The 68,848-nt window shown below is 38.9% G+C and overlaps 1 long non-coding RNA gene across 1 annotated transcript; it reads left to right on the top strand.

Annotated features, from left to right (window-relative positions):
- Nucleotides 1–37,145: 37,145 nt before the first annotated feature.
- Nucleotides 37,146–52,397, top strand: LOC122539364. The gene is made up of 3 exons (XR_006309055.1): nucleotides 37,146–37,523; nucleotides 45,363–45,456; nucleotides 52,293–52,397. It is a non-coding gene; the product is annotated as an uncharacterized LOC122539364 (long non-coding RNA).
- The last annotated feature ends 16,451 nt before the right edge of the window (nucleotides 52,398–68,848 follow it).

Genomic DNA, 68,848 nt, shown 5'->3' on the forward strand with positions numbered 1-68,848 from the left:
CAAGCGCAGCCTCTGATACCTGCCCAGGGTCAGTCTGACACTTAGGGTGGCGCAGTTAGGATGGTCTTCACCTACAGGATGAGGAGCTGAATGTCGGACGATCCACCACTCATCTTGATTTTTTCTGCCCTATTGTGTGCTCTTTTCCCCCTGGAATGAGAGAGATGCAAGTATCAGAGAAAAGGAAAATGGGTGGCACAGCTATTATTTTTGATGCAAAAGGAGTTGTCTCAAGTGAGTGGGTAAACAGTGGAGAGGGCATGCAGGGTTAATGGTATTGGGCTTGAAGTGGATGATAGCGAGTGACGGACGATGTTGCAAGCAGTAGTGAGAGTGGTAGAGCATAACCTTTGTTAGGTCATGAATACCATAGCAGATATATAGTGAGCGTGGAATATCAGAGAGAAGGTAGTGGCCGACTGTAGAAGATCATTGACCATCTTTCTACAGTGCTAGGCATTCTTCTAGATCTCATGGACTGCTTTAACATGGAAGGGTTAAGCACATAAGAGTTTGTGGACCAGGTTGGTCTGGTGCTGTGACCTCCATTGCTGGTCCTGGATGAAAAGGATAATGCATTTCTGCCCCATCCTGTCCAACAAGACCTCTAGGTCTCTGCCTGGACAGCAGAATGCCAATTTCCACCATCCTGGCCAACTGCCAGGAATCATGCAGGGTAGCTCTGGACTGACAGTGCTGGTTCACGTGCATTGCAGGGTTTTAAAAATGATTTGGTCAGAAGAGATGCTCATGAATTCCAGGATATCTACTGAGTTGAAAATTGCTCTGGGAACAATGTGTTGTGAGATGGAGCTGGCATTCACCCATGATGGATGCCATAGTGTGGTAGTTAATGAGGTGGTTTAAGACATAGTGAGAGAACACATTAGGCTTCGTAGCAGAAATCTCTCTGAAAATCTCAACATAGCTTGGACTCAACCGAAAATACATAACTTTTAGCTCACAGTAGCAATCTACTGAAAAAAGAAAGTATTCTCCCTTGGATGACATTGGGCTGAGTAAAACTAAAACTAAAGGATGTTAATTCTAATTAGTAATGGGGAAGGACCTTGAACAGTATCAACCTCTACAAATGGAAGGAGGTAAGGAGACTGATAGCATGATCTTAAAGCTTCCACCTAACAAAACAGAATAGCAAAGAGTTCTGAAAATGGAAAGAAAATAAAAATGATTGAAAGCGGAATTTATTCTGTTTGAACATTTGCTTAACTAAACAGAATGGAGTGAATGAGATTTCCAAAGGCTCATGGATGAAGGAGGAGGAAAATTAACAGATAATGGAAATGCAGATAATGCTCTATTGTACCGTACTGCTCTCCCATTACCATCAACAGAAACTTATTCTTAACCTGCAGAAGATTTTATGCATTTTCTCTAACTAATTCTTTCTTTTCTCTGAGGCATGCACCAGCATCACCCAGCAAGCTTCACTCAGACCCTCAGCTCCATCACCAGGTGTGAACAGAAAGTCAGTGAGCCATCAGAGGATGTACTGGCAAAGAGTTCACCTGCACCCTCCACCCCCCGGCTCAGAGACTTTCTAGATTAGTTCAGGCATACAATCTGGTGAGCAAGTAGATCTTCATCCCAGGTCTGCGGCCAGGTACCTACTCAGCCTCAGGTAATGATGTGCCTCTGTCCTTGATCATTAATGACTTGGTAAAATTGCATAGGTAATCACAGCAACATCAGTTAACTTTGCCAGAAGCAGTTAGTAAGCTAGATTGAAGGATGAATGAGTCCACCAACTTTCTAAGGCCTGTGCCAGTTTTGGCATGCCTGTGCCAGATTGTTAATGCTAATGACCATTGTGGACACTAAGATCCAGCAGATCATTCTACGGCTGTTGCATGAGCATGCAATCCTGCACTCGAGTACTCAACATCAATGGTAAGGCAAGAAATGATCAAAGGACCTCAACTTCACTCCAAGTGTCCTCTGCACTCAGGGACAGCAGTCACCCAAAGGGAGGAGAAGTGTTAAACAGGATCCCCTAAAGGTTCCTCTCAAATATTCCACACATGCCTCACTCCTCCACTTCCCACATACCCCCGCCTGTGATCCCAAAGTATATAGCTTTGTTGAGGAGGGTGAGTTTGCATATAGATCGAAGAATTGTAACAGGCCAGGGCTCTTCAGAACAGTTGCACAAGTCTTCCAAGCTCACAAGGTCAACCACAAAACAGGTTACCTCCATCCCACCTACAGGATTTGAACCTGAACTTAGACACAGCAGGAAGGAAAGGAAGAAGAAAATATACTGAGGCACCTAGGTGTCACAACTGCCACATAAATAACCTATCAATTTATTTTATATACTTTTGCTTGTCATCAGTATTTTTATCATTAAGTTACACCCATGTGAGAGATTTGCAGACTTTGTAGATGTCCCAAAGATGAAAGAAATTATAATGGTGAAATGTTGTTCATCTCACACAAGCAACTGATTTCTTGACTGCAGAAAGCCTCTGACCATCAGGGGTCCTGAACCATGACATAAAGGACTACATTTAAAGCCTTGCACATTAATGTGGGCGACACTGAGGCTAAAAGGAACACCCAAAGAATGTCTTAATGCCTTGACTGCACATACCATTCCACAATTATTGTTATCTTGTGAGAGACTGTGGAATTAATGATGATTCCAGACAAGTTTGCAGGTAATGGTTCATCCTGTCTATCAGCGTTTCAAGGGATGGCACTGATATTCACAGCTGGGAGGTTAACAATGGGCAGCTTATACTTCAACTTTCTCTCATGGTGTGGTGGTTTTTAGATTACATTACATTACAGTGTGGAAACAGGCCCTTCGGCCCAACAAGTCCACACCGACCCGCCGAAGCGAAACCCATCCATACCCCTACATTTACCCCTTACCTAACACTATGGGCAATTTAGTATGGCCAATTCACCTGGCCCTGCACAGCTTTGGACTGTGGGAGGAAACCGGAGCACCCGGAGGAAACCCACGCAGACACGGGGCGAACGTGCAGACTCCAAACAGTCAGTCGCCTGAGGCAGGAATTGAACCCGGGTCTCTGGCGCTGTGAGGCAGCAGTGCTAACCACTGTGCCACCGTGCCGACCACCATGTCTACTGAGAAAAGCTGAACAGAGTGCCACCTCTCATAGTTTTCATGTTATTATGGAGGATATTCTCATTTCAAGTCAATTTACCAACGCTTAAACATTGAAGGGTTGGCAATGCTGGAAAGATCAAAAGAAGATTCCTGTCAACCTGGTGGCCATCATGAGGGATTTCACTAAGCATCACCCAAATGTCATATCATGATGGATGCATTAAAAGCTTCATAATGCTAATTTCCTGCGATGTTAATGCACTCTTTTCTACTGCTTTTTCACTAACAGTTATATCAGGCAGGTTATATGCAGCTACTTTAAAGAAGGATTACAAGAAGTTATCATGTGAATAATCACATGATCAATGAGACATTTATTCAATAACAAAAGCGGTCAAGGATTGCTAAAATGACAATGTCCACATATCCTTGGATGGATCTTCACCTGCTGCTTCTCCCCCTGGAGGGTATAGTGCAGTGGCAAAGAGTTGCTATTCCTGCTGAGTTTTCTGACAATGTTCAAATCATTGTCTCCATCCTTGTTGTTTTCAGGAAGCTGATAATGATTCCAGCGATGGTGTTTTTCACGTGAACTCCTTGAGCAGATAACCAGTGGGAATTGTGGCCATGGACCACACTGAGTCATTGCCCAGAAGGAGCAGTTGCATGATAATCAGTTCAAGCATTCAACAAGTTGCAGCTCTGCTTTATCTGTTGAGAATGTGCATCATATAGTTTCTCATTGGACAACAGGAGAATTGGATATTAATTGTGAATAGGATAAGTTTGCATATTAATGAGATATAACTACATGGAAATGAACTTGTTGCCACTCAATGAGGAGATTCTTAACTTGATTTAAAGTTTAAAGGGAAAAGCAAGCTTCTTTTTGATTGTTTTCAATCTCGCCCTATTTACTCAGTTATGTTGCATTACTCTTGGCACACCAGGGAGGGAAATTCTGCCCAATGAGTTCAGCTTAAAACCTTATGGGGAAAGTTATTTCAGAACACTATTGGAGGAAGAAAATTGAATATTTTGAAACCCCTGGACTGATTAGAGATAATTGACTTGGATTTATGCAGAATTTGCTGCTTGACTAACATTACAGCTTTTTTTCAAGAATAGTAGACAATATAGATATGTTGTAATGAGGTGAATGTATTAATGTGGACTTACAGAAGACATTAAAAGAAGTGATGCATGAGCCTTGATGCAAAAAAAACCCCAGAAAGACAGGAAAAAGGTGGTCAATCTGAGGTTCATGGGAAAATATGAGACAAGACATTTTGAAAAGAATAAAGAATGCAAATAAACAAACAACATTTCACTTCAAAGTTGGATCTCAATGAGCAAAAATTTAGGCTTGCATACTTTTAAACTCCTCACATTTTTAAGACAGCAAAGAAAATTGAGTTTTCTTTCATCAAATAGCTGTGAGTACAAATGCAAAATGGTCATAATGGTGCTGTACAGAAGAGAGAAAGGAGATATAACAGTCCTGAGGAAAAGACAACATGCGTTTGCCAAGGGACAAGAGGTTCAGGTTCAAAGTTATAATGATTCACGTCTTACCTCAAATTAAGAAACATGGATAAAGGTTTGATAGAAAGGCACATGATCAAAGTAATAGATAAGTAAATGACAGATGGTCAGTCTCTAACTAAGTACAAGATATGTAGAGGGGCAGAGTTATTGGAATGAGAAATGTGTTTGTCACAAATTTGATACACATTCAGCATGATATTGAATAGGTACTTCAGAAAAAGAAAGGATGTGAAATGAAAGCAAGAAAGCAACTGTGTAAAATCAACTCTAATAAGAAAATAATGTCAACACAGGTGTTGTTATGATTCCATCTGATGTTAATACTGAACAAACTCGTAACCAGAATGAAACCTGACCTGATGGATTCTATATTAAATTTTGCATTTAGTTGCCATGGTAGTTAGTTACTAAAACATATTTATACAAGGCAGCATATAGTCTTTCATAAAATAATATAAGGTGAATGCATAAAATAAAGAAAACAAGCAAAAATACCACTGCATATGTATATTGTTAAAATATACAAAATATTTTAACTTATCTTAACATTCACAGCACCAGCGACCAGGTTTCGATTTCCACCTCGGGCGACTGTCTGTGTGGAGTTTGCACATTCTCCCCATGTTTGTGTGGGTTTCTTCTGGGTTCTCTGGTTTCCTCCCACAATCCAAAGATGTGCAGGTCAGGTGAATTGGCCACTCTAAACTGCCCACAATGTTAGGTGCATTAGTCAGGGGTAAATATACAGCAGGCTAATGGGTCTGGGTAGGTTACTCTTCAGAGGGTCGGTGTGGACTTGTTGGGCTGAATTGCCTGATTCCATACTGTAAGGGATCTAATCTAAAAATAAATAAAGATTCAACCTGGATGCTATTTCTATCCTTTTACAGATACTTAATTCCAGAGAAATTTCACTTTTATGTCAACTCTGCTTTTACTTCACTGACTCTGCCAAGTTTCTTTTCTTTTTACTATGGAGAGACTTTTACAATTCTTTTCTGAGTTTGCTAATGTGAGCCTTTTACAATTTTTATGCCCTAAGCTTTTTCTTCAGTTTCAGAAACTTGAACATTTCTATCTAAACTCCCTGGCTTAGAATCAGCACAAACTAAAACACTTTTAAAAAAAAATCATTCACAGGATGAGTGTATCACTGGTTAAGCCCTCCGTTGTTACCCATCCCTAATTGCCCAGAGGTCAGTTAAGAGTCAACCACATTGCTGTGGATCTGGAGTCACATGTAGGCCAGACCAGGTAAGGATGGCAGCTTCCTTCCCTAAAGGACATTATGAACTGGATGGGTTTTTCCAACAATTGATTTATGATCATCATTAGACTTTTAATTCCATTTATTGAATTAAAATTCCACCATCTTCCCTGGATCCCCTGAGCATTACCTGTGTCTTTGGATTAACAATCCAGTGATGATACCACCAGACCATCACCTCCTCCACCAGAATGAAATCTGAAATACTTATCCAACTAGGGGCTAGGGGCAAATCAAAACTTGTTACTTGGAGTTAACATTGGAGTTACTTGGAGTTACTTGTCCTGGAGTTAACATTAAGCTAATGGCCAATTGATTTCACTTTAGCTATCATAAATTGAAAAGTGTAAATATTCTCTTAACTAACAGTGCAGGTGGATATTTGGCTCTTGACAGTGCCGACATGCTTTCCTGGATTGATTAAATTTGATCACTGATTTAAACATGTACAGAGTAGAGCCATATCCATTTGCCTCTACTTTGAAATCTAATCCTAATTATTATCCACCTTGCTTCACAGTAGGAAGATGAGCAAAGATAGTTTTGTCTTAAAATTTCAGTGGTTTAGAAATAACCTCAGGTCAAATTTCAGAGACAGAGTCATCAGCAGACATGGGGAACATTCCAGCAACCTGATTCTAGGCTAAAAAAGTGATTTGTGTATCAGCAGTATATTATCTCTGTGTTGCTGATGCCAGTTGATTATCTGGAGAAAGATTTCCTGACTCAAACATCAATTTCATTACTGTAAACCTCAGGTTGGACTTATTCAGGAGGAGAGGTCTTTAAGGACTCTGACAGTGGGCTAGAATGGGAGTTGGTTAGAGGAGAATGGTAATGGGGCTCAAGGGGATTGAAAATGGAGGTAGAAGAGAGTAGGGGGAGGGTGGGAGTGTAAAAGGAAGTGGGAGTAGGAACAGAGGATGAGGTTAGAGGGCTACGGAAGTGTTGTGAGAGGTCAACAATGGTCCACAGAACTATAGTAGGAAGGTGCATGCTTTATTCTTCTGAGTTAATATAACCGTTTCAAAATATATTTAGAGCTCGAGTGGAGTAGTTATCAGGAAACCATTGAAGGAATAAAATCTGCTTCAACTCCTGGAAAACTTTAAAATTAACTTACTTGACTCTCCGATTGACCCTTCACCACACCCCCCCACCACATCCCACCCCACTCACTTGCACTTTCACCAACTCCGCCCTCTCTGGTCAACCTCTGATATGGATACTGGATACACAGCCCCTGGACTCAGCCAAACCCTTTACCTCCCCTCAGACATGATTTCATCATGCACCCACTCACCTGCAACCCTATCCCCTTGCATAGCAGCCTTACCCATTTAGTTTTCTCAGTAGCTTGTGACACAATCTTCGGGACATTTCAAATTTACTTGCTGGAATCAGGCAGTTATTGTATTCAAAAGGATTTGTGTCTTCCACAAAAAGTAATTACAATGCACCTTATGAGGATGGATTACCTTCAACTGTGAGGAAGGCTCTTGCATTTGATGTTGGGCCCAAAAGATAATTTATAATTAAGAACTTAAATCTAATCTGGCTCAGAGTTTAGAATGGAGAAAGTGAGGTCTGCAGATGCTGGAGATCAGAGCTGAAAATGTGTTGCTGGAAAAGCGCAGCAGGTCAGGCAGCATCCAGGGAACAGGAGAATCGACGTTTCGGGGTCATTCCTGAAGAAGGGCTTATGCCCGAAACATCGATTCTCCTGTTCCCTGGATGCTGCCTGACCTGCTGCGCTTTTCCAGCAACACATTTTCAGCTGAGAGTTTAGTATTCAAACCTAATCTAACACCAATCCAAAGATTTTGGCCAGTGTTTAGTGCCTGACTTGTGATCTGGCTTCTTCCCTCATGAATCAAGGGTAAACTTACTGTGTCAGCAACTAGAGAGTAATCTAACTGGATTAGTATATCAGAAAATCAAATACACTAATACTTACAGATCAAAAGTTAGACAATTTGATAACAGGCATAAGTTATTCCAGATTGTTCTTTAAGAAAGTTTCATTTGTTTTTTTTAAACATGAAATCTTTGCTTATAACATGTATAATGTAACAATACAATGTTTACCATCTCTGAATAACAAACACAAAATGCACCTTTACATTTTCAGTCAGAGGGCAGCACCTTCATACGTGTCGCTTTTCTCGGCATTGGAGCTCTGTTCATGGAGCTCCTATACTTCACCTCATCCATCTCTACTGTGCTAGCTCCGTACTTCTGAGCACTGCACTTAAAACCTTTTACAAAAACATATATTTCTCATGCCTTTTGATAATCTTTTTACTTTTGATTGTCATGTGATCTTTATATCAAGTTTTCACACACACAAACTCACAGTCAGCAATCTGTATCAGGACCTTTGTGTTCTTCCGAATCTCCATCTCCCAAAACCAGAAATGGTACCTTTATCGTGACTGCCTGAAACAAGCAGGAGTGTTCAAAGGTATCAGTCTCAAATGATTATTGCAAGGGACTCCTATGTTCAAGATGACTGATGTGATTTAACCCTGCCTTTAGTACTCAAGGAGTAACAGAAAAAAATATTTTGAATCAGGTTTGATAATTGGGAAGTTGGTAAAATGTGATGTAGCTTAAATTTTGGGAAGGACTATTTAATGTTTCATGTGGCTCAGTGAAAATACTGCCAGTATGCTTAGATGGTTATGGATTCAAGCCCCTATCATCAGGATGACATTTCTTTTGCAGTACTAAATGCATACTAAGTTTCCAAGATGGCCTCTTTTGGGTAAGACATTTAATGAGGCCCTGACTATTCAGAGGGGCCTAATAGATTCCATTATATTATCAGCAGAGCAGGAATGTTGTCCCCCACGTTTTGTCCAAAAGCCATCACTCAGCAACACCAAAATGAATACTCAAGTTGTTTCTCTAATTGCTCTTTGTGAGACATAACTGTGTGCAAATCCTACATCTCACTTGGCTGACTGTATGACCATTAACTACACTTTAAAATATTTGGTTGTGAATTGCCTTAAGTGATGTAAACAATGTGCAATCTCCTTTCCTCCCCCATTGCTGCATTGATGGATAAATCCTAATTCAAAACTCCATCGTCTGTTGGGAGTAGAAACTTCTTATTTGCATACTAATGGGTGGTTGATATAAACTTTACATATACTTTCACACTACCATTAAGGATCCCTGATACACACATTGCAGAATTCTCAATAGAATGAATAAAATACATTAATTTTTAAAGAAGGGAGTGCAGGCAAAAAAGCATCATAAAAAAATGCAAACTCGGAGCCATGAAATTTAAAAGCAAGAAATTATGATGAATTTATGCAAGGGATTGATTAAGGAGCTGCTAGAATATTCTGTGCAGTTCTATTGTGAGCACAGCAATCAGTTGTGGCTATGACACATCAGAAGGGATACATTGAACTTGGTGGAGCTGTAACAATCACCAGAATGATAACTGAGCCACAAAGATTAATTTGTGCAAAAGTTTCCAGTGATCAGGCTTGCATTGCTCAGAGTACTAAATTGTAAGCGATTTTCTAACAGATATTCAAAAGATCATTGAAGGAATTGTCAATTGCATTGAAATAAAAGGAACAGGCTACTCAATCCAAATGGTCAGTGTGGACATTGTTGGTTCACAAGAGCATCCATCAACCTGTCCTCAAATAACCTCAGCAGGATGCTTTTCCACGGCAGCTGCCACAGTGGCTCAGTGGTTAGTACTGCTGCCTCACAGCACCAGGGACCCAGTTTCAATTCCAACCTCGGGTAACTGTCTGTGTGGAGTTCGCACATTCTCACCATATCTGCGGGGTTTCCTCCGGGTGCTTTGCTTTCCTTCCACAGTCCAAAGATGTGCAGGTTAGGTGAATTGGCCATGCTAAAGTGCCCATAATGTTAGGTGTATTAGTCGGAGGGAAATAGGCCTAGGTGGGCTACTGTTTGGACGGTCGGTGTGGACTTGTTGGGCCAAAGGGCCTGTTTCCACACTAAGGAATCTAATCTAAATGTGGCACAGTAGTATTGAACCTACCTCTGAATTAGGAAGCCTGGGTTTGAGTTTCATCTGTTCCAGAAATGTGTTATAACATCCCTGGAAAGGTTGATTTTAAAAAAGCTTTCCACTACTAGGTCTCCTCTGGTGCAATAGTAATGGCTCTACGTTAAAGCCAGAAAACCTGTATTCAAGTCAAACGTGCTCCAGAGGTGCATAATCAACAGGTTGATTAGAAAACATTTATCTTTCTCCATCTAATTATCTTGCTTCCCCGTTTATCTCAACTACTTTGTAGTAAATCAATCTGTAACCTCTATTTGAGGTGAAGATGTTTTTCTAATTCCCTGTTGAGTTTATTAATCATTTTTTACAGCCTATACTTTTGGAATTCCTCACAAAGTAGAGCATTTTCTATAGGTTGTTACCGAAATAAAGACTATGCATCATTTAAAAAAAAGGATTTTAATCAGCATGCAAATAGGATGAAAATAAAAGGAAATCAGGAAAATGTATGAAATGGAAATAATGTGGATAGCTCCATTGAAAAGACAAATGTAAACTTGCACTTTATAACATTTTGGTCTGAAAAAGGCAATTGTTATCTCAAAATAGTTAATTGGAAGAATGAATAAACATCAATAGTTCAGATACCATATCCCACCAATTGTCTTGAGGAGTCATTGGAAAAGGTGGAAGAGAAGTTTATATTTGGCAAAGAATGGAAAGTATGAGCGATATCTTACTGCTGATTGGTCAGGTTGTTTTATTTGCAATTGGTCAGTGCAGGTTAACATTCTTGCTACTGCAGGGAGTGGAATGCATTATTTCCTCCTCCAACTCTATTTTGATTTAATCCCTGCCCTCCCCTTCACTGTGTGATCACACAGCATTGCCCTTTGATGTGAAGGGCACAGCTTATCACTGGCCACTTGGGTGTTTCTTTTCTTGCTGGTGTTGGAAACTGAATAAAGATTTGTTCACCTTGTGTCTTTCACTGTGTCTCACACCTGCACACACACACAACATGGGTGCGGGGGAAAAATAAGCACTCCCACAGTTAGGCGGTAGTGTGGGGGAAAAAAAAAAGAAAAAAAAGAACAGGAGTATCAGACATCCTGCTCAAAAAAAGGAGTAAAAATAAATATACAGGAGTTTTTGTTCACTCTGAAAAAAAAGAATAAAAAACATTCTTGCTACTGTTTGGTAAACTGTGTAAATATCTTTCTTCAGTAAGGATAACCAGATCTTCCTGATGAGAAGCCAATGTTTTGGGAAACAATATGGTATTGATAGACCTCTACTGCTGCTTGTACCTGATAGATGAGATAGGTTTAGAGTTGGAACATTGAATGTGATGAGTATTAAATTGAATATGCAAGGCAATAGCTGAGTGCCCTCTTCACAGTGTATAATGTGCATTTGTCATGTTCCTCAAGTTCAATATATAGGCTCCCCAATGTAATCAAATCTGCAATTGTATGATATGCTGCAAAATCCTTGTTTGTTATGAGATGGTTGCTTGTTCTTGAAGAATGAATTGGAACTTCTTTGATGATATATAAGAACATCTATATCTGCTGATATGTGTATATTTCTAATCTCTGTGAAGTGTAACCAACGAATGGAAGGCAGACTCTTGTCATAATGGATAACTACTAGGTCAGAGGCAATCCATTAAGTAGGAAGTATAGGTTAAGATGGCAAAGTTTTGTTGTAATGCTCTCTTCTAATGGGCACTTCTACTGGGGCCAGTGGAAGCTGACTGGAGGATGGAGGGATAATGGAAAGATCAATAGTTTAAATGTCGCTCAGTTTGAGTGGCTTTGGTGTGGACATGTTTATGACACTTGCTGATAGGACCATCAATAAATTATTTGCAAAGTTGTCATTTCATCTCTGGGGTAAAATTCATATCCAAACGTTGATTGTAGGAAACTATGAAGTGTTCTCCTGTCCTGTTGCCACATGATTAAAGTGGTATTGATATATCAAAACCAGAGTTTAGGTTTGAGACATGCTGATTAAAGTTATCTTTGTTAGAACTGTTCTTTAAAGGTGTTAGCATCCTCAATTTTTCTGAATAAAACACGAATTTAAAAAAATTATCTGAATTCTGATCATCTCAATTTTCTGCATTATACTCTTTGATGTTTAATTACCATGTTCACATTCAATTAATGTGTGCTGCAATTCACTTTTATTAAAACTTAGAAGTGGCAGCAAATATTTAATTTGCCTAATGAAGAAGATTGTTACATTCCTGTATAATTGTTTTAATGAAGTGTCATGGGTCTAAGTTCCTTTATGTACATAGCATTAACAAGGTAACAAATGTCTGAGAACTAAACAGCTGCTTTTTCAATAATGATTGTATTCTGGTTTACAAATATAAAGCTGAAAGGGATAATTTCATGCTTAATGATTTTTTTCCCCTAAACTTGGGTGATAAAATTAATAGTGCACAAAGGAGTCTTTAACAGTTCAAAGGTATTTTGTCTTAATCTTGTACATGCTAGAATATGAAAGCCTTTGATTGCTATAGGGCAGACACTGGGGTTAGGTAAGCGGAAAGAGATGGTCGAATAGTATTATCACTAAGTTATTAATCCAGAGACCCAAGTATTATTCTGGGCACCTCGGTTCAAATCAGAACAAATCTGGAATTAAGAATCTAATTATGATCTTGAAAACATTGTTGATTATTTGGAAATTCATCTGATTCCCTAATACCCTATATAGTAGGAAACTGCTGTCTTTATTTGGTCTGGCCTCCATGTGATTCCAGCTCCATACCAAAGTGGTCGACTCTTCACTGCCCTCTGAAATGACCTATCAAGCCAGCCAATTGAGGGCAATTAATGACAGACAATAATTGCTGACCAAGTCAGTGATGCTCATATCCCGTGAAAGAATAAAAAAAATTCTCCTATGTTGCAAAACTTTAATGTTTTGTCTATTTACTATGGTATTCCTCATTATAGCCACACCATCATTTTGGCAATATATCCAAATGTTGACAAATATCATCAATCCCTGACTCCAAACCATTTATGGTTAATAACAACAGCAATAGTCCCACATGGGGAACCTGAAACTTCATATCCTTTCTATAAGTCTCAGACTTCTCTTTGTTTTCTGTTTAATATTCCAGTCCATTCTGATTCCTGACCCCTGGCTCTTGATGTTCTGACACTGTTGTCTGTGAATATTTCAAGGACCTCCTGAAAGTCCACATATACTATACCGTCTTGTCCTTATCTATTCCCTTTATTACACCCTCAGGGTATTAAATCAACACTGTTAAACATGATCTTTTCAAAAATGCATGTTGCCATTTTTAAATTATTCTCTCAGAGTAGCTGTTTTGATATCTGACCCTTTATCAAATATCTTGTATATTTCCTGAGTTAACTGATCTATACTTGCCTGGATTAGTTTCCTCAGCATTTTAAAAACCGAAAATACATTTTCTGTCAACTTGTTGATGATCCCAGGTAATTTTAATTTTCCAGGCCCTGAATGACATGGGCAATGGCATGCTAGGTGAGAAAATATGACAAGAATTGAAAAAACAAAATTCTTGATGTTGAGGGAAAAAAGACTGCTTTTGTGCATAAGGTTTTACCTGCTAGATAAGAATCTCCTGTGGTGATGGATTGCCTCACATGCACTAACATCTCATTGAAACTAATCTCTCCTCATTTAAATGCAAGTTCCTATTTCCCAACATCCAATTCTGTGTGGTTACCAGGTCACTGCAACTCACCAACATCTCCGCATTTAGACATCTGAGGCATGTTCCCTAAGCAGAGACTACCTGAGTCCTTCATACACAATGGCTGACATCAGAAATGCACTAGCCTCACCATAACATCATGCCACCTCTCTGACTCACTTGTCATGCAGCCCACCATTTCAATACTGCCCTTTGAAGTTGACTGACTCCATTCATTACAATGATGCTGCCAGGCCACATTTCACACAGGAACAAGCACCAGAACAGGGTGTGTCTCAGGGCTTTTAGTTTGCTTTTAAAGCACTCACGCACTTTGTTTCTACTTTGCTGTACGCTGCGTCTCTATCTTGCATTTTTTTTCTGAACTGGTGACTCATTAATATCTGAAAAGCTTAGAGTGCTTCTGTAATGCCTTCCATTTTATCCTTGACATAAATGCTAACAGATTGTCATCTTACCAACAATGATCAGCTAATGGGACAGGCATGTTGTTTTAAAGCACTGTGATTTGTTAATGTCACACTGCAGCATTTGCCAGCAGTTTACCCAGCAAACACATTGATAAAGCTTCAACCATATGGGTCATACCTCAAACTCTAAGGAGAGTGGACCTTAGATGCACGAGTGGACAGTGGGTATCAGCACAATCAGTCAAGGCCATTGTCCAGTTTGAGCCAAGGGGTTTAGACATGGTCAGTTGGTCTCTTGGATAGTTCAAGGTCATTGATTTGATATTACTACAGTTTGGATGATGGGCCATGGTTCATTTGGAGGTCCAATGTCATCAGTCTTTGAATTAGGAGTAAGTCTCTCAGGGAATTGCACAGAGATCTGTTAAGAATCTGGTCACCGATCAGTCAAGATACCCATTTCAATTTGATCAGTGGCATGACCCACAGTGACAGTCAGTCTGCTAAACAGTCAATGAAGGTTATCAGAGGCCTCTTTTGTATTCAGAAAGTTGATAAATCAATTGTGGGATTGGAAACAACATGCAGGTTGCAGAGAAGACAATGATTGTGAAAGTAGGTAGGAAGGCTTCAGGGTATTGTGGAAAGGTGGTTATCAACAGTTATTACCAGCTTGCCTTCACTGGGGACACACTCTCATACCCACAGTTGCCTTGATGTTGGTACTGAGCTCCAATGGCTATAATGATGGAGAGCAGGTTTGTGCATATATTCAGCATCCGAATGTACTGGATCTGGCTGTCCAGGACAGCTGTTGACCTGTCCATTGAGATAGCTGGATGCATGCATGTCAGAGCCAGCATGCTACAGATGGTATTGGTGGACTCCTCCAACCTTCAATGCAGAGTGCCGAATGCCTCCAGCAAATCTGCCTGTTCCTTCTGTGTCGATTTGCGCATTAATGGTTATCAGCACAATGTCCATTCCTGCCTGTAGCTGATGCCTGGTCTCCTGCATGCTTTGAGCACCAGTGATCTGGAATGTTTCTTCCTCAGCCAGCTGAGGAGACATTTTAGTAATGTGCTCACCAAAATTTACTTCAAGTCTAATCTAGACAAAGTACCAACCATGGCATCAGTATTTGAACTGATGGAAGGTGTATGGGACAGTCTTACCAGTGCATCCTCTGAGGTGTCTCTGTCTTCTTCATCAAATATTGAGATGGAAGCTAGAGGGACTGCTCTCTTCAAGTTGGAGATTGTGCAGATGCTGCTGTTGTCTGCAGAAGACAAAAAAGGTTATCAGTATAGAAGTTTAGGCCTGTCAAAGATATATCCACAGTGGTGTCAATACAAGAACAAGGTAGCACTGATGATAATATCTTACTTTGTCTGCAAAATATGGAGATCTCAGCATTGCAATATGAGTGATATATGTTGTTTCCCGTGAGCTCAATGATTCTCTGCTCATAGAGGGGAGGAACTCCACAACCAAGCTGACCTCCCTTCCCTATTTTGGGCCAATTTCTCCTGCAATGAGAGCAAGGGGGAAAAAAAAGTAGTTGGAACAGCTCGAAGTTGTGGTGCAGGTGGGGGGAAAGGTGTCCCAGGTGAATTGGAATATTCTTCTTTTTTTTTCTAATACAATTACTTCCTGTTTGACAGACTTCTCAATGAAAAATGAGGGAAAATACATTTTCAATATCTTTGCCATTTCAGTGTAATGTCCTCTGAATTTAGCCTGCTTGTTGTTTACAAGTCTTTTGTTCTTAATATTCCTTGAACGTGCTCATAGATTTCTTTATAATTTATTTTATACTTTCTGATATTTACATTTATTTTTTTCTTCTTGATGTTTCACTTGTCCTCTTTTATTTAGCTCTTTCCAAAGCTCATCATATTCCTTTTTGTGTTAGAACAAAGAACAAAAAAAGTTACAGCACAGGAACAGGTCCTTCGGACCTCCAAGTCTGCGCCAATCCAGATCCTCTATCTAAACCTGTCGCCTCTTTTCCAAGGATCTGTATCCCTTTGCTCCCTGCCCATTCATGTATCTATCTAGATACATCTTAAATGATGCTATCGTGCCCACTTCTACCAACTCCGCTGGCAATATGTTCCAGGCACCCACCACCCTCTGCATAAAGAACTTTCCATGCATATTTCCCTTAAAATTTTCCCCTTTTATCTTGAACTCATGATCCCAAGTAATTGAGTTCCCCACTCTGAGAAAAAGCTTCTTGCTACCCATCCCGTCTATACCTTTCATGATTTTGTTGACCTCAGTCAGGTCCTCCCTCGACCTCCATCTTTCTAATGAAAATAATCTGAATCTACTCAACCTCTCTTCATAGCTAGCGCCCTCCATAGCCTGGTGAACCTCCTCTTCACCCTCTCCAAAGCATCCACATCTTTTTGGTAATGTGGTGACCAGAATTGTATGCAGTATTTCAAATGTGGCTGAACCAAAGTTTCATACAACTGTAACATGACCTGGCAAATCATGTACTCAATATCCTGTCTGATGAAGGAAAGCATGCTGTAAGCTTTCTTGACCACTCGATTGACCTGCATTGCTACCTTCAGTGTACAAGGGACCTGAACACCCAGATCTCTCTGTACATCAACTTTCCCCAGGGCTTTTCCTTTTACTGTATAGTTCGCTCTTGAAATATATCTTCCAAAATGCATCACCTCTCATTTGCCTGGACTGAACTCAATCTGCCATTTCTCTGCCCAACTCTCCAATGTATCTATATTCTGCTGTTATCTGTAACAGTCCCCTTCACTTCTGCTACTCCACCAATCTTAGTGTCATCTGCAAACTTGCTAATCAGACCGTCTTTACCTTCCTCCAGATCATTTATGTCTGTCACAAACAACAGTGGTCCCATTCTCCATTTTGAGACAATCCTTTCCACAACTACTCTCAGTCTCCTGTTGTCTGGCCAGTTCTCTATCAATCTACCTTGTACACCCTGGACCCCACACAAGTTCACTTTCTTCATCAGCCTACCATGGGGAACCTTATCAAACGCTTTACTGAAGTCCAAGTATATGACATCTAGAGCCCTTTCCTCATCAATCAACTTTGTCACTTCCTCAAAGAATTTTATTATGCTGGTAAGTCATGACCTTCCCTGCACAAAACCACGTTACCTATCACTGATAAGCCCTACTTTTTAACTTGGCTCCTAATTCCCTAAATGCTGCTTATAGGACCTCATCCCATTTATTACCAATATCAGTGGCGCCTACATAAACCATGACAGCTGGCTGTTCACCTGCCCTTTCAGAATGTCCTGGTTCTGGATTAGTGGTGATGAAGGGCTTTTGCCTGAAACGTCGATTTCGAAGCTCCTCGGATGCTGCCTGAACTGCTGTGCTCTTCCAGCACCACTAATCCAGAATCTGGTTTCCAGCATCTGTAGTCATTGTTTTTACCTTTCAGAATGTCCTGCAACCGATCTGAGACATCTCTGACCCGTGCACCTGGGAGTCTCATTCTCAACCACAGAACCGCCTATCTACTCCCCTAACAATTGAATCCCCTCTGACTGTAGCCCTTCCACTCTTTTTTCCCGTCCTTCTGTACAGCAGAGCCAGCCACGATGCCATGAACCTGGCCACTGCTGCCTTCCCCTGGTGAGCCATCTCCCTCAACATTATCCATAATGGTATACCTGTTTTGGAGGTAGATGACCACAGGGGACACCTGCATTGCCTTCCTGCTCTTTCCCTGCCTTTTGGTCACCCATTCCCTTTCTCCCTCAGCAATCCTAATCTGCGGTGTAACCAATTCACTAAACGTGCTATCCATGACCACCATTGTAAATGCTCCAAAGTGAGTCCATCATAGCTCCAGAGGTGCCATGCGGTCAAACAAGAGCTGCAGCTGGACACACCACCTGCATGTGAAGGAGCCTGGGACATCACTCATGTCCCTGAGCCTCCACGTTGTGCAAGACAAGCATAACACGGGTTTGGGAATTCCTGCCATTTTATTCTTAAGCTTAACTTAGGCCAACTATAATATCAAAGAATAGATAAAGAATTTTTTTTTAACCAATCACACTATGTACCAACACACAATAAAAAAGTAAAACCTTACCTTCTCAAACATCACAGTCATTTGTTTGGTTAGAAGGGGAGGGAAGGTGGGAGACATTGCATGTGTAGTGACTCGAGTTTAGCTGCTGCCCAAATATACCAGTTCATTCACCTTTCCCGAGTGTAATTGTACTGCTCCCACTCAACTCCTTGCTCTCACTGCTCCCGCCGCTGCTGCAAAATGGAGGCTGCTGATTCCACGAGGTAAAGATTTAAACGGGAAACCTTTAAATGTTCTGCTCCTTTAACTTTTATATGTTTTTTTCTTGAGATTCAATGTAATTTTCTTTATTTCCAGTGCCTCATGAAGCCCTAGTTTGTTCTTACTTTTCACTGGAATTTAATTCTCTGTATTGCTATGCTTAGTTAGATGTTGCCTTAGTGAAAAGGAAGCTACTCTGAATCCTCCTTTGTCACATGTTTCAAATTTATTTTTCATGCTGAAGCTGTATATAATAGTAGTTAAACTTACTTACTTCAAATACATAAACATGTCTAGCTTCCATTAGTGATAGAGGCATGTCAGTTGACCTTATCCAGGCACAATGGAATTAATTAATTTGAAACCCACATTCCTGCAGGGATCGTGGTGAGGGCAATAGGGGAGACATATTGTTTCCATTCTTCCCAGCTTTACAATATGTTTTCTGCAGTGTGATAATTGAGTACTGTTAATGGTCAATGACAGTCTTCGGTCTATCAGAGTGAACTCCTCTGTCACAGCTTTCTGAACATACAAATGTGCACACATGCACAATTAATCTGTTTGTTATCAAAATCAGGGAACATCTTTGCTCAGATTGCACAATTCTTTTAGGGAAAAAGAACTGATTTGAAGGAAATATAAAGAAAGCATTCTTAAAAAAATACTGAACAAAGAACAAAGTTCATTGTATTTATTTACTTGTTTGTTTAATGGGATGTGGGCATCGCTCATTTGGCCAGCATTTCTTGCCCAATCCTGAATGGTTCTTTCGAAGGGGATGCTGTGGTATCTTCTTGAACTGCTTAAACCATGTGGTATGTGTATACCATGGCACTGTTAGGGAGTACACTGTAATAATTTGATCCATTGACAGTGAAGTATATATATATATATATATATATATATATATTTAAAATTCAATTGCACATGGCTTGGAGGAAACTTGTAGATGATGGGTGTTCCTGCTTCAAATGCCAACCCATGCTGTAATAAGGATGTAAGAAACTCTTCACTTCCACAACTTTCTGTCAAGGATGACCTGAAGGTAAGACAAAGAAACAGCCAGTGATTCAAGCAGCTTGAAAAAAAAGTGCCAGAAGTTATGGGTTTGATGACAAAGGCATCAGCATAACATGACTTGACAAACTGTGATAGATGCCATTGTGACAGAGATGCCATCTTTTATCTGATGTGTTTAAGCACTGTCTCATCTGTCCTGTCAGATGAAGGCAAAAAAAAAACCACAGCAGTGATTTGAAGAAGAGCAAATGAATATTTCCTGGTGCCTCCCCAAAGTGTATCCTGAACCTCAGCACAAAAATTACATTGCTGTTTTCGGGACTTGCAGGAATTGGATTCTAAATATCCTGCATTTTAAGAAGAACTATGCACTTAAAGAAAAATTAGCTGCAAAGAGATTTAGGACTTTCCGATGCTGTAAGAGATACTATCAAGATGCAAGACTTTCTTTGAGCATTAATCTCACTGGCATTTACTTATATCTTCCACATTCACAGTTTATACAGTACAGTTTATGGACTGAAGATAATTTGTTTTTCTCAGCAGTTCTTCAACCCTATCCATTTATGAGTTAGAAAAGGAGAAAAAACAAAAATATATATTCTACAAATGACTCAAGGCTTATTTTACAAGGTACATAAAAATGAATATTTGTTAAAAGAAAACTGGATTTATATATATATATATATATCACAATTTTTATTCCTTCAACATCTGTACCATTCTACCATTTTCTCTTTTGTTATTATGTTTTTAAATTCATACCAGACAGACGTGTACATTGAAGACAGTTGAATAACATCATAATATATAACGTTCCTTTTTAAAGGTACCTGTGTTAATTTAATTCATCTTCTCAGTGGAGTGGAGTCAGTGTAGTATACTCAGACAGTCAGTACATTCTGTAGTCATTTGAAGAGTTAATTTAAACAAACTTTGAGGCATTTGTCTCACCAAGAACTCTGAGGCATAACATATGAAGGTTAACATATAGAAAATGACAAACTGCATAAAGGTATTGACAAGTCAGCATCAAAATCTAGTCAGGACAGCTAGTTAGTGGCAGTAAATGGTCACTAAAGGTTGAAAACATGACAGCGTGTGGGAATTGCGAATGTCTATTTTCCCAACAGTCATCCATTATTCTGTCTGAGTAAAAAGCTGAAGTTACAACTATAAACAAGAGTAAAGTGTTACAACCAAAACTAAAGGCTATTCTTGTATGCAAAATATTCTAAACAGATGCTTTGACCAGTTTCTTACTCATAAAACACACTTATCTAGGTACTAAACAAAGGACAGTTGTTCAAACGTAGCTTTATTAAAATATACGCACATTAAAGAAAAACCTTGAATCAAAATATTGAGTTAACTTTTCCCAAACTTGGCTGACTGTCTGGAAAATACAAACACTACTTGATCTGGAACTTGATTGGATTGCTGGATTTAATTTGTTGAGTTCTGTTGACGGGTCCACTTAGGGTCTTCTTGGTAGAAGGGTGGGTCATGTATGGAGTCTTCGCTGGCTGTGTCTTCACTGAGGAAATGGCCATCAGGTGTCCCTTCTTATGCCCCCTTTTTGAGCCCTCCTGGAATGCTCTCCAGCTGCAGCCAATGGGGGTACAGGGTAGGGGTCACAGCACCCAATGAAGTTAGACCAAGTCATCCCCTTTTCCAGATATAATTACTCCATGGTGCTAAGGGATCTGGTCAAAACTGGGGAATACACAAAGGTAACATCTCCGCTATTTTTCAAGCTGAGTACCTTGTAATGCATTTTAGGTCAAAGCGACTTTATCATTATTAAGGTTGATCATCCCTGTTCAGAACGTGAGATGTGGGCTGTTCCTTGTGATATTTTGATCTGTGTTAATCATGGCCTTTTTGCATTCCATCAGGTCTTACTTGCAGAAGCTGTTTAGCCAATTTTATGTTGGACCTAGTTGTTTAGGCTGTTGGCCTCTTGGCCACATTACAAATTTGTACCAAATCAAAGTGCATAGTCTACAGCGTTCTCTCCATTGAAATGAATGATAGTTTGGAAGTATGGAAGGAAGCCTTGATCTAAGAAAATGATCCTGAAAGAAAGGGCAGAAAGCAAACACAAAAAAATCAAGATCTGTATATTATAAGCATCTTACACTGTTTCCCAGTACTGGTTGACTTCAGTTTTTTCTTTCACCAAAATTCTGTAAAATGAAAATAACATCCAAATGATATTATCACATTTTTTTAGCATGAATGTCACCTACAGGCACAATTCTGCAACCTTTTAAAATGGATATAAATTCATAAAGCAGAAAAAAACAGGAAAGAAGAGTTAAGCCAAGAAAACATATAGGTAAAGTATCACAGATTCTTACACTGAAATTTTACAAAACACAAAGCTTCAAAAGAAAGACAGAAAACAAGCAACCATTTGACTGTGGATTAGCAACCCATTGACATTTTGATCGAACATCAGGTTTTGAAGGAAGAATCAATTGTTATCTTATTTATTAGCAGATAACTGCCAAAGAATGGCAGGCAGTCAAACTCTTTCTCCCTTCATTAAGAACAATTGAGAAGAATATAACCATCTGGTATTTCTGATGATAACTACCAAAGTCCAGACAATAAAGTGATAATAACATTTAGATGGTATTTTCATTTTACATAATTTTGGCGAAAGAAAAAACTGAAGTCAACGAGTGCTGGAAACAGTGTAAGACTCTTACAGCATATGGATTTTGGAAGATCAAACTGTAGTTTGAGTCAACATAAGGATACATTGGCTTGACTTCTTAACATACTGACAAAAACCAGTTGAAATGATCAAATGATTCGGAGGCAGATAATGACACAAAAGAATGAATTATGATTTTACTGATGCTAACTTGAAGTGAAAGGTTTATGGAACAGGCCATTGCCTCTTCATCCATCAAATCCTTCTGAAAGACATTCCTGGACATCCTTGGGGTGGACACCTGAAGCCACTTACACAGTTGAATCAAATTTATAATTTATTATTGGGTAACTAGAATAGAGTATACAGGTCTGCATATTATCACGTTCCATAAGGTGACAAACCATCAGTTGCAATATCAAAGATTCCAGAATGTAACATTCAATGTGTTCATCATCTGACTAACCTTTATCCAGACTGGTTTGATGCCATTGGCTATTGAAAAGATGAAGCATTCTTATATCTGAAAGATGATGCCTAACCTAGCAGCAAACCTCATTTACATTCAAGAAAAATGCAAAATGGAATTGGATGCCATGATACACATCAACATCATCTGCAAAATCAAGTATCACATCAATTGGTCAATTTTCATCACCTGTTCTTTGAAGAGAGATAGCACTCTACATCCATGTCTAGATCCATTTCTGTCTAGATTGTCTGAACAATGCCACTAAAAATATATCCATTCAAGATTCCAGCTTTGGAAAAACTTAATCCCAAGTTCACAGAATCCAAGCATTTTCCAAACCTGATGACAAAAATGTATATGAAACCATGCATCTTTCCCTAGAGTCAGAGGAACCGGCCACTTTTAAATACATCTCAGTTTCCACAGATTACCATTGAGATCATCCATTAACCAGGACATATTCCAACTAGTTACGGATCATACATTGAGGATCTGTTCGGCATCTCTGCATTAGAGATGACACTGCAGTTCTTGGAAGAACTACTTATGAGCTTGACACAAACCTCCATCAGCCCATGACAGCAGCAATGGAGAAAAAAAGTCTTGTTTTCACCTGTAATAAATGTTAAATCATCAGAAGACCAAAGATCAAATGATTCCATGATTCAATATACTTGGCAACCATTATTAGACCTGATCCTTTAAAATAGAAGGCACACACATGTAAAATAGAAGGTACCACATGACAAAGGTAACTTACAAAGTATCTGTTTCTTGAGCATTTTAGTTCCATTTGTTTCTAATTTTGTGACCAAGGCATCTCCTCTTCAAGATCTTCTGCACAAGAAATATAACACTCAGGGTCAGCATAATCATCAACAAAATTTTCAAACTCTCAAAAAAAAATTGTTAAAAACCAACTTCATCAATATCAGAATGCCACCAAGCTCTCCACATTGCAAGCAGATGTGTGCCAAAAGACCGCAGAGTGTGTCTTTTACAAATCAGCAAATCAGCATATAGTTCTAAGGAGAAAGTGAGGACTGCAGATGCTAGAGTACCAGAGTTGAAAAATGTGGTGCTGGAAAAAAACAGCAGGCCAGGCAGCATCCGAGGAGCAGGAGAATCGACGTTACGGGCATAAGCCCTTCTTCAGGAATGAGGCTGGTCATTCTCGCCTCATTCCTGAAGAAGGGCTTATGCCCAATATAGTTCTAAGGCCCTAATGAGAGTTCAGATGAACTACTTCATCACTCAAAGAGAAAATCTTACTCCAGTTTTTTTGGGATGCAGCAGTTTCATACACATTTATTTGTCAAACACTTCATTGTTCATATTGACCATAAACCATTAGGAAAGATCTGTCAAAGCCACGCACAACTTGACCACCTCAATGACTGTGCCATTTTTTTGAAGATACAAGGATACAATGTAGAAGTACAATAAAAAACAGATTCCACAAATGTTTATCACCAACACTCTTAGCCAAATTCCAAACCCCACTTGGAACAACATTATTTCTTTTGACCAATGGTTGGATATTCTGGAATCAGAACTGAAAAATAGTTTTAACCTCAACTCATCTGTTTTTCTCACAGTTGAGCAGAGCAGCTTCAGCAAACCATGTTTGTTCATGACCAGCTATAACAGCTCTAAATGATTGTCATTAACAAGGGGCTTGACCACACCCAACAGGTCCCCAAACTCACAGGTTCATTCTGCTGATTCAGAGATGAATTATCTATGAAAGTAATCTTGAAAAGCAAACATGTTGCAATATGTCACAAGCTCTCCCTTTAAGCACACTGGACCATATACATATCAGCCAAAAGATTACAGAATAAATCAGAAATTATACATCAATCTATTTATTGGCCTGCCATAATTAGGGGCATCTGTGATTGGATTCAAGTTGTATGATATATAATCTATTTCATCAATATCATCAATCAAGAGATATATCTTCCACAAGTGGTTCTTTTTTAGCTGTGCTGCAAGACTGTGACTGATATTTTCCATGTTCAAGGTTGTGATTATATTTTGATGACTGTTTCCCCAAACTTCATTTTGTGAGACAAACCAAACACACCAATCATGCACTGATTGCTGACACAATGACCACTATACACAGGATGTTGGGAGTTCTTCAATAAGTGGAGCTGATAGTATACCCTTAGTGTGGGTATACCCATGTGGAGGAGAAGAGGTGATCAACATGTCATCTCTTCTTCTCACTATTCTCAGTCAAATGGTATTGCAGAACACACTATTTGGACTAAGATCCATGGTCATTTATATTGTTAGGCTGAAAGTATCTAACAGGTTCTTTAAGGTCTGTTCAAAATAAATACAAGAAGACACACGTACTTTGGTATAAAACAAATGTATTAGCTTCATATAATTTAGACATATGCAAACTAATAAGTAAATCTATTAGCTTAAATTACTTTAGACTTATTTCAAGAAGCAAGTCTCTCTCCCCATCAGGCACTCCTGGGTGATGGCTGGCACTTGGAGTTCTGTCTTGATTTCAATTGCAACTGTCTATGAATCCCAGTGTGAAGGTTAAAGGTCTCCCTGAGTTTGGAAAATTAGTTATAGTGAGAGGCTGAATAGGCTGCGGCTTTTTTATCTGGAGCTTTGGAGGGTGAGGGGTGACCTTACAGAGGTTTATAAAATCATGAGGGGCATGGATAGGGTAAATAGCCTTGGGTGGAGAGTCCAAAATTAGAGGGCATAGTTTTAAGCTGAGAGGGAATGATTTAAAAGGGACCTAGGGGGAAATTTATCAAACAGAGAGTGGTGCATGTATGGAGTGAGCTGCCAGAGGAATTGATGGAGGCAGGTAAAATTACAACATGTAAAATGTATCTGGATGGTTTTTGGATAGGAAGGATTAAGAGGATTATTGGCCAAGTGTTGTCAAATGGGAGTAGGTCAGATTAAGATGTCTGGTTGTGATGGACGAGTTCGATCGAAGGGTTTGTTTCTGTGCTGTAACTCTCTGTGACTTTATTTTAAAACTGATGTTATGTACTGTATTGGCACTCAGAGTGCTCTTCCCAAATATCCCTTTGAAAATAAAAGGTCCATGAGTCTCTGTGTCTTTGCACAACAATCTGTTCTAAATTCAGTCAAAGTTTTTGTGATTGCCTTCCAGCCAAAACAGGATGTTTTTATTGTTCTCCTGTTTTTATGGTAAGTCTGTTTTCAGGTATTTTCATTCAATTGCTTATTGCTTTCCAATTCACGCTTAACAATCTGGTTTGGAGAAATCATTGTTATCCTTGACACTACATCATTAAATATGACATGACTTGTCAAAATGTTCAGATAGCAATGTTAAATCGAAATGCTACTCCTCTAGACAGTAGTTAACCTTCACTAGTTGCTGTCCTATTTGGGAAACAGATCAACACTGTTCTGCACCCCACATTCTCACCACTCAACTATATATGAATGATGCATTCTTAGAAAGAAGGAAGAAACTGATAGAAAAGCTTGATCAGTGAACAAGCAGACAGTTATACCAAGTTCAACCACAGCAAAGCATATGAGTTTCATGATTTTCATATGAACACATGGGTTCACAGAAAGATGTTATGCTATTTTGTCTAGCCTAAGTCATAAGATGAAATGATCAAAGATCAAGTCCTACAAACTGTGTTTCATCAATCACAGATCACACAGGATGAAACTGAGTACTGAAGATATCATGCTGAACAGCAATCACATATTTAAGACAATTGATATGTACACATTTGCAAGATAGCCCACCACAGCATGAATTTATACTACCAAGTCTTGATAACTATAAAAGAACAAGATTTGGTCATGTCATACATCTACCAAATTATATGGAAGTGCAGAGACAATATACCTATATGCATTCTTGTTCATGTTTATCCGACAAAAAAGGTTCCTCTTCTTTGAAGGGAAAAGCAGGATATTGTATTATGGCATATGTTCAAGACCATTTAGGCCAGTACATTTAAAACAGTTGTATGATATCACAACATGTGACATTTCAGTATAAAGGTACCCACTTTGCCTTCAGTTACATTCCCAGTATAATGTATTCACTAGCTGTAGTCAGATTTGTATATGGAATGTATAGAACACCAGCAAGGACAAAAGGCAGACTTTATAATGAAGGGTCAGTAGATTTGAAATTTTAACTTTTTTGTCCTCTTCAAAATGCTGCCAGACCTGCTGAGTTTCTCCAGCACAGAAATTTTCATTTTAGATTTCTAGCACCTTCAATTCTTTATTTTATTTTAAATTATTATGTTTGCAAGTCTGTTATTGTAGCCATATAAATTGTTAGCATTGTAAATAAACTTCAAGATATCTGTTTCAACAATACTCTGTCCCTGTATGTATATTATGTGAGCTAACATATAGGAAATCACAAAGTGCATCACTCTCCTCTTTTAAACTGGTCCTTACAATATACTTGTTTGTCCAAGCTTTTGATCAGTCATCATGATCATATTTCTGAAGCATTACGTTCAGGGCCTTATGCAAATGCACTTTGTTGTTGTTGAAAAATGAATTCCAATTCATACATGTAAATGCTCACAGGCCAAGAGAAAGTGCAAAGGAGACAAGTATACTTGTAGATATAATGCTCAACTAATTTGAAGCTTGAGAAAATACAGCCATACAAATTAAACTACATTTTTGGCTGGTTGAACAAAATGACACAATTTACTACAAGGTAAAATACATTAAGGTATAACCAAGGGACATAATAGTTGAAAAACATATATTCCTATCAATCTATTGAGCAGCATTATGAATTGTAATTGACTTAATGAAACCATCATTTCTGCAGGGTTTTACAAATTGCAAAATTGGATAATGAGGTTATTTGTTGTCTTGATTCCAAAATGAAAATCCTGCAAGCAGTGTACAGCAATGAAGTTCGATAAAATCAACTTTTTTCAATAACTTATTTCAGTTAAAGAATTTTTCAGAGAGATTTTTCATGCAGGATTGAGACACGAAATCAATCATGCTTCATGTTATGAGCTCTAACTTTTCTCCCTAATTCATCACGAGCCCTTTTCTCCCTGATTTCCTGTCTAGAGAGTAAACCCCTCACATTTATGTTCCTAACAGCCTGCTAACTAATTGAAGGTTTTTGGTGAAAATTCATCCATACTTCCTCTCTCCCTTTGATAAAATGCTTGTCCACACCACTCAAGCGCAACATTGCTCACTTCTGTGAGTGACCAGTCACATTTCCTTACATGGCAAATTGCAGTACATCACTTACATGTTACAAACCTTTTGACAGTATGCCAATACCTCAGCATAATTTTAGTCAACTTGGCAGAAAGGTGAAGACTATTTCTCTTTTTAAGATATATTCTCAAGGATAAACATTCCAATTTTATAAACAACAGATGCTTAAATGTGGTTATTCAAGCAATTATATAGAACAACTAAACAAAAACATAAATATAAAATGCTGTTCCAATGTGTGTTCACGACTCAAACCTATGTCCATCTTGCCCAAAACATCTTGATTGAGTCTGTCTATTTTGATTTCTACCTCTGTCTACAGCAGTGAAATAGCCTAAACTCAACATCACTGTTGAAATCTACTGTGTCAGTAATGCACAATCCAGCCTCAGTTTTCTCAACCTCTTTGTAGTCTTTGGCAAACCAGCAACATAATTTTCCTCCAATGCCTCCTTTCCTGTCCAGCTCAAAGGATGCTAGAAAACAGAGAAAGGGAAGGCACGTAACACATCTTAGCTCCTTACAGTGCCTTAGGGGACCAATAAGCATCACTCAACAATTCAATCTCACTATTGTCTGCTGAGAAATACCTGCCTATAATAAGAGTGCTGCACTTTCCAATGAAACTAAAAGCTAGCAATAATTAACAATGAAACTAATAATTAAACTGTTTACCTGTGTCTAAGGTGCATGTTGGTTCTGGGTTTTGTGTTAAATATTCCTTTGGTCTCAGCAACATCAACCATGTATGTTAGTGGAGTTCACTCTCCACAGTGAAAACTGTGCCATTTCCAGTCCAATATCTTGATACCTAATAGAAACATTAATTCACCTACCTATTAAGGAAAATGTATGCTTTTTCATTAATGGGATATAGATGTCACTGGCTGGGCAAGCATCTCCTGCCCATCTCTAGTTGTACTTGAGTAGGCAGTGGTGAGGTGCCTTGTTGGATGACTACATTTTGTGTAGGTTGACCCACAATGCCATTAAGGAGGAAGTCCTAGGATTTTGGCTCAGTGATGGTGAAGGAACAGTGATATATCTCCAAGTCAGAATGATGAGTAGCTTCGAGGAGAACTTACAAGTGGTGGCATTCCCATAAATCTGCGACCCTTGTTCTTCTAGATGGTTGTAGTTATGAGCTTAAAAGATGCAGTCTAAGGTACTTTGGTAAATTACTGTAATACATTGTGCTGATGATACATACTGCTACTACTTCTGCCGGTAGTCAAGGGAATGGATCTTTAGAGATGTGGCACCAATTTAGAAAGTTCTGGTCACTGTCAAGTTTCTTGAATGTTGTTGGAACTGCACTCATCTGGGCAAGTGGAGCATATTCCATCACACTCCTGACTTGTGCCTTGTAAATGATGATCAGGCTTTGGGAAGATGAGTTACATGCTGCAGGATCCCAAGTCCCTGGTCTGCTCTTGTAACCACAGTATTTTTATGGCTAGATTAGAATGGTGCTGGAAAAGCACAGCAGATCAGGCAGCATCCGAGGAGTAGGAAAATTGACGTTTCGGGCAAAAGCCCTTTTTTATGGCTAGGTCAATTTGATTTCTGGTTAAGATAATCCTCAGGATATTGATACTGGGATTCAGTGATGTTAGTACATTGAATGTCAAGGTGAGATTGTTTTATCTTGTTGGAGATGGTCTTTGCCCTGGTACTTGTGTGGCATGGATGTTAGTTGCCACTTGTCAGCCCAAAACCTAGATATTTTCCATACTTTATTGCATTTCAATATGGACTCCTTCAGTATCTGAAGAGTGATTGTGCAATCATCAGTCAACATCCCAGTTCTGACCTTAATATGGTGGGATTGTCACAGATGAATTATCTTAAGAGGGTTGGGCCTCAGATACTTTTCTGAGGAACTCCTGGAGCAATATCCTGAAACTGAGATCATTGACCTCCAATAACCATAACCATCTTCCATGCTCTTGTGTGATTCTCCCCTCCTTAAATATGTGATTAAATATACTCAACATAAGATGACCACTACTGTGTTTGTATGAAAGGAAAAGCTTATAATTGGATGTCTGGTTTTACAATACATTCAGGAACTCCTGAGGAGCTGAGTGTAGAAAAAATTATGCCTTCTGCAACAGATTTCAGTTCCATGGTGTGGGACTCACAGCCATACCTGAATTTCCCATATCTTTCATTTGTGGACGTTTTTGCTGCTTTGCCCATACCCTGATTGGATGTGGTTGAGTATTATCCACTTTCTTCAAGGAATAGCACTGCTGGGGTCCTTTGTTGCTGGATCAGCAATGGGTTGGTAAGAAGTTACGCAAAGTTTCCCTGTAAGAGTTGTTTGTCAAAAATGTGCTAGCTAATGGCCAGGACATCAACTGAATACCCAAAAGTGGTCTTTAGGACTGAAATGTATGTAAACAACAAGCATGTACCAGTCTAAGAAATCATGCAATCATAATAGAATCACCCTGCATGATCAGCCTCAGTATTTGAGTGAGCTTGTGTGAGATGAATTTTTGAAGATATGATTTTGAGTTTGTTAGGTAGATAATTGGTTTATTGAAAAATCATCATGGCAACAGTTACTGAATTGTGATAATGGTACAAGTAGAAACAAGTTATCATAATTCAAACTATAGTTAGTGAAAATTATTAAAATAGAAGTAAAATCTAAATTACTCAAACAATGCATAATTCTGACCCTTCAGCAGATAAATAATCACAAAACATTGTAAAATTGAGATCTTCTTACAGAATACAAATGAAATGCATATTGTTACCTGTATTTTTCATTAAAGTCAAAAGGTCATATGTTGTCAGATTGAGCTCATTGAATTCTCAATCAGTTATTTACTTTGAAGTTTTATATGGTCGTGAATTGGGCTACCTCATAATCTATTCATTCCATGTCTTATTTGTTATAAGTGATGCTTATGTGTTCTGATGTTTAAAATAATTAAATTAAATATAAAGGGAAAGCAATCAGAAGAAGGATTGATTATGCACAAATCTGTCTCGCAAGCTTTTTCAGCCTTTTGCAGGCCTTGACACTGGCTTTTTTTTCCCCAAAGATTGTCAGTCAAGGCCTACTCCTTGAGAAATCCAATGATAAGAAAGTATGCTTTTGTTTTCTTCTTGTGGTGGGGCCAGGGGTCCCAGGGAATGGGAGTCAATGGTTTGGACAGACCACCTCTTTCTTTCTCAACTGCTCCTCTGGCCTTCTTCAGAGAGAGGCAATTGGACTCTCCCTCCAATGCAGCACACAGGTTGCCTTGGCTATCTTGTCAGGAAACCACCACCTTTCTAGCCCAGTGGGAAAGCAGATATTGGGCAGTTGGTGAATTGAAGCCTTTACTGGGACACAAATTGACAACTTCAGGGCATTATTTAGTCAAAAAACTCCCCAGTGGAACTGCTTACCTAGAACTTAATTGCCAAGGTGCTGAGAAGGGCTATGTCTCCAGGGCCAAACCAATTTATCTTCTCACCAACTCTCTCAGCACTTCAAGGAAGGGGTGTACAATACCCAATGCTTCCACTTGAGGAGAATAACTAGAGGTCATCAACACAAGGTGGTCATCAAGAAAACTAAGAAGGAAATCATAAGTATATACCCAAGGGTGGTAACACTGAGAATGAGGAGGTTGAAAGCTTCTCTGAAGGTCATTAATGAGCTTCTAGTAGTTTCATGATCCTTAAGAAAGCTCACATTTTATAACAGATTATTTAATGAATGAATTTCAATTTTCCATGCAGGGTGGCCTTTGAACTAATAGCATTACTCCAACCTCTGAATGATTAATCCAGTAACTTTACCACAACACCATTCCTGCATTATCAATTCTATCACCATTCCACAGAGTAGACTGAATTGTTAGTTCCAATGCCTGGAGCATCAACATCTTTCTAAACTCCTTATTCTTCTGACAAATAGAAGCCAATTGGAAAATCGTTACTTTACTTACAATCAATTGTTTAATGCTTATATTTTGTACTCTTTTCTCCTGCTCCTATCAGTTTGGGTGTCAGGTATGCGTATACTTGACAGATGGCACACTTTTATTGCAGGTGACTATCAGGCAGATGCAACAAATATGGCATCGACAGGCATTTGAGGATATATATGCCAAGTGATGGGTAAACTGGATGAGGTGATATTATGTGGCATAACGATTGGTATGCGTGATTGTAATAGATGGAGACCTAAGGAAGTACACAAGTGCATAGGAATATCATGATGGGTGCAAAAAATGGAAGTGTGTGTCTGTGTGTTTGTGTGTGTTTTGATCATCTAAGCTACCTCTAGATACCTTGATTGTCTCCCTTGATTGAAAGAATAGTCCTCTGGGACTATTGCAATTTAAGCTTAAGATGCCAATGACTTAGCTGAATGGCTGGAAAGGTGACAAATAAAATTCTATCAGGAAAAGTGCAAGGCTATGTATTTGGGGAAGGCAAACAAAGCAAGAGGATACATAATAAATGGAAGGATGTTGCGAGGGATAGAAAAAATGAAAAACTTTTGAGTGCATGTCCACAGATGCCTCAAAATGGCAGGACAAATAGGTAAGGTGGCAAAGAAGGTATATTGAATTATTTCCTTTATTCTGCAAAATATTGAATACAAAATTAGAGATGCAATGTTGGAACTATATATGTTATAGGTAGGTCACACATGAAGAGTTGTGTAGAGTTCTGGTCATTCTGTTACAGGAAGGACATAATTGCGCTCAGTTAAAAATCACACGACACCAGGTTATAGTCCATCAGGATTATTTGGAATTACTAGCTTTTAGAGCACTGCTCCTTCATCAGGTCGCTATGGAGCAGGAACATAAGACACAGAATTTTATAGCAAAAATCACAGTGTCACACAAATGAAACAACATATTGAACAAACCTAGATTAAGTCTTTCATCTTTTAGAATAGGTTGCAGGTTTTAGTTCATTAATATGTACGCACATGCACACACTCTACTAAGCATGCACACACGCAAACATAGACTCTTTCACATCCAATCACACTGACACTCACACACTCACACTCTCTCTCTTTCTCTCTCTCACATGCACGCACAAACATGTAAGTCTATGGAGTGAATGTGCATTTGCAGAATGGTATTTGCAGGTACATTTTATTTTGCACAAAAAGCACACAATATGCAGGCAGTCAATTCATGTAATATTTTATTAATTCATACTTTGGAAATGGAACCAGTCTGACTCAAGATTGGGGGACAGACAGACTCTAACCTCACATCTTTAACCACTCCAAAAACACCATAGTAGATGATGAAATCAATTATGATCTGGTGAAGGAGAAAGTGAGGACTGCAGATGCTAAAGAGTCAAAACGTGTGGTGCTGGAAAAGCACAGCAGGTCAGGCAGCATCCGAGGAGCGGGAGAGTTGTGTTTCGGGCATAAGCCCTTCATCAGGAATGTTCTGGGAAAAGCAAGTTCAGTATTTTGTGGCTCACTCACACTGTTGGAAAGAGTAAGGAGCTAATCTCAGATCAAAGATCAAGGCAGTTCTTCCTACATTATTTCTTTATGGACAGCCTACTGTCAACACAAAAATCAACTAGAAATGTTTCATCTTCACTGTCTGTGATCTACGTGCAACACCATGTTCCAAACAAATTTCCAACAATGAGGTTTTTATAAACTATTGTATACATGGTGGTGATACCTACTCATTAGAATTCAACTTCATTTGGTTAGCCATGTTGTTCACACAAAGGACTCCCAGATAACAAAGGCAAGTCTCTATAGCCAGTTGAGCATTCAAACTCATGAGGTAGGAATCTTCAAAGTTGAGCTATAATGATCAGTTGAAAGCCAAGCTCTGAATTTGCAAGCTAAATTCCAAAACGTGCAAGTATTGGTCACCAAACTGTTGCAACACTTGAGGAGATCAGAGTCAACAACCATGAGCTCAAGCAAGTGCAGTTTATGACTCTGTTCATTTCTGAAAACTGATTTCATTTGTAATATTCGTAAGCAACTTCAGAAAGAAAACTTGGTTTGATGTCACGTGAGGTGCAGCATGGTGTCTCAGTGGTTAGCACCTGAGTTTGATTCCACCATTGTACGACAGTCTGTGTGGAGTTTGCACATTCACCCCATACTAGTCCGGGTTTCCTCCAGATGCTCCGGTTTTCTCCCACAGTCAAAAGGTATGCAGATTAGATGGATTGACCATGGGAAGTGCAGGGTTACAGGGATGGGGTAAGGTTATGGGTCTGGATGATATGCTCTTGGGAGAGGTGGTATGGGCTGAATGGCCTGCTTCTACACTGTGGGGATTCGATGAAGTTCTATAAAGTTACAGGGATAATATGGGGACTTGTCTGGGCTGGCTATTCTTCGGAGGGTCAGTGTGAACTCGATGGGCCGAATGGCCTGTTTGCAAACTGTAGGGATTCCATGATTCTATTCTAGATACCATCAAAACGTGATGGTGAATGATTCATGGATGAGACAAAATCAACAGGATTGCAAAATGGATCTTTTTGCTGAATTTACATCCAATGAAACTGTGGGAGAATCCATTGACTTCTTGCGACCATTACTGAAGAATAGAACCTCTTTCTAAGACCTCACTGTACAGTACTCCAGATAGTGTCTCACTAAATTAAGGCACAGGCTTCCTCCATGGTGACTCCAACTGTTTTTTGTTTCTGCAATACCTCTAACTCCTCGTAATTCCATATCTGCATTGACCTTTAACGTGCTGAGTTGAAATTGTGCCTTGGGATGCATGTCATGCCCAGCCACATGCATTGGAGATGGAAGCATAAAGGTAGAAATGTCATGATGATGAATCAGAAAACTCAAGTACTTATAAACATTTCTGCTTAACTTTCAATCTGCTATATTTAAAAGAAGGGCCGCTACAAAAAAGCTGAGGATTTAAATTCAATGTGACTGTCTGGCAAAGCCCTGTGTAAATCCAATAGAATACTGCACATGAAGGATATCAGAGAAACTTCAAACAGGGAGAATCAGAACAAAAACAAATAATGACAAGGTTGACCACTTCCTTCACTGAGCAGAGATCCACCTCTTTCAGACTTACCTTGCAGAAATATATAAAATAAGAGCAAAAGAACCAAGGCCAATTCTATTTGAGTGTACTAGTTACTTTCAATGCTCTTATGTGTAACATCTTATGATCCTATGTTCGATTCTTGCTATATTATAATGTTCACAATTGAAGACAGTTAAAATCACACGTTACCACATGTCCCATGATCTTCCATGTTTAATATTACTTTCACACTGCTCTGTTCATGTCCCATGTCTTCTCTAACATCAATCCCACAAAATCACAATTTTAATCTGCTGTGTTAGACACTTAAGGCATTCCAATCCGATCAGCTGTCTGAAATCTAGAAGAACACTGCTTTTCGACGCATAACCAAAACATTATCTGCAGCATCTGATATTATGAGACTGAAACGTGGATCTTAAGAAAAGTAGACATTCAAAGACTTGAAAGTTGTGAAATGTTGCTCTGGAGAAGAATGGAGCAGGTCAGTGAAGAAGTTCTCAGAATGCAGTGGAGGTGGTAAACAAACTTAATTTGCCTGTATTCTAAGGCAGGGGGACTTGCAGAAGGAGCTGTTTGAAGGAAAATGAGAGAGACATAGAGGAAGAAGGAGAAAATTACTTACGATATCAGACAATTTGAAATTGAAAATGGGAAGTTCTTACAAAGAAGGGAAGTGGAAAGCAAGAAACTATAAGGTGCAAAGAAATAAGCAGAGGACTTGCCCTTATATAGCCCACCACTGCTACTGGACAATAATGGTCTGCAGTAATGATAACTATCCTATGAAAATATATACATTTTTCCTTTAGTCATTTTTCTGAAATCTATAATAAAGTTGTATTTATCAGATATTGGTACTTGACATAATTGGTCTTTAGTCTCATAAATATTTGCGAATGAGTAAAAGAAAGTTAACAAACATACAAGGCAGTATATAAAGCATATTAATATATTGGAATAAGAGTGCACACAGAAAAGACAGCAAACTTACTGGATAGAATGCAAGAAATAAAGTTTGGAACAGCAATATAACTTGCACATGGCAACATGCTTAGCTCAAGCAAGTTTGTGTGCATGCAATTTATTTCAGTGGGAATAAATAAATTAAATTCAGAAAATTCTGCAAATTCACAAAGAGTCAGTAAGGCTTTGCATAGAGAAACAATGCTACATTCCAAGGACTTGGAATTTAAGGCTGAACAAATTGAACTCCATATACAACCTTCATTGAGCATTAATTCATTAGTTAAAAGTTCATAGGAAATTGATTTGATCACACAATGCTGTATACACTTTGCGCCTTTTCTGTAAAAGTCAATGATGCTTTTTAAATTAAACCAAAAGTTGATTGTCAGCAGAAGGGTTGATATCTTGTCTCAGGGTCAAGTACTGCATTCCCCATTCAGCTAATCTCTGGTTTTTAGTAGTGAACTCAACTCTTCAAATGGAAGAAACCAATTGGGACCTAATAATGAGAGGCATAGATAGAGTCGATAGCCAGAGACTATTTCCCAGGGCAGAAATGGCTAACATGAGGGTTCATAGTTTTAAACTGGTTGGAGGAATGTATAGAGGGGATGTCAGAGGTGGGTTCTTTACACAGAGAGTTGTGAGAGCATGGAATGCGTTGCCAGCAGCAGTTGTGGAAGCAAAGTCATTGGGGACATTTAAAAGACTGCTGAACATGCACATGGTCACAGAAATTTGAGGGTGCCTACATGAAGATCAATAGTCGGCATAACATCATGGGCTGGAGGGCCTGTTCTGTGCTGTACTGTTCTATGTTCTATGTTTTAATTCAGCATCAGGACGTCTTTTTCAGAAATATAACTTAAAAACTGGAACCATCTGTCAATCAAGTTTCATACAACAGTAGAGTGAATAATGAGCTGAAATGATTAAACAATCCATAAAATTAGATTCCAGAAATTCTTGGACCAGAAAGGACTACCACTGGAGGTAATTGTAAATAGATCCTGTTTGACCTAGTCTGTTTAAGTAGAAAGTCAGTGTTTATGATAAGGTGTTCTACTTTTCTAAGGCAAGAAATTGTTTCAGGAGAATTCTCGGGCTTATATAGGATATTTCATCCAGTACCTACTTCACTCCCTATCCTATCCTATGAACTTGATAGGTCAAATAACCTCCTCCTGCATCATGATTGTACTGTTCAATTGTACTATGTTTGATTAAGTGAGTCTGCTTGCTATTGATGCCCATTATGCTTAATTGGCTATACCTGGGTTTGATCTCAGTGAAAAATTTTAAAAGCCATATTAAGAGCTGGAAACCAGGGATGAAGCATGAGCTAGACGTTTTAAGCATCACATGTTCAGTTCCAATGCACAGAGAAACTAGTGTCATCTTTGGAGAGATCCAGAGATTAAAAAAAATAGCAATTATGCTGTCCTTTAATGATATGCCCTTTAAAAGACTAAGCAGAAGTCATGTCAAGTGAAAGCTCGCTCAAGTTCCGATAATGCCTTTGGAAGTGTCTCAGAGCTTGACTTGATTTGAGGTATTCCATTCTGGAAGTGATAAGCTAATTTGTGCAGATGTTAAATGGCCCCCTATTGAGCCGAAGTTGGAGAGGAGTGTTTTATTTTCTTCTTTCAATTCTCACAAGCATTATGGAGATCTATCATCACATTAGAAGACATCTCTGATATTCAATGACGGATCAAACTGGCCCAAGGTAAGTGTCACTGCTAGTTACTCACAGACATCTGTACCTGCACTTCTTCTAACATTTCAAATGGGCTTACCAGTCTATGGTGGCTGGGTTAGTGGAATAATGTTGTGGTACTGATTTAAAGAGCATGAGAGATAAAAATAGGAGTTGGATGTAAGGACTCATAGATTTGATAGTTAATAAGATCATTGTTGATCTTCAATTTCAACTCCACTTTCCCATCAAGTGTCTTTAAACCCCTTGATGTCCAAAATTCTATCAAAACTCATCCAAGATGGCCACATACCTTAAGACAATGGCCCGTCATTCTGGACTTAAAATAGCCTCACAGGATCTGTCCTGTCAAGCCATTTGTGAATTCAATATTGTTCAATTAGACAATCTTTCATTCTTCTAAATGCCAGAGAATATAGACCCATCATATACAAACTCCTCCTAGGACAGTACTTGCCATTCAGTAATCGGTCCAATCAGTCCCTAGTGATCAGAGTGATTCTTTTTTAATCTGAAACATCATTTTTGAAATAAAACAGTTGCATCTGCCTAGAATGTAAACTGATGTAGTCTCTTTAAAGCTGCTCATGAGTTTGATGTCCAGTATTTTGTTTTGTGTGGGGTTCAGTTCTTTACTATTGCAATCCTTGCTTTGTATTCATACTGGTCTTCGTGAACTCAGTCAGACTGAAAAGATCAAAGAATATAATTAAAGAAGATAAGTGTTTGAATCACTATAATTGCTGCTGGCCAGCATGATCGTTATACAAAATAAATTTATGGAAATCTCCTCAACGAATGTGCAGTAGGGCCTTTGGTTGATTTTTGATTTGTATACAAATGAAGTATACAAAACCAGAAGCAGAGAGGTAAATGAGTAGGTGATCCATACCACAGTTATGAACATTTTTGCGGGAATTACAGAAGATGGAGATGTGTTGAAACTTTAGCAAAGGCTTTTTCTTTGCACTTAAGCAATTTTTGAGGGGCTAACTGCACTCAAAATAATGCCAGTGCCAGAGGATATTTTTCTGTTTTCTGTTCAAACTTATTTACATATTTTCAAATATAAATTCTGCCACAAACCTACACTATTGGCCAGCACTTTAAAAGTACTTTTTTAAAAAAATTATTGTGTTGTAAAACATATTTCTCGATATGTTTGAATGGTAACCTAGCATAGTTTATTATTACAACTGAAATTGGGATTTTAAAAATATAAACTTCTTTTTAATCTAATCTCTGAATATAGGCACATTAGTCCCAAAGGGCTGCATTCTCCTTTGATAGAGATGACTGGTAGTGCATTTAACTTGAACATCACCACACTTCAGGCAAGGGGAGGGGTTCCGAAGGAGGAACCTTTGTGGTAACCTCGGGAGGCGTGGGAATTGAACCCGCCCTGTGGGTGTCTCTCTGCATCACTAACCAGCTGTCCAGCCAACTGAATGATTGATGTTGTGGGCTTCCCCAGCATTAAGGATGGGAATGTTTGTGGGACCTCATCCTTCAATGAATTGTTCATTGTCCACCATGAGCCATGACTGAATGTCGCAACACTCCAGAGCTTGGACCTGACCTGTTGTTAGTGGAATCTCTTCAGTCTGTCTATCATTTACTGCTCACGCTGCTTGACATGCAAGTGATGAAGTGTTGCAGCTTTATCATGTCAACACCTAATTTTAGATATGTGCAAGCTCTCCTACACTCTGCAGTTGATTCCCTGGCTCACTGATTGTGTTAGTATATGATATATGCTGTACTGTGAGGTTGTATATTCTAATGAAAACAAAGAACTGTGGATGGTGGAAATTTGAATCAAGAACAGAAAGTATTGGAGAATATATTGTCATATATTGTGTTTGAATACAATTCTTTGCTGTTTCTGCCCCACAGCACCTCATGAATGACCAGTTTTGAGATGCTAGATCAGCTCAAAATCTATCCATTTAGCACAGTGATAATGCCACATGACACGATAGGGGATATTCTCAAAGTAAAAGTGGTATCTCTTCTCCACAAGGGCTGTACAGTTGTCTCTCCTACTGATTCTGTCATGGACAGATGTATCTGCTGCAGTTACAAGAATGAAACAAGATCAAGTATCCTTTTTCTCTCTTATTTGTCCCCTCACCACCTACTGCATGTCCAGTTTAGCAACTATGTCCTTTAGAACTTGGCCAGCTCAGTCAGTAATGATCCTGCCAAGCCACTTTTGGTGATGCATATTGAAGTCTTGCACTCAGATACTTTCTACCCATCCCCCTCCCAACCCAAGCCCTCTCCACCCCCTTCTTGCTATCTTTGATAATTCCTCCAAGTGGTGTTCAACATAGAGGGATGGCTCCAAAGGCAAGTCAGAGGCTAAGAATTGTGATGTGAGAAACTGACCTCTTAATTCACCAAAAGTATGTCCACTATCAACAGGAGTAGTCCCCATTTGACTGGATGTGTGTACGTCCAAAAGCACCCAAGAAGCTCAATACAATCCAGATTAAATTAATCTACTTATTTGGTACCCCTTCCAACATCTTGTATATTTATCCCCTCCACCACTGTGGAGAGTGGCAGCAAAAGGTACCATGTACAAGATGCACTACAGCAACAAGTTGAGGCTCTTTCAGCAGTGCCTTTGATACATGCAACATCTACCTCAGGATAAATAAGGGAAGCTGACTTATGGGACCATTATTTGCAAGTTCCTTTTGACCCTGATTTGGAGCAATACTACATTTCTTCTCTGGTTCCGGGCCAGAATCTTATAGCACCTTTCCTAACAACAATATGTGCCCCTCTTCAGGTTGCTTTTTTTGGTTCCAACTTTTAAAAAGAAACTCAAGGTCTCACAAGCTATTTACATTAGTGGATTGGAACTGACCTCTGTTTCAACGTCGCTTCACAAAAGAAACAAGACAAAATACACTTCTTGACGCTGTAGTCGTGTCTCAACTACAGCAGCTCAAGAAAGCAGCTTCTCGAGGGCAATATTCCTGCAATGGGGAAAAGCTGAGTAGTTTTGAACTTCAGATGTACTTGTGTGTCCTTCTTGATGGGTCATTGAAAGTTAACATGCAGATACGATCAGAATGAAAATGCTATCTTGGCCTTTATTACAAGTACATTTGCATATTGGAATAACGACATCGTAGGGCAATTATACAAAGCTTTGGTGAGACCACACTGGTGTGTTGTGTGAAGTTTTAGTCTCACCACACATGGTTAGATAAACTTGTCATGGAGGAAATGTCGCAGTTTTATGTGCCATAACTGAGAAAGGATGTGCTGCTGTTGGAGTGGGTCCCGAAGAGGTTTACAAGAATGATCGAAGGGATTGAAGAGCTTGTCAAATGATGAGTGGTTAAGGACTTTGTGCCTGTGGAGATTAGAAGGATGAGATGAGGGTGGCATGGTGGCTCAGTGGATAGTACTGCTGCCTCACAGCACCAGGGTCCTAGGTTCAATTCCAGCCTTGGGTGACTGTCTGTGTGGAGTTTGTGCATTCTCCACGTGTCTGCATGGGTTTCCTCCGGGTGGTCTGGTTTACTCTCACAGTCCAAAGATGTGCAGGTCAGGTGAATTGGCCATGCTAAATTGCCCAATGGGACTGGGTGGGTTACTCGGTGTGGACTTGTTGGGCCAAAGGGCCTGTTTCCACACTGTAGGGAATCTAATCTAATCTAAGTTGGAGAGACTAGGATCTGAGGTCACAGGCTCAAAAGGAAAAGGATGACACTTTAGGATTGAGATGAGGGAAACTTTGTTCAGTCAGTGCATAGTTAATCTGTGGAAGTCATTGCCACAGGGGGTTATGAAGGCCAACTTATTGAACGTATTTAAGACAGAGATAGAAAGATAGGTTCTTGATTAGTAAGAGAATTAAGGGTTACATGGAGAAGGCAGGGGAATGTGATTAAGAAACAGATCAGCCGTGATCAAATAGCAGAGCAGATTCAATGGGCTGAATAGCCTAATTCAGCTCCTATATTTTGTGATCTCATGGTCAACAAAGATTCACAAAACAAATTCCTAGAATGGAGGGGAAAGGAAAAATTAAATAGACTAGACCTACATTCTCGGCAATTTAGATGAATAAGAGATTATCTCATTCAGACATATGAAATTTTTATGGGATTCAACAGGATAGATGTGGAGGGGATTGTTCCCCTATTTTGGGGCATTTAGAACTAGGAGACGCAGTCTGGGAATAAGGGACAGGACATTTAGGATTGAGAGGAGGAGGAATTTCTTCACTCTGAGTAAGGTGACTCTAGAATTCTCCCTTCCAAGAGAATTCTTTGAGGTTCACTAGTTTAAGACTAAGAGTGTTAGATGTCTTCATAAAAACTTCAAAGAACATGGGATAGTGCTGTAAAATGGTGCTGGGGTAGAAAATCAGCAATGGCATAAATGAATGGTGGAGCAGATTTGAGGGACAGAATGGCCTACTCTTGCTCCCGTTTCTTATTAATTAAGTCAGACTAATAAATGCTTGCTTTGCCTGTGTTACCAACATTCAAAGACTGATTTTTTTTTAGAAATGCTGCTCCAATTACCTATAAATCAAAGATGCAACAAAACGAGATTGCCATCAAAGTCCTGGTGAAAGCTATGAATACATATTGTGCAAATAAATCTCACCGGGGCTGTTGTAACCCATTTAATTTCACCCTCCTTGACCCAGAATATAATAATTCATTCGTTTGTGAATCATCCGAGAGTCATAATTTTCTATGTATATTCAATAATGAGTATGGTGTTCTTAAATTTAACAACGTTATTATATTTCCAACTTAATGTCTCATTCCACTGAACACAGCATTGGCAGTGACTGATACCTGCACTTTTGTCACGTCCAATGTTAATTAAAAGTGTTCATTGATCAGAATCAGATACTTTTAACAGTCTGTCACCACAAATTCCTTTCTCCAAGTTTCCAGTCATGACATTGAATTTATTTCTTACAAAGGCACAATTTAGTATGACTGCAATATTGGTGATTTTTTCTTTTTCTTTGGCTTGTACAGTTTAATTGACTAAATGTTGAAGTCATTCTGCATGCAAAATCAATTCTTATTTTTGTTTGTTGAATGTTGAATTTTAATGAGAATCTCAAAACAAGCAGCTTTGAGAATACAGTCATCTTTTATATTCAGTCAGCATTAGTTAATTACCTTCAACACTGAATTCTCAATTCAGCTTGATAAGCTGTTGCACCAGTGCTAGATAACTATTGGGAGGAGAATAAGCTATCACTGCCAAAGAAAAGTAAAGCTGTTCAAGAGCATGGTAGACAAAGACATGGCAATAAAATGAGTAGATAAATGTTCTGGCTCTAATATTGACATAGAGAGAAAAGATCAGGCAAAGGACAGCAGTTCATTCACATCTGACCTCGTGCGATTTAAGTGCATCTCATGTCGTTTAACATGACAGCCTTGACTTATGGGCCAGGACTCTTACTGTCCAAGTCAGAAGAATGTAGGCTCAACCTTCACTCCATTACAGGAACTTATAATCTACTGGGTGGAAACTACACTGTCAGTGGTGCCATCTACGAAAGAACCTAAAGCAATGCTGCGTGACCAGCTAAGCATTTCCAGCATTTTCTACTTTGATTTCCAATTCCCAACATTCTCCGTGTTTTTCTTGTGTTAAATCACATTCAGCTCCTCAGGCGAACTTGAAAAGGAACTTGTACTGCATTATTCATTGAAGAGGAGGGAAGTTCCTTGAATGGCACAACCAAGGTGTATCCCTCAACTAACTCTGTTGAACACAGAAATATTTTATTGGCTGCAAAGCACTTTGGGATGTCTTTGTACAATCTGATGCTATGAAAGGTGCTTTAAAAGTCCATTTGTTTTTTCTTCAATGATGCACTGGATAAAATGTAGTGAAAGAAGTATTTTCTAGAAAAGCGAATCTGACTGAATGAGCATTTATTTGATCAGTGTTTCAAGTGACAGAGCCTATAGGAAAGCTGTATAAGTATAAACAATTCACAGGGTTTTGATGTAGCACGTATATGTGTCAAACAGCTTTTCCTTTATTTAACCAGGAAAAACTTACATGAAAAATCTCAGCGTGGACTACTGCACATCTGTAATATAGAAAAGAAAACCAGGATGTAGTGATGGGATGGTGCCAAGCATGAGTTTTAGAAGGAGTTTGAATAATTTAGAGGCAAGGGAAGACAAAAGGAGGTGAAGAGCTCCATAGTTTTGATGCTGAGAGAAATAAATAATTTGAAATTATAAATGGTACCATGGGCAGCTGAGAAAAAATTTAAGAGCTACATTGAATTGAGGCAGTGACTACCTACCAGGCATATTAAACCTTGTTATAAGTAAAGGGTATGTTTTGGAATTGTATGAAATAAATTCAAATGAAGCTTTAGGTCTAGAAAAAATACTTAGCTGCATTTTAAAGTTATCAGCTGATGAAATGGCTCCAACATTAACTAATCTTTTCAAGAGTCGATCGATACTGTCCATTTATCAGGGTGGCAAATCCAAACTGAAATCTTTAGCATATTCAAGGAAGAGGATAAATGTCAACCAGAAAACCACAGATGGATATTTCTCACCAGTGTTAATGTAAATCACTTGAATAAATTCTTCATTCTCATGTCGTGAAGCACTTTGAAACTCTCAATTCTCTGGTTGATAGCCTGTTTTTAGGTCAAAAAGATCTGCCAATAAATAATTGATATAGATTTTTATTGATCTAACCTCAAGATTCAAAAGAAATATACTTTCTCAACTGGCAACATTGAGATTTCTCAATAGTCTTTGCAAATATTCCTCATAATCATAGAGATATACAGCACAGAAACAGACCGTTCTGTCCAACTCGTCCATCCCAATCAGACATCTTAAATTAGTCTAGTCCTATTTTCCAGCACTTGGTTCTTGTTAGCTGCTAAATTAGATCTGCATTCCTTATCTAAAGGAGAAATAAAGTGATGTGAGATGGTAATCATTCTCTTATAGCAATGTGCTCTTTGGAGTGTCCCAAAACCTGTGTCAGGATGTTATTTTGCTTTGACGGATATAAATACCATGCCCAAGCAAGTTATTAAAACCACACATTTTGACAATGGTGGTTTACATATCAGGGAAAACTCAAAATCTCACCAATTCACTGCAAATTGATCTTGTAGAATTGCAAAAACGGTAGAGCCAAAGAGGGATGGCATGCAATGCAAAAGTTGCTATGATATATACATCATCAAGAAAAAAAAGCCTCCCTAAAAGGCAGTTTTAAGCTGTGTAATCAAAATCTCCATCACCTAGATAGACATAAAACCATACCTGTGGCTTATCTTAAAACCGTCTGCAATAATTTCAGCAGATAGCATCCAAAGCAAATAAGGCTCTTGGACTTTGAATGTGATATCTTTGGCAACAAAAGAAATCATGATTATAGTTTACCCAACATTTGTTCGTCCAGTCATGGTGTATGTAAGTTGCATGTGGGATCATTACATGGTGAGTGATATGGATAAAATTGAACTGATCTAAAGATATGCTGCATGATTCTGCACAAATTAGTCTGAGAAATACATTAGTCACACATCCTTTCATAGATTTGGAATGGGAATTATTATCGCAAAGAAGGTGAAATAATAGGCTGACTATATTCGATGAAATATCGAATGCTATAGACACCAGAGGTAAAGATTGGTTAGACAGAGACCAGGCATACACTTTTCTAGTCAGAGTATTATTCCATGTCACACAACAGAATTCTGACAAACTGATTACTTTTTCCCTATATATATATATATACCCCGTTTTCACTTAATCATCTAACTAACATATATCCATCACTTGTTTCTCATTCCAGTTGGTCTTTGGCATCCTTACCAGACCCCACGAGGTGAGAATTGGCACAAGCAAATATATACTGTCCTCTGAGGGTGCCAAAAGAGGATAATGAGGTATGACAATGAGGTAGCCATTAACACAAACTACAAAGTTGATTTGTTTCCAAGACGGTATATCAACAATCTTTCTTCCCAAATATAATCGCACAATGGCACAAGCTGCCAATAAGAGGTGATCACAGTTCCATCATGTCAACATCTGTGTCTAAATTATTTTCATTTAAAGACCTTTTTTTTATTTTCAGGGCTACTATGTCAGTAGCTCATGTCTTGTTTAACCAGTACTAAGTATTTTAATCAACATAATTGCTGGCAGAATACAGATATTAGTCCAAAGCAGAAGCAGATGGTTGTGCAGGGTGGTCTTTGAATAGTTATGCATCTTGAGGGCCAGACTTAGACTAGGTGGCAGCAATTTGGGCTGGCTTGCTAACAGGCAACAGCAAGGGCATTGGCAGAGTGGCAGTGGGGGAAGACAAAGCTGTCACCCTAAGGCTTCAGAGTCGGATTGTACTCCAGAGAGCTACTGCCATTCCCATGGATTACAACCTCAGCAATCTTAGTAAGCTGGACTGTTGTTTGAGGCTGCATGTCTTTTTGAGCAGTGTTCTCTGGAGTAGTAGTCTGAGCAAGAATGGTAGCATGCACAGATCACATGGTGTTCATTTGAACTGGGGCAATGTATGGCCCAAGCTTCAATGAAAGCTGGAGCCTCAACTGTGGATAGTTCACTAGAATTCTCATTAGGTTGTCCATCACTTCCATAATGAGAAGGATGAGATCAAAGCTCTACACAATTCCCTCTGTCTTTACTTCACCCTCCTCCTTTAAGATTGTTCAGATCAACCTCTTTGTTGAAGACTTCTTCTTAACAGGCTAATGATAATCCTACTCTTCTAACACTCCTCCAAAATGTCTTTACTGTGTTAAAGAAAGCTTTATAAAAAATAAATTGTTTTCAATTCACCATCAGTGAGGATAAAAGCAAGAAGAAGAATGTGCAAAGTGGTAGAATTGCAATTCAGGAGATACCACAAAAAGAATTTCAGAACAGCATGGATGAAATTGCATTAATTGGATAAAGAGAATTTGGAAATAAGAACCAGTGCTTTGATTAGTTATCGATGACAAAACCTTCTTCGTATCTTCCGAGCTGCTGTGGGAGAAGTACTCAGAGGTCTGTACCAAACCCTTGCAGCAATGCCTGTAAAACTATTAAGAATAAGCCTGAGCAGACAGGCTCCCTCCTTTTGAGTTAAAATAGAAACTCCAAAAAATTATGGTTCAATGGATAGCCTGCTTAAAATAATAAAGAGCTCAAATTTGTATAGCACCTTTCATGATATTGGGAAATCACAATGTATTTTATAGTTAATGAAGTAATACTCTGAACCTCTGTAGTGAGGTAGGAACCATGGCAATTAATTTAGACACAGCAGATGAAATGTTGTAGAAGTGACAGAGATCTTAGCAATTGGCTAGAAAATGGACAGAACCAGGCCAGATCCCCTCAAAATATTTTCAGGTTGCCTAGACCCTAACATTTTCTGAATTTAAAGGCAGATGTGACTGAATATTCCAGGTGTGCTGCAGCTGGTCAAACCACTAGGCTTTAAGCAAAACAGAATTTATTTAAACACGACAGTTGAAACATGAACAAAGCAAAGCAGAATTTAGAATAACTTAACTATTGGGAAAGTTAACCAACTTAATTAATTAACTGTTCCAATCCAGTAACATCCCATAAACACACCACTTGACAAAAAAGTAAATTCAAATATAGATTCTTACAGAGAGGAGGGAACAAGAGAAAGTCAGTTAGGAATCACTTCCTGAAGCTTGCTCACACATCTTGTGACTGCTACAGCTCAAAAAAAAACTGGATTTCTCTGAACTGGGAAATCTGGCCACTCCCCTTCCATTGTTAATTTTTTTCATTTTCTAGCTCCCTAAATATTTTGGAACCTCTGCCTTTACAACCTCTCTTCAAAAAAACCCAGGATAAAGTTACCTTTTTACAGTGACAGAATTTTCAAAGACTCCATTGCATGTTATGGACAAGCTCATATCTTATGCCACTCAGGCACTTGACAGGCCTTCCCATGAGATCAAAGACCATGGGAAGGGCAAGGAAATGTCCCATACACCAAGAGATGATAATCAATCAGAGGCTTGACTTTGTTCGCAGCAGTACCAGCAGAAAGGTAGTGGCTGATGCTCGTGTGACACCCCACTGAAGCTTCAGATGAATGATGGGCTAGGTCTCAGGCTCAGTCACAGGCAAGTGATGGTGGGTATGGGTTGTTTGGAGGGTGTTGTGAGTGGGAGCGTTTGACAGCAAGGACAAGGCGCTAGCTCTCAGTGCCCCCTGCCTGTCCCACATCAATTGCTTGTCAAGCTCCATGTGATGAGCTAATTTGCCACCTCTTGAGTTAGTATCAGAGGCAATGAAATAAATTATGTGACCCTTAAGTGCCCATTTAAGGGCTTTAATGGGCAACAAGGTAGGAAGGCCCTACAAAAGTTTCCTTCCAGAGACGAAGTTGAGGGAGGAGGCCTTCTGCTTTTGTAAATGCCACTGCCACCTATGTAGCCACTAAGCACTAAGACCAGCACGTTTCCACAAACAGCAATGCTGAGATAACTCATTTTACAGATTTTGGCTGACAGATACAATTAGCCCTGACTCTCTTGCTCTTCACAGGATTAAGATCGACTAAAATATTTTTAATTTTAAATCAACTAAAGAGAAATGATAATATATAAAGCTGGAGTCAGAGTAATGATTGTTTTAACCACAAAGGCAACGAGGAGAAAGATAAACGTTGGTTCGGGCTCTCTGGAGGAAAGAGTATAAATAGTTTTAAAAGTAATACAGGTATAATATTTGGGCATTTTTAAATTAATTAATGCAGCAGCCTTAATTCAGCAAACTCAGACCAGTTTATCTGACACAGGTATGAAGTGATTCCACATGGGCTAAAGCTCTTTTCCAGCAAACAGTTAGAAATTCTAATGCTCCGATATTAGGATTCATCTCTTCCTGTATAGATTTTCTCCTCATAAGTTTATTATCATTCTTTGGTAGTTTTCTTGTGTATTGATTAGTTGTTTCCCTCACGCCCACATACTTCCTTTACAAATGAGCATGCATCTGTTTCTTTCAATGCCTGATTTAAGACCACTGACCTAATTGATCAGACTGACCTCTATTCTGACGTTAATACCTGCTCTGAATTTGTGCTTTGTCTCTTCTCTGTAACTATCATGACTCCCTTTGATGAGTTTTCCTTGTTACCTTTGAGATATAATGTCCTTCACCCTATAACCTTTCTGTTATGTGTTGTTGTTGGGATGCTGCCCCTTTAAGGAAGCTGGTCAGGTGATGGGAAGAGCTTGGGTTGAGGCCAGAACTGGCTGTGGAGGTATGAGCATTGGTAATAAAGTGTTCCAGTTCAGATTTACCATTTGTCTACCTGGTTTATAATTCCCTGTTCCAAAGGAAGCACCCAACATGACACTTTCCTGAAACTTCTTTCTGTTCCAGTTGTCCCACCCTGCATTTTGAAAAAAATCCATTACACTTCCATTGCTCTAATGAGTCATCTTGGATGTGAAATATTAGCTTTGTTTCTGTCACCACAGATAATACCAGACTTGCTGAGTTTCTCCTTTACTTTCTATATCAAACTGGTTAATCTTGATCAGACTAGAGTCAAAGAGTGTGGTGCTGGAAAAGACAGTCGGTCAGGCAGTATCCGAGAAGCAGGAGAGTCAACATTTCGGGCATTGTCCCTTCATCAGGAATGAGGTTGATGAAGGGCTTATGCCCAAAATGTTGACTATCCTGCTCCTTGGATGCTGCCTGACCGGATATGCTTTCTCAGCACCACACTCTTCGATTCTGATCTCCAGCATCTGCAGTCCTCACTTTCTCCTACTTCATTAAACTAGCCCCATGTCTGATGACAGAAGCAAAGAGGTAAGTGTTAGTTTCAACAAGACGATGATCAGGCTGCAACTGTTGGTCTTCCCTTTGTACCTGCCAGCTCAAAATATTTTGCCTGTCGATTTACTGAAATTGTGTGCTGATAATGTCACAGTGAGGGAAAACAGATATTACAGACCACAGTGAGCAGGGCAAGCCAATGGACATTGCTGTCAGAAAACAAATAGAGAGGACTGGGAAATATACAAAGTAGCACGGTGGGTCAATGGTTAGCACTGTTGCCTCACAGCACCAGGGTCCTTGGTTTGATTCCACCCTCAGATGACAGTCGCTGTGGAGTTTGCACATTATGCTCATGTCTGTGTGGGTTTCATTTGGATTCTCAGGTTCCCTCCCACAGTCCGGAGATGTGCAGATTAGGTTGATTGGCCATGGTAAATTGCTCATAGTGTCTAGGCAAGTGCAGGCTAGGTGGATGTTCCATTGGAAATAGAGTTACAGCAATAGGATAGAGAGGTAAGTCCAGGTGTGATACTCTTCGGAGGATTGGTGTGGACTTGATGGACTGAATGGCCTGCTTCCACACTGGGAAATGTATGATTCTATGAAGGACTAAAAAGGAAATGTAAATTAGAGTGGGCATGTTCAATGTCAAATCATGTATGGAAATCAAAAGAGAATAAAAGAACCTTTGGATTAGATGAGTCCAAGAAGCAGAAAGAAAAGTTAAAACAATGCAAATCAAATTTGACACTTTTTAAATGTCCATAAAAATTCAGAACATTTCAGATTGAGATTCTACAGTAGTAATGGTTAGTTTTCAGTGCCAGCAGAGTTATTTACTATATTTCCTAAAATTTATTAGGCTTTTTAGCAAAATGTCAATTACAAGGTACAGGAAGGGTGTGATGACTTTGCAGAGTTAGGATCTAATATTTTGCCTTTTATGCTATGAGTCTAAGTTTCAAGTCCAAGTGGAGGCAAAAAAATTGAACATTTAAGACAGTATATGATTTTTGAATGCAAGTTCAATTTTGCTACGTGATCCCAACCCCATGTTATTTGTATATGGCCTGCTTGTGCACACCTTTTCTGAGATTACAGTCACCATTGTAAGCATCATATCTCTGAAGTAGTTTCTCATTCAATTTATCCAACTTCCTTTTGAAAGTTTCTATTGAAACAATAGCCATCACCCTTAAATAAAATGAATTTCAAACCCTTACAACTCAATACATAAATACATGTTGTCTTAAAAGATTTAGGAGGATTTAGAGAAAGAGATAGGAGAACTTCCTCAAAGAGATTCCAGAAGAGGTTAACCACCTTTTGCTTGGAGGTCTGTTGTCAAGACCACTTCTCTATAAATGAAGTTACCATTTGATAACTGACTTGATCATTCCCACTTCATCCATCCAGAATAATTGAACTGTATAAAATCAGCCAAGTTTCCATGGGGCATACATTTGTCAGGTCACTGATTTCGCTTCAGATATCCAAAGGAGTTCATTCAGTTTGGACTGCAGCAAGATGGGGGTGCCTGTCCACATTGAGAAAATTGTTGGATTCCTCACAGTCTGCAGTGTATCAATGACACTCACAAAACATTAAAAGCTCACACAGTAGACCGCCTAAACTTTTAAAATGCAAATTTTAAGCACACGTAAAGAAAAATCAAATAAGGCAGGAACAGAGATTTTTGGAGTGCGCTGACACGAAATTAATGGGTGTGTGATGTTATGCTGCAGATTGTGACTGGACAGATCATATGCATGGCTCATACTATACATAAATTCTATACTGTGGGATTATTTTAGTTCTAGTTCCTTATTCAAAATATCTTCCTGTTGTAAATTGAGGCCTAGTCTGCCCTTACAGAAAAATCCCATACTATTATTTGAAAACTATAAAAAGGCATACTGCATGTATCATGGCTAATATCCATCCTGTAAGTGATATCACAAAAATTCCACATCTTGTTTACACACTGAACTCTTTAGCCTTGGCGATCTGCACTGTTCCATTGAAGCTGAATGTAAGTTCAAGGAGCAATAACTTTTATTTCAATTAGATGCATCACAGTTTTCCATATTCAACTCTGAGTTCTACAATTTCACTGACTTCTGGCTCCATTTTCTTTCCTTTCTCTTTACAGGTTTTGGTTTTTAATTAATTTTTCTTTCGAATTTGCTTTTAGGGTAGCAGCTATTCATGATTCTAAATTTATGACTGCTTTAGATGCATCCTTTGTTATCTGCTTCATTACATTTCTTCCAATCTCACACCATAAGTACTTTTGTCAATTAATCTCTCCTGTGTTCCACCCTATCATTGACCTTGCTCTTAGCTGGCTGTGAATTTCACATTCTCGCATTGCTTTGGAAATGGTCAGTGATATGAGACAGAATTAGAATTTCTTCTCGTCTCAGTGGCAAAATGATAAGACAGCTCCAGAATTAAATCAGCTCCTGAACAAATAATAATGATGATGCAGTTATCAGTGTTAGGGAAAGATTGTTCAAAAGTGTATTACAACCTAGATCTTATTGAGAAGCAGGGTAGGATTTAAAAAAAAACGAAACCACATTTTGAACCCTATCTTTATGTTACTTATGACTGTAATATGTTAAAAACCAATATTTGGGAGAGAGAGAGAGAGAATGTGATGACATCAATACATCTAGCTGATAGCTACAATTCTGGACTTCTTATTGATGACAAGATTGTATTTTTGTACATGAGATCTTGCTATGAAAGCATGTCTTCTGAAGGAGGAGAAAATTATATTCACAAAATCCATCCACCCATTCAAAACGTTTGATGTTGTCAATCATCAGCTAAAGAGGATTAATGTGAGAATAGATGTGGCTTTACATTATGCTAACTGACATCGCAGGCTGAACAAGAGCACCAGTTGTAAATAAAGACAATCTATTTGCAGATGGACCAGCAGAAGTCTGGAGTACAGCCTGCTAGGATTCTGGAGGACACCAAACAAAAGATAAGAAAACATTTCAGGCATGGGGAAAGGTTACTGCAAGAGGATGAAGCACATTGCAAGCAAGTCCTTAGCTTGAAAGAAGCAAAGCAAGCCTAGAAAGATGGCTGCTGAAGAGAGGTGAGACGATGGTTCTAACAAATCACCCATATCATTCAATAGGTTGGAACCATCAAGTCTAAAAGTGTTAAATATTCTATGAGTACAGAGAGTATCAAGTGAATATGAAATGTCGTATAAAATGAGTGTTTCATGTAACATTGTGTGTTTCACCTTCCTGTATGTAGAGGCTCAATTTAAATAGAAATGAGACCCTCTGAAGTAAAGTTGAGGTTATATGATAGAATAATATTAATGCTAAGAAAATATGGGATACTGAGAGCTAAATATATTGGGAAGAATAGAAATCAATAGTTCCAGGCTGTATGACTAATCAAAATCCACTCAGTTCAGCTAAAGCAAGCCTAAAGTTTGGATGATGACCTTATACCTGTCAGATGAAGTTTGCAGCATTTGGATGTCACCAATGCACTGACTGCTGAGGACATCCTAAATGATTGTTGAGCTATCTTTATAGATCTTGCACATTTCCCTGGTGACTATCACCTCAAAGTAGTTAACAGCATGAGACTAACTCAACATGTGCTGAGAAGTGTTCCAAGTCTAGTTTGAAACACAAAATAGAGGATCAATGACCTAATTGATCCAGGAGATCCTGAAAAACAGAAAAGCATGTTAAGAATACCAAGAAATCCATCTTTAAGGAGCTGGAATCTGATGATAACCAAGTGAAAACAAAGGAGACAATAATTTTAAAAAAAGGAAAGAGTGGTAAGAAAGAAGATTGGAATGAGCTGAAAAAGATACATTGAAGATGCTGAAGTTAAGTACATAGGTCATGTACTGACAGTGAAATGTTTCTGCCCAGATCCTGTCAATGAGATCTGCAACAAGGATGCAGCAACCAAAAGATATGAAAACAGTTCAATAATCTGCCGGATGTGTGAGCTACCTCGCAAAGGTTTTGCCTAATGTGTCATCAGCATGTGAACACAACTGAGGGTGTACAGTGGTACTGAAGATTAGAGCAAGAAGCAGCTTTCACTCAAATCAAGTAATTGACAACGGGCTCTGGAAACCAGTGGAGACATTGAATTTGGAAGACAAGTAATTTGCTCTGATTAATCACTCACTAAGGGAGCAATGGAAGTCCTGACAGAAAGAATATCATCCAGGAATGAATAAATTACAGATACATTGTTAGTTTGAACTCACACATATGCTATCAAAGAGTTGAATGGTTTATCAATAATGGATGAAATGCAGACGCTCATAACATTGGGACCGACATCAGTTAATACATAGGTTTCGCTCATGAATGGTAATTTTCTATATTGACTATGCATGGCAACTTAAAACTGCAAATAATAGTGAATTCAAACATTATTTTAGGGAAAAGGGATGTTTGGAGAAGTGCTCCTGTATATTATGGAATTGTGACCTGCCATAGTCACATGACCTCTGATGCAACTTGTATTCATTTTAGAATGAATTGCCATTAAAACAAATTCCATAAAACAAGAGTATCGGTTGCCATGGCATCCAGCAGGGGGTTTGTCCTTAGCATTATATACATTACCATAAAGAATCTTGCATACCTTCCAATTCAGAGTTGAGGTATACGTTAGAATGGCCAATGTTTCTGTTTCCCATTTTTCTGCATTGATAGACCTATTGAATAGTTCAGAATATTTTGCCTCTACTTCTGATTTCCAGTACTAATAGGTCTGTTCTTGTAATCTGTACTAAAATTGGTTTTGTGTTTTGCAATGTTCTTTGTTTTATTATATTGTGGAGCAATCCAGAACCAGGGGTCGAAAATGCAGGATAGTCACTCATACATCCAATAAGGAATTTATAAGAAGTAGCTTTACACAATAGAATGCGGGAGCAACTCAGTAAATGTTGGCAACATTTGCATAGAGTAAAAGATTAAATGTTTTGAGTCTGGTATATCTCCTCTTCAGAACTTATTCAGAGATTGCCTACTGTAATGTAAAGGGTTGTTGCTAAATATATAAACAATCCATTTCCATTATCAGTGATCTAAAAGATCACATGACAACAGATTCTGGAGAGAGATAGTTCTGTGTGCTGTACGAACCTTATCCTGTGAATAGTTAGAATAGTGGCTAATAAAATGTATTCCTACAAGTAGCCCATTCTATTTACTAGATGTCTACTCCTGGTATCTTGTGTATTTGTCACCTCTTACAGGAATGTGATGATGGCAAAGAATTGTTTGAGTTAGTTTGATGACACCAATTCACTTATATAGTCATAGAGATGTACAGCATGGAAACAGACCCTTCGGGCCATCCTGTCCATGCCGACCAGATATCCCAAACCAATCTAGTCCCACCTGCCAGCACCCGGCCCATATCCCTCCAAACCCTTCCTATTCACCACCCTCTGCGTGAAAAAGTTGCCCCTTAGGTCTCTTTTATGTCTTTCCCCTCTCACTCTAAACCTATGCCTTCTAGTTCTGGACTCCCCGACCCCAGGGAAAAGACTTTGTCTATTTACCCTATCCATGGCCCTCCTAATTTTGTAAACCTCTATAAGGTCAACCCTCAGCCTCCACGCTCCAGGGAAAACAGCTCCAGCCTGTTCAGCCTCTCCCTATAACTCAAATCCTCCAACCTTAGCAACATCCTTGTAAATCTTTTCTGAACCCTTTCAAGTTTCACAACATCTTTCCAATAGGAAGGAGACCAGAATTGCTCGCAATATTCCAATAGTGGCCTAACCAATGACCTGTACAGCTGCAACATGACCTCCCAACTCCTGTACTTCATCCTCTGACCAATAAAGGAAAGCATACCAAACGCCTTCTTCACTATAACATCTACCTGTGACTCCACTTTCAAGGAGCTATGAACCTGCACTCCAAGGTCTCTTTGTTCAGCAACACTCTCTAGGACCTGACCATTAAGTGTATAAGTCCTGCTAAGATTTGCTTTCCCAAAATGCAGCACCTCGCATTTATCTGAATTAAACTCCATCTGCCACTTCTCAGCCCATTGGCCCATCTGTCCAGATCCTGTTGTAATCTGAGGTAACCCTCTTCGTTGTCCACCAAAACCTCCAATTTTGGTGTCATCTGCAAAATTACTAACTGTACCTCTAATGCTCGCATGCAAATCATTTATGTAAATGACAAAAAAGTAGAGGACCCAGCACCGATCCTTGTGGCACTACACTTGTCACAGGCCTCCAGTCTGAAAAACAACCCTCCACCACCACCCTCTGTCTTCTACCTTTGAGCCAGTTCTGTATCCAAATGGCTAGTTCTCCCTGTATTCCATGAGATCTAACCTTGCTAATCAGTCTCCCATGGGGAACCTTGTCGAACGCCTTACTGAAGTCCATATAGATCACATCTACTGCTCTGCCCTACTTTTACCATTGTTTTTTCTTGGGTCTATCTAGTTATTAATGTTAGTGGATACACCATTGTAAAGTATCTACAGATGAGGCTCTTAGATGACAAGAAGGTATGTTTCATGATAGCAATAAGAACATCCACATCTAGTTAGGCATGATTAGTGGGACGTTGGGGAGCTGGCCGAGATACATCTGCTTCTTCTGAAAGTTGAACTCCTTGTCTCCATCCAAAGACTGTGCATGACATCAGTGGAATAGCTGAAGGTAAAGTAACATGAGCAGAACCCCTTTAATTCATTACCACATACTGCACAGTTTAGCACCCAGCAGTCTATTTTGACCTTAACCAAGAACACAACTTTCTTTATGACCTATTACCATGATAAAATGCTTAATTTGTGCAGTTTGGCACCACATAGAGTAAATAAAACAAATCACATTGATCAATTTGAAGAGAAATTGATGAATGTATGAGCAAGAAAGTAAAATGTTATCGAGTTAGAAAAATTAGGATGGACAAGGTCAAAAATACCATTATGATGTGCTTCTATTTTGCAATGCCTGTGAGATGTAATTCTATATACATCAGTAGCTACAATTCGTAGGTGACAAAATTGGAACTACGTCAAGTATATTTTGATGGTTGTCAAGCAATTTGAGACATTGAGTTAATAAGATAGACTTACATAAGTATGTCTTTATTTTTACACTGAGACACTGAGTAGAAATGAGTTTTAAGCCCAGTCAAAGAAACACAGTGAATATTCATAGCAGGGATGAACAACTGGCAGTCCTGAGCAGTGTACAGGTCTTTTGAGGTTGAAGTAGAGTCTTTTGCATTATCTATGTGTAAAGTTACACTGTAAGTGTTGATGAACATCAAAAAGGAAATACTCAGCCACAATACAAAAAAACTACCTGTTTTACAAGATTAGAACAAAGCATTTGAGTTCTGAAGCAATGAACTTGAAACATTAGCTCTACTGACACACTACAGATACTGCTAGATCTGCTCAGTTTCCCCAGCAATTTATGCACCTGTTTTACGTGATGGAGTGAGAAAAGTAGAAAGGAAATTGGATGGCAACAAGAAACAGGAAGTAACAAGGAATTAAAACGTTTGGGAGCATGTCGGGGGTTGGGGGGGGGGGGCTGGGTGCATAGAATGACGGAGCTGGAGGGAAATTATTGAACTATTTAGTTATTTCAAACATGATTTATGTAGATGTTGATTAATATTATCTTTTGAACAATATTGAATTTGTAATAGGCGTGATAAGGAGTTTATGGTTTTGTTCCACTTTTGCTCAATACTTGTATATCCTTTCAGATACCTTGTGGTTTGTCCTATATCAGGAACACTTCCTGTATCTAGGAATAACTATAATTTGACTCCCACAGGTTTCTTCAAACCTCCATCATTTACTTCTAACATGTTCAAAATTTCTCTCTCATAAAGTCTATTATTTTTCTTTCCTCTGACTCTGCTACATGACTATTGACATCTTCATTATATCACCATAAACATCATTAAATCATTCCTCTGCAGTAAGCCCAGAGTTTGACTTCATGTTCATAAGTTAAGTAGTTCTCTTTGAACTGAAGGCAACCTACTTCACAGTAGCCCTTAAAAACATTGTGGTTCATTGCATTCCAATATCTGAGCCAAGACTGTTCACTGAATATTAGGGCATTACTGATAGTTGAACAGACAGCCTGGTATCCTAATAGACTTTGGAGTGTTAAACTGTCACTGGCATTCTGGGTTCTTTATAGTGTTTCTGAATAGTGCTGGAAGCAAACAGGAAGGTGATCTTAACTGACAAACAGCAGGAAACTGACTAGCGTTTGTCTGTTTCTGTGCTGTACATCTCTATGACACTATGACCTGGACTAAATTAGTTGGTAAAACTGCAGCAATGCTCCCAAATATACTATTGGCTCTTGAAGTCCTGTCTACCAACCTGCATAGGAGTTTACTTGATGCAGGCAAATGACATGTGACTTAATGACAATAAATTGTGTTTGTAGTAAACTGTTCTGAAGGGTTGCAGTTGAAATCAACAAATTTGATTTAAATCCTCCTAATTTCCTGTTTACAGATAGTATAGTGACTGAGCAAAACATGGGAGGACCATAAATCAGATTCCTTGCTTCCTCATTGTCTTAGAATCTCACCCTGTTCATTTCTAAAAGCATTACCTTTGATCCAAAACTGATTTTCAAAAGAAATGTCCCTTTTATCACCAAACATTTAGCTCTGCTCATCATAATATCAGCAAGTTCTGTACATTGCTCTTCATGCTCTTTTCCAAACCCTTAACTAGTCTTGTGGCAACTCAAAACATGATTTCTCCAAAGCATTATCCATAGCTGCAATGATGTCCACCGTACTCATGATAGCAGCATTGTCCCTGCAACAATAAATCATCACTTTTTTCTTAAAATTCAACATTTAAAAAGGTGATAATGTTGTAGCATCTAAAAAATGCATGAAAAATTTACCTTGATTGTTTCTAAGCCTGCAGAAACTAGCAAGTGACAGGATTTGTGGCCAAGAAGCAGGCTTCATTTGCACCAATGATTGGTATCCTTCCCACTGAACAGCTATTAATTGGGCATTTAACACTTGAAGATATGCATAGAAGCAATGGGACCAGAAGTGAATAGACCTCCTCATTTTCTGTTTCTGTCCGCCATGAATAAAGCAAAATCCAAACTCAAAATAATTCAGTCTTTTTTCACCACTCAGTCCATTAGTTAGAGAATCTATTGGAATTTTTCTGAGAAAAGAGATATGGTAGCCTAGTTGTTATAATACTGGACAGTAGACTGGAGGCCTGGACTAATGATCAAATTAAATTATTTTAATTTACATCTTGGAAAGTTGAAATTTGATTGATTAAATGAATTTGTAATTTAAAAATTACTGGGACTAATAATTGTCACTATGAAACTACCAGATTGCCTTAAAAATCTGATCTGGTTTAACAATGTCCTTCAAGGATGTGAAGTGCTATCATTGTCCAATCTGAAACAAACAAAAATAAATATCTCTGGAGAAGCTCAGGTTTGGCAGCATCTACGCAGAGAAAATAAAGTTTACGTTTGGAGTCCAGTGACCTTTTTCAGAACCCAATCCAATCTGAACTTTGTGTGACTACAGCTCCACACAAAGTGACTGACTTTTAACTTCCTGCTGAAATAACCTTTGGATTTAAGAAGGCAGCCCACCATCTTATCTCGACCAATTAGCGATGAGTGACAAATGCTAACCTACCTGAGTTGTCAACATTGCATGAACAAGTAGAAAATATAGCCAAAGGTTAACCCTGTGTAACGCCCACTCATTGATCTTTATACTTCTCTCCCTTTTGAGTCTTTGATGAAGTTGTTTATCGCTACTTTCAACTCTCCCCTCCCCTCCATTAAAGTGCCAGAATCTATTCCTCATGTAATTTGGAATAATAACCGAGCTAGAATTTCAGTGTAATAACTATTAAAGCAGTGATGAAATGGTGGTCTTTTGAAGATGCGGGGAAAGGATGTGATGGGATTAAGCACATTCTTTTAAAATTCATGTTCAGATCTGTAGCTTGCTTGTTATGGAGGCATCTTGTCTGCAATTAATATTTGCTTATGGCAAATAAATAATAATTCCTCAGCTTTTAGACACAGCCAAAATACATTTCTTGGATGCTTTTAGATTTTTATCATCGATAACAACTTTAAAATAAATTTCTGCATTGTGAAAATGATCAACTGTTTCACTGTAATAAGGTCACAATAAGCACATTTCATACTTAACGTGCAGCTAACATGCCTGCATGAGCTGTTTCCCCTCTGTTTTCAGTATTTACATATCAGCACTTAACGAAGTGGAGTTACAGGAATAGATTGTAGTAAAAGCAGGGAAATCTGCCTTTATCTTATTAACTCATAGCAGCTGAGGTTAAAAGGGATGTTATTCTCACTTGACAAAACTTCAAAATGAACGACAGGAGACAGTCAGTCTGAGAGTACTGGGCAACTATCTTTCTTTCAGAAATCAATTAAGATAATGATACTTTAATGCCTTGACAACAAGTTTAAAAAGTGATAAAAAATGACAAGTGGAGATGTGCTCCTTTGGCGATTGTGAACAAACCCCTGTAGGCAAAAGCTCCAACATTCCATTATCTGTAACAAATTAGAAATCATTGAAGGGTGCAGTTTCAGGCTATACTTATTGTACAATCACTGCATTGATAATGAGCACAATTGAGGAGTTTGCTTGAGCATCAAAGTAAATATATTACTGTAACAGAGGGCAGGAATCATAGTTCTTAGTATTCCATTCAACAGTTTGGGGATGAGGAAAGTTTCATGTTAAATAACTGCGCATCAAAATTATGAATACAACACTCCAATCAACTGGAGGACTTTATTGAAGTGAACCTTAAGATATCTATGACTCTATATTTGCCCACATGGTGTATATAGAGATCACCTCGCTTTTGTAGACTCGGACTGAAATTTGTACATTATTCTATTTCAATTCAAACATCCCTCCTTTCATACAAAATAGAAAACAAAATGGCATATATTATCATGCATTTTTGGTTAGTTAAGTTTACAATTACAAACATATATAATTACATATATTAACAGTTCATTATTTTTATCAATCACTGTGAACTCATTGCACGCATAGTTCTTAAAATATGCTGTTCTTAATGGTATGCCTGTGAGATGTTGAAATTGGCTATTCATCTGGGTGATATTGTTTCATGAGGGGATGTCATTCCTGTGGCATTTATTTTGCTGTGGTAACCCTTGTTGTTCTGTTTCTGTTGTTAGGTTTGCTGTGATGCATTCAACTCTCCCTGATGAACTGTCCACTGTTGAGGAAGGCTCTGCAGTTGGGTGGTGCGTGTAGCTGGGAGTGCAAGAGTATATGGTCATTCACTTCCATTGCATACAATCAAGACGGCAGTTGCTCTATGCAGCTCCAAGCTGTCACTTTAGCAAGCATTGGTTGAGATTGTTGAATATTTGTACCCTGACTGGCACTTGAATACACAACTCTGGCAAGGTTTAGCAGCCTTTTCAAAATGAAATTAAGCTTTCTGCCATTTCAGTTTTTTTTTAAGAGCATACGATGTCGTAGCAGGGGTGAACTATTTCACTCATTACATCATGTATTTCACTCATTACATGAGCTCTACCATACAATAAGATCATGACTGATTTGATCATCTTCTGCATCATTTTCCTGTGTTTTCCCCATTAACTTTGATTCACTTACAGAATAACAATCTGTCTACCTCAGCTTTGGATATACTTAATGACCTAACCTCTACAGCTTTCTGTAGTAAAGTGTCCCACAGCTTCATTACCCTCTGAGAAGAAAATCCTCCTTATCTCTGTTATAACAAGGTGACATCTTACTCTGAAATGATGTCGTAGTCTCTTCCACAAGAGGGATCAACTACTCTCCAACAACCTATCATGTCCCCTAAGAACCTTGCACGTTTCAATAATGGTACCTTTCATTCTTCTAAACTCAAATGCATACAGGCCCAAGCTGTTCAATCTCAACTCATGAGAAAATCCCTGTGTGTTCAGGATTAACCCAGTGAATGTCCTCTGGATTGTTTCCAATGTTATTGTATCTTTCCTTGGACAAGGGGCCAAAAACTGTTCACTATACTCCAGCTGTGAACTAACAAATGCCTTGTACATTTTGCCGTGACCTCTCTATTTTTTATATTCAAATCTTTTGACATAATAGTCAATATTCCATTTGCCTTCCAATTACCATGGTGAACTTGTATATTAGGGTGATCTGTAAATTCCAGTATACTTCAACTTTGTGCAATCTTTTTTGATTTGATAACATTGTGATCCTCCATTCTTCCTGCTGAAGTACATAACCTGATATTTTCATGTATTATATTTAATTTACCATGATTTTGCTCGCTCACTTAGCCTGACTATATCCCTCTGTATGCTCTTAGTGTTATCTACACTTCTTGTCTTTCCATCTATTTTTGTGTCATCCATAAACTTGGACATAGTATACTGATTGCTGTCAGCCAAGCTATTAACACATATTTCACTCTGGCTCTGGCTTCAGTAGCTTTTTTCTATTCTAAAATTAGTCTGAGTGTAAGAAGACATTAGTATTTGTATTAGACTACATTTCATGTCTTCAGTAGGTTTGTTTATCCACTCAAGAATTGCCTGTGGTATTTGTTCAATTTCATTATGATTCTTTTGGTGACTGGTACTGCCACCTCATCTTTTTCATTTGACTGATGATAATGTGGAAATGTCGTAGAGTGTTGAACTTCCCATTTTTTCTTGAATTGATTGAATTCTCTCCCTGACAATTAAGGACCACTGTCACTCATGATAATGTCCGGAATACCATAATGATTGAAGTGTAGTTTTCAGCATTCCACAATCTCAGTGGTAGTTATTGAAGTCAACTGGTTACTTTCAAATGTCAGAATAGTGATCTGTTGTCACAAGATAATCAGCTCCTGCAAATGTGAAACGACCTACACCCAGCTTAATCCATAAATGCGATGTCACATGTCATCAGCAGATCTCTGTGTTTTTCTCAGCTTGGTACTCATTACTGGTTCTGGCTTACTTTGTCCTGGATTATGTTACTCCCATTTGGCCAGTAGAACACATCTTATGTCTTCCTCAGAGTGATTTTACATCTTTTGATCAATACTTTACTGCTCCAGCTCTCACCTTTTAGGATCTGGGCAGAGATCTTTTGCTGTGGGTAGATGGTCTATGGTCTTGACATCAGCATCTTTTATTGTAATTTTTTGTTGTTCAACTTCAGTTTCACCTGGTGAGCTCTGTTGAGGAGTCACATTGTGTCTTGATCATGGACAGGTATGCCTTTTTCCAATGTGTTCCCATATCCATCAGGTAGCAGATCACTCACTGTAGCTCTGCTTCAGGAAGATCACTAGCTATATCATGTTGTCGGCATTAATGTTCTTCTGAAGCAGTGGAAATACCAAAGGGCATGCACAACCAGCTGTATCTCTTTAAGATTGTCTGAAATATAATTAGAAAGCTTTCAGCTAGCTTCACTTGCCAGTAACTATCCTTTAGATTAGAATGGTGAAGTTTATTTGCCATTTTTGCAAGTGGTGTCAAAATTCCTTCAATTGCTGGCATAAAGTAATGAGAACTCCAGAGCTGTATTTATTTTTGTTTGAGTCATTGTATATTCTCTGATTTCCACATTATTTCATTACTGCAAATTGATTCTGCAGAAATTGTGGTTTTCTTGACTCCTCCTTTCATTTCTAGCTCTTCTCTATTTTCTTTCAGGCTGGCCTTGAAAGTAGCTGCAATTCTCATTGGCAGGTGCTAAACTGGTCATGCATTCTCATCAATTTCAAGATGATATTCACCAGAAGACATCCATCTTAACCACATGAACAAATCTTTGAATTCATGGTCAATGGATTAGTGTACTGCAATACAATGCAAGTCTCTTGTGGCACCTTGAGTGTCATCAGTCCAAGTTTTGATTTGCTCTGTAATTGCCATTTATGTTCTCGAACTATAGGTTTTCATTAATGTTATTGTAGTAGGCTCACAGAATAAAAATGTTCTCTTGGCTAAAGGACGTGCCAACATCTAGCCTTAAACTTAATTTCAAAAGCTTCATTTTTGGAGTGCCATGGTGAGCCACTTTGCATTGGTCTGTGAAAGTCATAATGTTTCATGAGACACTAGTGACTACCTGATGTTTTGTGTTGATCTGCTGTTCTCCTCTGTAGTCATCATTCCAATAAGTCACAAACCATACTTCACCTATTAATTTTACTGAACAAACCTGATGTACGGTGTATAATCATTTGTTAGAATTTTCAATAATTCTCTCTCCACTGGCCATCTGCGTCAGCACATTGTACTTCCTTTTTTTTGCCATATATTTGTGTCCAAAATATATATATATATTTTTTTTTTGCAGTGATAATACTGTTTTCCTCTTGCTGGACATGCCTTCTTTGCGTTTTCATACCATCTTCTGCATTATTTGTATCTGGCCTTTGTATGTGATTATTTTGCCTTCTGTGAGTTTCTATCAGTATAATGCAAGATCTGGGTTGTTCTGCCATGAATATGCTTAATATGTTGATTCACAACTTGGCACTTTGGCACAGGCCAATTTCTCTCCAGGTTGTCAGTTTAGCTCAGTTGGCTGAGTGATTGGTTTGTAAAGTAGTGTGATGCCAACAATGTGGGCTCAATTCCCATTGCTGGCTGAGGTTACTGTGAAGGACTCTCCTTCTCAACCTCTCCTCTTACCTGAGGTATGGTGGCCCTCAGGGTAAATCATCACCTGTTTTCTCACCCTCAAATAAGAGTGCAGCCCCAAGGTCTGGTAAGACAATAATGACTTGACGTGAGGTTTGTCTTCTCGCAGTCAGTGAATTTTCACTTTTGGATCCTCCATTGCTTATACAATTTTGTCTCTATTTAGCTCATCCCCTTAGTTGAGCAAATTTCCCAGATACTACAAACTGAGTTAATAATGTTACTTCTTGATCAATTGACCATTTTTCATTTTGTTCCCTAATGTTGAATACGCACAAAATATTCATGCATTTGGGGCTAAACACATGCCTTCAAAGCTCTTAAAATTTCTGATGTGTATTTCTTCTGCTTATCAGAGAGATTTAAAATGTAATATATTTTGAAACAGTTTCTCCTCAACCGTCGTAATGGTGTAGCAACTTCCACTTATTTTGGGGTGCTCAGCAAATCTCAGCATTTTGAATTTTCCACATTTCCCCAGTAGTTTGAACAGGAGTTAGTTGAAAAAATGCTGCAGCCATTTTCTGTTTCAGTGTTTTCACTATGATCTTCATCTTGTGTTTTGTAGTGTCAGCCCTGCAGCTCTGCTTTTCATTTCAGCTATCGACACTCAGTTTGGTGCCTCCTCTGACACCATGTTAGATTGCACAACACAGCAGCATGTTTGACATAGGGGCTTTATTGAAGTAGTATATGTTTTTGGAAGATCTATAATCTATAATTGGTGGATCTACAATAAAATGCCCTTAGATCAGATGTTTTGTGAAAAGATTCTGAGTAATCCAAGATGGAGGATGGTGAAAAGGTTTGGCTGTAAGAGCTGCTCCTTTTTTCGAGCTGATTTCCTCCAATGTTCGAGCTGATTTCCTCCAACTCTAGGGGCAGTAATTACTGTTTTATAAGCTTTTGCATTGTTTTGAAACTTTGGGACACAAAAAGATCAAAACAGTGGCACTTTAAAAAGGTGGAAGAGAAACCTTTTTAAGGGAGTAGCCTGATGGGAAGTGAATCAAACAGAGAAACAAACTGGCATTTCTGTCTGACCCAGACAGTAAAATTAACAACAGTAAAATTAACAACAGTGAAATTCATAGCTTACCTGGAGAAACCTGTGTGGGAGAGTTCATAGGGGAGCAACTAAGTGGCTTTCAAGGGTGGTAATATCTAGATTACTCCCAGTGCCACAAGGTAGTCAGAGTAGGAATAGGAAGATAGAGCAGATGAATGCATGGTTGTGAGCTGGTACAGGGGAGAAGGATTCACATTTTTGGATAATTGGAATCTCTTCTGAGATAAAAGGGACCTGTAAAAGAAGGACAGATAGCGCCTGAATTAGAAGGGGTCTAATAGTCTCGTGGGGTGATGTGTTAGAGCTGCTCAAGAGGATTTAAACCAGAAAGGAGTGGTGGGGGAAGGGTGGGGTGGGGGGTGGGGGTTGGTAGTGGTGAGGTTGGGACCCAGGGAAATACAGTGGTAAGAGATCTGGTACAGTTGGAAAAAGGGGCAAGTCAAACAGTTAGGGCAGGGCAGGACAGGATCAAAGCAGGAAAAGAAGTCAGACTGAGAATTTAAATTGTATTTATTTCAATGTCGAAGCCCAAACAGGTAAGGCAGATGAACCCAGGGCATGGTTGGGAACATGGGTCTGGGATATCATAGCAATTACAGAGATGAGTCAGGAATGGACAGGAATAGCAGCTTAATGTTCCAGGGTATTGATGTTATATGAAGGATAGCAGGGAGACAAGAGAGGAGGGAGAGTGGTATTTTTCATTAGGGATAGCATCACAGTTGTACTTAGGGAGGATATTCTGGGGAGTACATCCGAGTTGGGTGGGGTTGGCAGTTATTTGGGTGTAACTGAGAAATAAGAAAGGGGTGATTACCTTATTGGATTGTACTATAGACTCCCCCCACCCCCAACCCCCAACCCCCATACTAAATGGGTATTTTGAATCAGGAGAAGGATATGGATGATAGGGAACATGGGGAAATAGAGTGCCGTCTTGAAAATGCCCATGTTATAAAGGAGGAGGTGCTGGATGTCTTAAAATGCATAATGATAGATAAATCCCCAAGATCTGATCATGTGTACTCTAGAACTCTGTGGGAAGCTAGGGAAGTGATTGCTGAGCCACTCACAGAGATATTTGTATCATCAATAGCCACAGGTGAGATACCAGAATACTGGATGATGGTTAACATGGTGCCATTATTTAAGAAAGGTGGTAAGGAAAAGTCAGGGAACTTAGACCGGTGAGCCTGACATCAGTGGTGTGCAAAATTGTTGGAGGAAAGACAACCTCTGATTAGGGATAGTCAACATGGCTTGTGTGTGTGAAATCATGTCTCACTAACTTAAAGGTAGAAGATGGAGAGTGGTGTTGAAGAGTTGTTTTTCAGACTTGGAGGCCTGTGGTCAGTGGTGTGACACATGGATTGGTGCTGGGTCCACTGCTTTTTGTCATGTATATAAATGATTTTAATGTGAACTTGGGACGTGTGGTGCAGATGACATCAAAATCGGACGTGTCGTGGAGGGTGAAGGTTACCTCAGAGTACAATGGGATCATGATCAGATGGGCCAATGGGCCAAAGAATGGCAGATGGACTTTAACTTAGCTAAATGTGAGGTGCTTCATTTTAGAAAGGCAAATCAGGGCAGGATATATACACTTAAAGGTAAGGTCCTGGGGAGTGTTGCTGAACAATGAGATCTTAGAGTGCAGGTTCATAGTTCCTCTAAAGTGGAACAGAAAGTGGGTTTGATAGGGAAGAAGGCATTTGGTACAGTTGCCTTTATTGGTCTGTGCATTTAGTATAGGAGTTAAGAGGTAATGTTGTGGGTGTACAGGACATTGGTTAGGCCACGTTTGGAATACCACGTGCCGTTCTGGTATCCGGACTATAAGAAGGATGTTGTGAAACTTGAAAGGGTTCAGAAAAGATTTATAAAGACATAGCCAAGGCAGTAGGGTTTGAGCTAAAGGGAGAGGCTGTAATGGCTGAGGCTATTTTCGCTGGAGCATCATGGGCTAAGGGGTGACCTTACAGAGATTGATTAAAATCATGAAGGGCTTGGATAAGGTAAATAGACAAGGTCTTTTCCATGGGTTGGGAAGGTATAAAAGTAGAGAGCAACTGTTTAAGGTGAAAGGGAAGAGATTTAAAATGGACATAAGGGGCAACATTTTTCATTCAGAGGGTGGTGCGGGTATGAAATGAATTGCCAGGGGAAGTGGTGGAGGTTGGTACAATTACAACATTTTAAAGACATCTGGATAGGTATATGAATAGGAAGGGTTTGGAGGGATATGGGCCAATTGCTGGCAAATGAGACGAGATATCTGGCCGGCATGGACAAGTTGGATGTAAGGGTCTGTTTCTGTGGAGTATCTCTATGACTCTATGACCTCCTCTAATCACCTACACATGTTCGTTAGCAGAAGAAAGTGAAATGGATAGTCTTTCGGCTCCTGGAGGCTTCTGTTCATGAACAGAGCTGCTCCAGTACAATGCAGACTGCATCAACAGATTTGTGAACTTCATTTAGTGTTGTCTAACATTGCCCTTCAAAAGCACCTCAATCACCATTTGGTAAGCTTGTTGTAACATGATGTGATGCCCACTGATGGCACTAATTGATGTGTTAGTGCATGGCGACCAACTGCTTATGGTTGAGGTAGAGTGCTGCCATGAGACCTCTTCCCTTTGCTATTCTGAGGAGCTTTCAATAGTCTGTGATGGAGGATCAACCATGAATAAGTCACAGTAGAAGAGCGACTTATTTTAGATAACAATCTGTAGTTTATTTCCTTCCAAAAACAAAATACAGGTTTCATTAACTCTTAGAATATTAACTATTACGAATATGAAAGACACAATTCTCTCCATTAGGAGACAAGCTCATTGTCCAAAAGGATCTCTACCTAGATGCAGTGTAACATTATTAGGCTGGGTAAAGCTCAGCATCACTCAATTATTAAGCTTTTCAGCACTATTAGCACACAAAATGTGTGTGGTGCCAGGCAAAAGAAGATTTACATTTTTTTTATTGACTACTACTGTGAAGTTGCACTTACTGAAGACAGTGTACATGCTGTTACATGGAGATGTGTTTTTTTTAAAATTGTGTACCAGCAGCGTGACACATGTATAACTATGCCATCTTTTGTATGTCAATAAGTGTGATGCTGGAAAAGCACAGCTGGTCAGGCAGCACCTAGGAAGCAGGTGAGTCGAATTTTCGGGTATAAGGCCTTCATTCATGATGAAGAGTTTATACCTGAAATGTCAACCCTCCTGCTGTTCAGATGCTACTTGACCTGCTGGTCTTTTCCAATGCCATACTTTTTGCCTCTTGACTGCCGAGCATCTACATTTTCACTTTCTCCATCTTTCATAACTGTAAAAACTTTGCCCTTACTGCATGTAACTTACAGGGTTGACAACTGTATTGATAATAATGGTATGAGCTCTGGGTTGGAAATTACTGGCATCTTATGCTGTTAACACGTAGCTGGAAAAGCGCAGCAGGTCAGGCATCATCCAAAGAGCAGGAGAATCAACGTTTCGGGCATGAGCCCTTCTTCAGGAATGCGAAAAGTGTGCCAAGCAGGCTAAGATAAAAGGTAGGGAGGAGGGACTTGGGGGAGGGGCGTTGGAAATGCGATAGGTGGAAGGAGGTTAAGGTGAGGATGATAGGCCGGAGA

This window comes from Chiloscyllium plagiosum, chromosome 2 (genome assembly GCF_004010195.1).
Source record: "Chiloscyllium plagiosum isolate BGI_BamShark_2017 chromosome 2, ASM401019v2, whole genome shotgun sequence".
Classification (NCBI taxonomy): Eukaryota; Metazoa; Chordata; class Chondrichthyes; order Orectolobiformes; family Hemiscylliidae; genus Chiloscyllium; species Chiloscyllium plagiosum.